Source organism: Tachypleus tridentatus, chromosome 2 (genome assembly GCF_004210375.1).
Source record: "Tachypleus tridentatus isolate NWPU-2018 chromosome 2, ASM421037v1, whole genome shotgun sequence".
Lineage (NCBI taxonomy): Eukaryota > Metazoa > Arthropoda > Merostomata > Xiphosura > Limulidae > Tachypleus > Tachypleus tridentatus.
Genome location: NC_134826.1, coordinates 99,500,009 through 99,572,097, shown reverse-complemented (window position 1 = coordinate 99,572,097; position 72,089 = coordinate 99,500,009).

Sequence of the window (72,089 nt, the reverse complement as noted above, 5' to 3'; positions counted from 1 at the left end):
TGAATCACTGAAACAAATTCAATACATTTACAATGAGTTCAAAGTTTAAATCACATACATATTTAAAATACGGTCAAAGTTAGAGTTTTAAAGAGCTTTGATTTGTGGAGCCAGCTTTCTGCAGAAACTGTTTTTATCATAGCTATCTTTCACGGTGATCACAAGTGAACATTGTGACAAGTCCAAACTGTTTATTATCAACTCACAGGTTCCTCTCTATTATCTAAAATTAACATAAAAATTTAACTTTGTGTAGGTTTCATGAAACGTTTTGTTTAGCAAACGTAATAAATGTGATTAGTGCATGTGGTATCGCCAGTGAATAATGTACCTGAATTTCTATTTGTTAACTTTAGTGTGCTCTTTTAGTTTTTAGTGTGTACAGTCATGTGAAAAAGTTAGGACACTCTATGAAAGCCTGTGTATTTTTGTAACATTTTTGGATATATAGATATTTAATCTCAATTTCAACAATACTGAGAGATTATAGAAATATAACTAAACAACTAAAACTGAAAAAAAGACTTTTCAAGATCTTCTGTAAATGTAATTTTACAAAAATGCATATTCTAACTGAGTAAAAAGTTAGGACACCCCCACATTTATTCTCACTTAAAATGTCTCAACTCATACACAGGTGTATCACACCAGGTGCACATGATTAGAAGATTGTTACTCAGCATTTTGAATGAGGCTTGCTCTATTTAAACCTCAGACATTTAGTTTGATGTGCTCCTGACTGTTGAAGTGAAAGTGAGCACTATGGTGAGAGCAAAAGAGCTGTCTGAAGACTTCAGAAAGAAAATTGTAACAGCGTATGAGTCTGGTAAGGGATTTAAAAAGATCCCAAAATATTTTGAAATCAGCCATTCCACTGTCCGGAAAATAGTCAACAAGTGTAGGGCTTTCAAAATAACTGCCAACATACCCAGATTTGGTCGTCCAAGCAAGTTCACCCTGAGAGCAGATCGCAAGATGCTAAAAAAGGTCTCCAAACACCCTAATATGTCATCATGGGACCTACAGCAGGCTCTGGCTACTGTTGATGTGAAAGCGCATGCCTCTACAATCAGAAAGAGACTGCACAAGTTTAACTTGCATGGGAGGTGTCCAAGGAGGAAACCTTTGTTTTCTAAGAGAAACATCAAGGCCAGAATGAAGTTTGCCAGAGAGAATGTAGACAAAGACCAGAACTTCTGGAATAATGTTAAGATGAGTCCAAACTTGAATTATTTGGACACCAGAACAGAGGACATGTTTGGCGTAAGCCAAATACAGCATTCCAGGAAAAGAACTTCATACCAACTGTGAAGCATGGAGGTGGAAGTGTCATGGTTTGGGCCTGCTTGACTGCAGCAGGACCTTGACAGCTCACAATCATAGAATCCATCATGAATTCTATTATGTATCAGTGAACAGGATCGTATGAGAACAGCTGAAGCGGAACTGGAACCTGGAGCCTTAACACGCTTGGCCATGCCGGGCCATACACTGAGACAAATGTTTTCCTACTCCTCTTTCCAGGCCCGGCATGGCCAAGCGTGTTAAAGCGTGCAACTCGTAATCTGAGGGTAGCGGGTTCGCATCTCGGTCGCGCCAAACATGCTCGCCCTTTCAGCCATAGGGGCGTTATAATGTGACAGTCAATCCCACTATTCGTTGGTAAAAGAGTAGCCCAAGTGTTGGCGGTGGGTGGTGATGACTAGCTGCCTTCCCTCTAGTCTTACACTGTTAAATTAGGGACGGCTAGCACAGTTAGCCCTCAAGTAGCTTTGTGCGAAATTCATAAACAAATAGACAAACAAACCTCTTTCTATTTGTTTGTTTAGAATTATGCACAAAGCTACTCAATGGGCTATCTGTACTCTGCCCACCACGGGTATCGAAACCCGGTTTTTAGTGGGTAAGTCCGTAGACATACCACTGTGCCACTGGGGGGAACCTCTTTCGAAGACTTCCACATTCCAAAAACCGGATTGTCAAGGTTTTCCATGAAAGATGCATTGTTAATTCAACTTTTATATCTGCAAATGGTATAGCATGAATTTTCTTATATACTCGAATATAATGGAAAACCTAGTATAATGAATTAGGCATGTGAACGAATGCTTTGTCCTGATACAACAATTACTTACTGGTATTCAGTTTGAAGAAAAATGGCATATGTTCATCTGAACAGTTGGAATAGCTTTTGTCTTACCACACAAGTTTGTTTCCGTTTTTGAAATGCTATTCCTCTAGCATGACCATATAAACTTGCTCGGACTTTGTTGCAATCACCTAACTAAACATATGTCTTCTTCTATGTGACTATTTTCGTTTGTCACACACCAGGTTTGAAATATGGCTTTTACCGTGTGGCCATTTTCTTCCGTTTGTCACGTACCAGACTAAATATGTATTTTATTCCATGTGAGGAATTACTTCCGTTTGCCAGGTAACGCTTGTACAACTCTCGACAATTGGGTGTCTGTTCGATTAAGTGCTGTGACTCAGAAGAGTGTGAACATAGGCTTGCTCTGTGTGATTTTTTGTTTTGTTTACAAGAAAGGTTCGTGTTAGAGCAGCAATGGATAGCTCAACTTTCTTGAAACTTTGGGGACTAAAAGTTCTGTCATGTAACCCTCCTACGAAGATTCAAGCTGAGCTGCTATTTGTATTTGCAAATAATTCACTCTTTAACTATTTTGCAACAAGATAATCAGTGTTTTAACCTATGTAATCTCAAGTAACTGAAATGGTCACAGGCAAGGTACCTAAACATACAAATCGTTATCTATATCAGGAACAATATTTTATAATTTACCCTGTTTACTCCACGTATCACGTTTTGTTTATTATTATAACTAATCTTAAACGAAAACAAGCTAATGTCAATACCGGTAAAGCCACAGCTTAGAGAGAAATGGAAAAGTCAAGGTTCGTTGGTTTAATAATTAAATTTAATCTCTTGCTGTGTTAAAATAATCAATATTAATAATGGCACTAAGTTATGTTGGTTCGCGACTAACAACACAACGACATTTAAAAGTTAAAAACGTCAAAAGACCAGATGCCCTTGGAATACATACTTGTTAAAAATTATATATATATTAGAATCTGGTTTGGAGACGCACTACATTTTTATTGATGAATAAACTGTGCTTAAGACAACCACCAGCATTTGTAAAACTTATTAATAAATGTTTTTTTATGCATAATGCAAAACTACTACAATATTTTGGGAACCAAGGACTATAAATGCTTAAGGGCTTTAATGTTTTTGTTTCTAATAATTAAGGTGCTAGCTTTGAAATATGATTTTCTTTAATTTTTATAGCGTAAATACAATATATTGAAAACAGTTTCAACTGAACAGATATAAGAGTAATTTATCCTTACTGTGTTTTTATATAATTTTTTTTGCTTCTACCCTCTTTTCGACACCTCATAACTCACATTTTTGAGGTTCTTGCTGTGCCAGAAAAAGACAAAACAGGTCTACTAAGTTTCATAGTTAGTTTGTAAACCAGAGGAGACCTGAAACAGTCTAACGACCATGTTCTTCTGATTTTAAACGTATAAACGAAAATAAAGATGATCGATTGTTGTTATTTTCTTTAAATTTCGAAATAATATATCGCAGGGTTGTAGATTACTTCATAAGACAAATGTGGCCTAATAGTTAACGTACTTGACTGAAGATATGATAAGCTATAGTTCGAGTCAATTGACACCATTGGACACGCTTCGCACTTTATTTGTGGACGCGTTATAAAAAAAAACACAATCGATCCTGTTATCCTGCCTAAAGAAATCGACAGGTACTCGTGGTGGTGGATTATGTCAACTTGTAGATCTCCTTGTACTAAACAGTACTAAATTAGGTACTGCTTGTCCTGAGTATTTTGGTTTATGAGCAGGCCGCTTCGCCCAGTTGCACGTAAAGTGCCTGTTGTATTAAAATCACTCGCTAATTACCCGTTAATTTTAGAAAAAGAGAAGAATTGCTAGAAACGCAACAGCTGATCCAAAGTTCTGAGCGCCAGTATTAATTTTTTTTATCTTTAACGAGACACAAATCCAAGACCATTAGTTCTACAATAACCATTAACCACTTCTATTTCAAGTTTCATTATATAGAAGTTATCACACTTAGAATAATAGAGAAATACATATAGGCGTCGCTTTTCGGTGTTTTAGTATGATATAAATCATTGTTTTCCATACTGATTTTTCAAGACACCAATTGGGAATTCAAAGCACTGTCACTTAACGACGTCTTCGGAAGCGAGATACAAATTATAAAAAATAAGACGAATTTGGTCGAAAATTTACGTCATCAGAAATATGACCTGAAGCATAAGGCCAAAACCACATTAGAGTGGTTTTAAAAGAAGAAAGTGACTAAGTCAAAGTCATGACTTGAATACAATGGCAAATTTATGGTGAGACTCGTATATTGCAATTTATCAATGATCCGCAACGTAAAATTAGACAACTTTTCCCAGAACGAATGGGCAAAAATTAATCTCATCCCATTATGAAAATCTGGTAGAAACCTATCCAAAAGCTCACAGCAGTATTTGCTGCCAAAGGTGCTTCCACCAAGAACTCATTTAAGAGAACTGAATATTTATGCATCCATGAAATTTCAATTTATATATTTTATTTTCAGGTTTTGCTGACACCCTACATTTACATATAACAGTGTTAAGTTTGATCATTAGAGTTTTGAATAAAAACAATTTAATTAAAAATTCTTCACATTATTAGTATGTAATTTAAATGTGATATTTTTGTTACATATGAATATTTTTACAAGGCACTGTATATCTCAGTACAGTTCTCAAAATGTTCTATTTGAAGAGTTAATAAAATCAAAATTATGGGTAACAAATATTTCTATTTTTTGCTTTTAAAGTTCATTTGCCATGCTGTGTTGTAGCCTACAAAGTGCATAGTTTTTCTTGTGATTCATGACAAGCGCGTATTTTACTGACAGTACAAATTGTAGTGCTAAGCGTCCTTTATGTGACGTCATTTTGGTGTCTACTGATTGACAGACAGACATTACAGTACTGTATAATGGTGCGAGTGGTCAAAACAGGTGAACCTTTCAGGAGGTCTTCGGAAAAGTCCACCACTGGTAGAGCGGTAAGTCTACGGATTTACAACGCTAAAATCAGGGGTTCGATTTCCTTCAGTGTACTTAGCAGACAGCGTGATGTGGCTTTGCTCTAAGAAAAACACACAACAACTTTCGTAAAAATAATTACAGGTTATCGAAAACGTTTGTACACTAACGATTGTTGGTTGAGTTTCTAAATCTAGTTTTTTAGGGAAGTTTATTCACATAAAAAACTTAATCGATAAGAACTATAACAAAGTAATATTGCAGTGCCGAACTAGCATGTCAAATGTTATTAAATCAAATTTGTTCATCTCAAAGAACTAAAGCGTTAAAAAACAACAAATAAAAATATGGTGTAACAGCTTAAACTTTAAAATTCCTTTTTAATCTTTATCGATTGAACATTATATTATTTTATACGTTTGTAGCACAATTTTTGATTATCTGTTTGCTACATAAATCACATCAGGTCTAGTTCTTAAAATATGCACTTTTGAGTAAAATTATGATTTTTTTTCAATAGCTATGCTACTATTCCCTGTTTATTATATGTATTTTTATACATTGAGTAATTATATCTTGTTTACAATATTTATTGTGGCGTGTTTCACGACACCTCATTGTACGTTGTCTTTAATTTCCCACTGTTTGCTATACAGCCTATCAGCGTCGTTTACCTAACAGTAACACTTGGCGTGCAGGATATAAACTATTGTTTAAAACTTCCGAGAGTTTTATAATCACTAAATAGAGTTAAGATAACGTTATTTCACTCATCTGATATCATAACGTTTAAAACAGTTTAACTTTATTCACTGAGCTCATGAAGTTGTGTCAAAATAGTAGAAAATAATAATTTAATTAAATATTAGACTAAGACGTATTTTCAGTAGTTTATGAATCCTTAAGAAAATCTTCGTACAGAATATGACGTTTTCATACAATAATTCTCCGATATAAATTATCTTTCATATGTCATTTGAAATTATTTTTCAGTCAAACATCTTGTATACACGATCATTATAAAATGGCTTCTTTTAAAGCATACACCTATCCAAGAATAGAATGTCTGTTTGTTATTTCAAATACTAATAAGTTGGAGCATCTGTTACTACTTTTTTATATGCGTGGTGTAGTTTAGGAGCAGTTTTGCAGGCTGCGAATCGAAAAGTCCAGTGTTCGAGATTTGATACATGATGCTACTGAGTACGCTTTGCAGGCATATTGTAAAATGACAATCACTCCTCTGTTATTGTGTTAACACTATCCAGGTAATCGACGTTGTTATTTATTGGATATCTCCCCTTTCTTCAGCAGCCCTACATTAAGGATGATTATATGCCTGAGCCCTAGAGGTCTCTGATCTTGTAGTTTAGCTTACGTGCCGTTGAGGTTGAGAATTCCAACTCTATTTTTTTATATTAACATTATCTCCACATTAATAAAATTATACCAGTTGCCAAGTTTTTGAAATAATAATTTTTTCAGTATTGTTGTAACAAACTTAGCGCATTTCCTGTTGTCTTTTAAAAACAAAATCAGTCATCGCTCATCAAAACAGGCTGTAAAAGAAAAGTATTTATAGAAGCAAAGATATGAGAATTTAAGGAAGGTGAGAGATTTTTACATGCTCTGGTACACCTGATAACTTTTCAAGTTATGTATTGAACTCGCTAGTCAATCTACCTCCTGGTTGAGGACGGAACAGAAGGTGCTTACAGATTACGTTATATATTCATTTAGGTTGACAGCTAGTAAAGTCTTGATGTTATAAGTATATGAGTTATTATGGCTGAAGAGATGTTCATTGTGATACGTGTGATTAATCAATGCTTAAGCCAGATTACCGTGAGCGTACGATTGTAAGAACGCTATTTATGACACGATAAAACATATAGATGGGAGTACGGAATAGACGCGTCCAGATTTAAACAGTGAATAACGAAAAACAAATACTCGACGAGTTCGTAGCCCTTTCTTCATGCTCACGTTTTCACACGGGCTAATGTGTTATTTTTAATAATCTGTCACGCGATCATTCAAGGGAATAATTACCCGTAGAAAATCACTCCAACAGAGGTAATCATTGAAAATATTCTTTCACAAGGGCTATAAGAAGAAACCTGGCAGGTCTCTTTTTCTTTGCGCAACTTCCTGTGACACGATAAAGATTACTGCATTAGGTGAGATCAGTTTAAGTGCTGGGCACGATTTTGTTAACAACAAGATTTCTTTAGAACTTGTAGATAAGAAAGTCTGCAGAAAAAACGAACGGGTGTCTACTTATATATCTATCTACTTATGTATGTATATCAAGCATGTTATTTATGTATATATACTTATTATATATCTAATATTATAAATATTTAAAGGTTTCACATACATTTATCAATTAGTTCTCTAAAAATTAATGACTGTTTTTCAGTTAAGTGGTCTAGAATGTGGTGCAGAATGGTTGATGTATTAGTTTATCTCTTGTTAAGTACAAACTTAATGAGCTATTTGAGCTGTGCGCACCTGGAGTATCGAAGTCTGATTTTTTTAGCGTTACCAATCGACGGACTTACCACTTAGCCACTGGAAACTGAATCTAGAACAGAAAGTTTAGCTTTTTACTTAAGAATCCTAACATATTACTACAAATAACAGAATACTTTATTGAGACCAATCTTTCATTATTACTACGGTTTCATGTAGCTTTAAAAAAACCTGTGTTAGTAAACAGGTAAGCATCAACTGACCAAAGTAAACAGTTTATAGTACATAAGTTAATTGTATGTACAGAATAATAAATTGGGTCGAGCACAGTAAGAACAAATTACTGTTATTAAACTGCATTATTAGAGCCAAAAACAGGAAATGCCGTATACGATATATTATACACTGTGATGTATCAAATTTGTGTCATATGTCACTAATATATAGTTAGTGTCTGGGTTAAATTAGGAAACAAAAAGCCAAAAATGACCACTTAAATTACACAAATAATTCACTGCAACCTTAGTTGAAGTAGGCCAAATAAGCCAAAACAGAATTAGTTAAATTACTAAAAATAAGTCAATGCAGCCTGTTGTAGATTAGGACACAAAACTTAAGCAGAATCGGTGAAATTGCAACAAATAAGACACTGCAGTCTTAGTTAAATTAGAACAAGTCAGCCAAATAATAATAATAAAAATTGCGACAAATAATTCATTGCAGCCTCAGTTAAATGAGGACAAATGATTCTCAAGACTGGTGGGATCAATAAAGCCTATAGGACTACATGACTACCTCTCCGCTAGTACTTACGTTTATGGCCCGGCATGGCCAAGCGTGTTAAGGCGTGCGACTCGTAATCCGAGGGTCGCATCCCCGTCGCGCCCAACATGCCCGCCCTCCCAGCCGTAGGGGCGTTATAATGTGACGGTCAATCCCACTATTCGTTGATAAAAGAGTAGCCCAAGAGTTGGCGGTGGGTGGTGATGACTAGCTGCCTTCCCTCTAGTCCTACACTGCTAAATTAGGGACGGCTAGCACAGATAGCCCTCGAGTAGCTTTGTGCGAATTTCAAACAAACAAACTTACGTTTATCCTGTTATTGGCCCGGCATGGTCAGGTGGGTTAAGGCGTTCTATTTTTAATCCAAAGGTCGCGGGTTCAAATACCGGTCGCACCAAACATGCTCGCTCTTTCAGCCGTGGGGTCGTTATAATGTGACGGTCAATCCCCATATTCGTTGGTAAAATAGTAGCCCAATAGTTGGCGGTAGGTGGTGATGACTAGTTACATTCCCTTTAGTCTTACACTGCTAAATTAGGGACGGCTAGCGTAGATAGCCCTCGAGTAACTTTGCGCGAAATTCAAGAAACAAACAAACAATCCTGATACTGACAGCAGCATTCAGTAAATAAGTATGCATATGTGCAGCATCAGTTAAATAGGGAAAAATAAACAAACAAGTTACAGAAACTTCAGTAGAATAGGGACAAATAAACCGTTGAAGCATCGGTTAAACAAGCAAAGAAGCCGTAGTAACATCGATTAAATATAAGGGTGGAATTAACAGGAACAAATAAGACGTTGTAGCAGTGGCTAAATATGGACAAATAAGCAACTGGAGCATATATATATTTAATAAGGAAAGTAAAGTATAGCATTGTCGTTAAAATAAGGAAAAATAAGACATTGTAATTTCAATAACATAAGGACAAATTAGGCATAGAATCTATACATAAATAAATAAGTAAAAATAAGGTATATTAGCATAGATTAAATAAGGAGAAACAAACAACTGCAACATCAACTTTATGCTAAACGACAAAAAAAATCAAAAAATGTTCTTATAGGTTTTTATCAATTCAAGATGCAAATAAAACAAAACTATCCAGTTATTAATGGTGTATTCACAAATAGGCCAAATAATCCATTAGATTGGAAATAGTTCAGAACTTCATGACGACTTTTTGTTGTTGTTTAACAATAATGTTTTTGTCATTAATCAGTAAAATACCTAATATTTCCTTCCTATGAAAGTATGTTGTCTTATGATAGTATTTCTAACAACTTAATATTTCTTTCTTATGAAAGCATGATGTTTCATGATAGTGTTTATAACATCCTTAATATTTCCTTCCTATGAAAGCATGATAGTTTACGATAGTGTTTGTAATATCCTTAATATTTCCTTCTTGTGAAAGCATGATGTTTTATGATAGTGTTTGCCTACCTGAAACCATTAATTTTAGGTGCTGTGTTCCTTAAAGTATTATTTTGTTACAGTACCAGGTATATCGTTGGGTATGCAGACCGGCCATAAGAGTGTATCAAATATTTTATTAAACCTAAACATTGTTACTAAAGACAACATCCTCTTTTACATATGAAGACTGTAACGGTTTTGAATTGTCGAACTTGAAACATAACTCTGTTTTACCTATACATGTTGAATCACAGATTTGAAATGCTAAACTGTATACACAGTTCTGTTTATTTTCCACAATTCTGCTTGACATGCAGACTAAACTACGAAGAAAATTCTGTTTTTTCATATATTTATATATGTGTGTGTAATCACTTGTTAAACCAAATGCGAAGTGATTTTGTAAATGTGTCATGCGGCCAGAACAGTATGTTATTAATTAACAGGAATTATTATTTATAAATTTTCCGCTTTCTTTAGCTCAGAATATAATAAACACCACATATTTTCCGTGAAATTGCGTTTACCAGATTCTTATTTAATATACCAGATTTCAAGGTAATTAAATAAGAAATACACAAAGTATAAAATATTCAGTTTTGATCGAAGGTCTTCTTAGTTTTTTCTTCGCACTAAATGTACGGAAACAGCATTTCATAGAGAAAACATGCTTAACTTTTACATATTTTTCTATTTTTTTGATATAGCAAAGCCACATCGGGCTATCTACTGAGCTCCCCGAGGGAAATCGAACCCTTGTTTTTAGCGTTGTAAATCCATAGACTTACAATTGTACCACTAGCGGACTTATCAAATTTAGTGCATTAGTATATCTTCGTAACCTACAATCATGTGTTAAATTTCACCTAAATATAAGCCACAAGTACAAAGCTAGTTAGAAAAGTCATTAACTTTTGATGAAAATGTTTGCGCATGTGTACTCTAAAAGTCACGGGAACTATCGGTCTAATATTTTTCACTACAGTTTCATCTAAGAGCAAAAGTTTCACGTTTTGTGTAATATGGACTGAAAACGAATGATTTAGAGCAGCCAAATTATAGGGTGAAAGGACGTACAGATACATAAGTATTAATTAAACCAAGCAAACTAGATTGATAGTTTCTAGCTCAGGTTTTCAAAGGAATCATACTGTTGGACGATTATTATTCATTGTCAACTATTAAGAACAATATTGCAAAATTTCATGAAATTATCCTAATTAAAGAACATTTAGCGTCTCGCGATATAGTTTAAACAAATGACATAAATAATAATGCTTAAAACGGCTCTTCCAATTGATGACAAGAATCTGTTTATCTATATTTAATAATGTTAATATAAAGAAAGCTATTAACACTGTTTTAGAGAGAAAAACTATTATCATATATTTTAAAGAATTTGATTGGTTTTGTAAAGTAATGATCTATTTGGAGTAGTTTGGTTGTGATCTTAAAGGTGATGTTGTTGCTATCGTGTGTCACTTTCTTACTTGCGTGTGTAATTTATTGGTGTGTGTTGACAAAAAGTCATGATATCTCATTAAAACCACCTTAGGTGTGTAAAAAAGATGCAGCCAAAAAAGGGGGTTAAGCGTGTGACTTAAAGGCATGAAATAAAAATTGGCGGCCAAATTGGTAGCTGCACTTATAGTATTAATCAAAACACATTGGTGTGTCTTGTGGCCGCAAAAACAGCCTGCAGAACACGCTGTGTGATATTAAGAGGAGGTTAACAATTTTCCACCTTTTGTATCTGAAATTGTGGTAACCCTAAATAAGGCATATATTCAGTCGTTATACTCTACTGGATTCTCACAACACATAACAAATTTCAAGACAATCTATTAAGAAATACCTGTGATATAACGTCTCCAAGTTTGATTCCGTTTTTCCTTTGTTTTTGTTTTTTATCACACCAAAAGTAGATAAACTTTATTTAACAGAAAAACATTCTGAATTTTTACGCTTTTTTTCCAACTTGAAACACTGATAGAACTTCACAACCTACAATCAGCAAGCACTAAGAAATACAAGATTTAGATACACTTTTATTCCTTAGCACTGATATTACCCGAAGAAAACAGACCGATGTACTTTCGAAACATTTAGTATGTCACACGATCAGTTTCCTTATGCTTATAAATCATTGTTTACCTACCTGTTATTATGTTAACATAATATATTTTTCTTACTGAAGACGAATGTTATGACCGTAGATATTCCTCTGTTCGCACTAAGATGACATCATCATGGATAATTAAGTCCAAAATATATTAATTATAAAAACTGGAATTACTGAGCTTAACATTACCATAGCTTACTGATATTCTAATCTATATTTTAATTTTTCGAAGATACACTAACTCAATTCTAGTTTATCGGTGAGCTACACCCAAGCTATAATACACTGACGTTGTTAAGACGAAAAATATTGTTACACAATAAAAAATTGTTCATTTAAGGATTTCAAACATGTTGTGCAATTTTTGGTATTTTTAAAATTTTAATATATACTATTTAAAAATTAAATCTTACTCAGCAACAGAGTTATAAAAAATAGGAATGGAAACCAATATTTCTTTTTTCCTGGTACCCTCTATATCCGGTTGTTCATGGCACTGCCTAGATCATATTTTTTATGATACCTTCCAGATCACATTGTTTATGGTACTTTCTGGATCATATTGTTCACAGCATTCTTGAAATCATACTCTTCATTTCACTCTCTAGATCACACTGTTTATGATATCTTTTCAATCTCTCATAGTTCATGGTACTCTTTAGATCGCATTGCTCATGGCACCCTCTAGATCATATTTTTCATGATACTTTCCAGATCACATTGTTCATGGTATTTTCTGGATCATGTTGTTCACAGCATTCTTGAAATCATACTCTTCATTTTACTCTCTTGTTTATGATATCTTCTAAATCTTACACAGCTCATGGTACTCTTTAGATAACATTTTTCAACACATTGCTCACGATATTTTGTAAATCACATTGTTCATGATACTCACAGAATTACGCTTTTTAGCACATTGTTTATAGTACGTTTCAGATTACATTTACCAATCAATGCAATAAGAAAAACTGAAATTTAAAAATACATTAGAATCGAGGATTTTATTTATTTTTCTCTCCAGGCAAAAGAGCAGAATCTTCCTTTGAAATAATAACAGTAAAACGTGAAAAATTACGAAATATTCAAATAAATGAGAAAAATGAACACATAGCATGCAACTTGCGATACAAAAAGTATAGAAGCGATCAACTCGCAAACATTCAGGTAAATTGTGTTTTCATAAATAAGCGGAGACGTCAATGGCTGTTGAAATATTAAATGTTTATTAAAATGCAGCAGAAAATAAACTGATCTGAGATGCTGTTATAAAATCAGTATAAGTTTTAGGAAAAGATCAAATGCTCTTTTCCATCCCATTTGAACAAAGAACAACGTGGATTAAATACCTGAGCCTCAAAGGAAAAAGTTGTTGTTTGTTTCTTTTTATTATTATTATGTAGAAATATTCTTCAGTATTTCCGAGCAATGCAGATATTATATATATATATGATATTATATTATATATACATGTTTATATTATATTTCTACAGAAATTTACAAATAAATACTAGCTGCAGTAATTAAATATGAAGTGATAGAAAAAAATGGTCGTCAACGCAATCGAACACTAGGTTTTAAACTCCTCGTATCTAATCGAGCAGCGAGACCCCACGTTATTATACTGTATCCACACAACCAACAATGTAGAAAGCATTTGCGGTAAAGGGAAGCAAACCGAAACAATCCTATTCACGATATGATTGTACTGACCACTAGTTCACGCCTGACCCAATTAAAAAAATATACTTGCTATAGTAGTTCAGTTAGGATATCTTCATATTCTATATAATAGAGATTTTTTTCTGTGTGATACAGATCTTCTTAAGTATTAGAAGTTCAAGTAAAATAGGTATTAAAAATAGTTACAAAAGTAGATGAACAAGGATATCTTATATAATACAAATACAAAAATAAAAACTGAACTAACATGTATGTAGTAGTTGTTAACAGATCATAATTATATCAGAATTCCATGTTTCAAAATAAATTAACAATATTTATGGCAGTTAAAACAGTAGTTCTTCGTTGGTACACCGGTAAGCCTATGGACTTACAACTCTAAAATCAGGCATTCGATTCCCAGCGGTGAACTGAGCTGACAGTCCGATATGCCTTTGTCTTAAGAAAACATACAATAGTAAGAATCCTTTATATCTGTTATTTTCCCTACCTATAATTGAATCAGTGTTAATATTGGTGTTACTGGTATCAAACAAAGTGATATGTATATTTGTATGACATATTACATGAGTTACAGATGGAATTTAACATTTTTAACTTTAGCGTTACTTTTCCTTTTATTTTTTTTCACGACGTTTAGAATTCAAGCTTTTTATAAAGCATTACATTTTCCTCAGCAATATTTCTCTCCAAAACATTTTATATTAACTTGTTTTGTCTATATTAAATGTTTCAGTTACACATGTTCTCAGGTTGAAATACTCTTACGAACATGTGCTTTTTTTCCATTTCGCTTCATACATTTGATGACGCTGCTCCTTTTTTTATTGATCCACAATTCCACATGCAAATCCTGTTTTCTTTGTTGCGATTAAAACGAACTTCTTAAAATAAAGTTTATATATACCACACTGTTTTCAGTGTATCGTAATAACGAAAATTTTATAGTGTGTCAGCTCTTCATAAAACAGGTCTATATATACCAAAGGATTTCAAGATGGTTTCCATAACTGAGATTTTTTGTCGTGCTTCTTTTAAAATTTTCGCAAAAAATATACAAATGACTTTCTGAACAGGGTCAACCATAACTGCGAACAACAGAGATTCTGAGCATTTTTCTCTTCTAAAAACGCCTGGACTGACCAGGTGATTAGGGCGCTCGACTCATAGCTGAGGGTCATAGGTTCGAATTCCCGTCAAACCAAGTATGCTGCTCATCCTTCCAAGCGTGGTGGCGTTATAATATGACGGTCAATTCTACTATTTCTTGGTAAAAGAGTAGCCCAACAGTGGGCGGTTGCGATTAGTTACCCTCCCTTTAGTCTTACTGCTAAATCAAGAACGGCTAGCGCAAATGGCTCTCGAGTAGCTTTGCGAGAAATTAAAATGGAAACAACCTCAACTTTCGGAACTTACGCCTGGATATTAGTCACACTTTGGCGTTTTTTAAGACGTATTTTATTTCAGAGAAAATAAAAGTCTAAAATATCATAGAATTGGTTGTTTCAAAACACATGGACTCGTATGTTATAGCTTCATATACGTAGTTTTAATTCTCAATTTATCGGCTTTGGATTTACAGATGTAATTAGTGAAATTAATTACAATATTGATGATTTTGTTCCATTATTTTTGTTTGACTTATATGTTATTAAAAATTCTATAATCAACAAATCATGGAAGCCCAAGCAATTCGGTGAATAAATAGTTCACGCCACCCGCAAGTACAGCGGTATGTTTACGGATTTACAACGCTAAAATCAGGGGTTCAATTCCCCTCGGTCGGTTCAGCAGATAGCCCGATGTGGCTTTGCTATAAGAAAACACACACACACACACAAATAGTTCACAAACTGTATATAAAAAGCGGATAATGCCTGAGGTTCCATAATTTTGTAGATTTTTTCCTCCTTAAAATAAGTTTTCTTGTATACTTTTCTTGACACGAGTTTTAGTGTCCGAAAATAACACAGAGATCAGGGTTTTAGTGATCTATAAACAATATATAATGTTGTATGTACACACATTAAACATTTATTATGCTTAAAACTATATATATACATATATATCATTTTCTTATCCTGAACCCGTAAAGAGCTGTCTATACTAGTCATTGTAGTATCTCACTATGCCGATTGATTTTTTTTATTCTAGCATGGACTTTACAATACGAACTATTAGCTATTTTTTCTTTTCGGGAAATCGAACTCTGAATTTAACACTTCATAACTGCGAGAGAAGGACCCATACAGAGCTAAATTGAACTATAAAAAGGTTATTTTTTCACTTGAGGATTTTAAGTAGTGCACGTATGATAAAATTAAAATACATAAAACGGCACCAACTGCCTCACGCAAGTAACAAAACTTTACTGAAATGCTTTCAACGAAGGTCGAAGTGACAAAGTTTCGTGAGACTGACGTGAGAGCTTGAGTACTTTTGTAAAGTTGCTACTTTGTATCTCAGAACGGCTGGTATGGGTATTAACACTTTTACTGATAAGCAGAGAACAACGTTTCGACCAAGCAATCCCACTATCTTCAGGTTAACAAAGAGTTGCTACTTTAATTGAAACCATTTCAATAACGTTTTGCAATCTGTGTAAGGCAGTTGGTATCCATTTTTCAATTTTATTTTATTATCAATATGCACGTGTATTTACAAACGATAAAAAATGAACGAGGTGTTTTAACATCCGCTTATAATAAACAATTTGATTATCAAGTGTTGCTCGCTTACCGCCAGTAAGAATAGACAGAGAGTGTTAAGATATGGGTATGAGTGATATCTTGGGATATTTCTGTGGTAGCTTGTGCAATAAGAATCATATTGAATAATAAAATGGCGGCAAGAAGAAAAGCTCATTATTTGCTAACACATTAGTAATTAATCTATAACATATAAATTAATTTACAAATCTAATATATGTTCATTAATTATTAACAAACCACTGCTCTGTGAGGTTAATCTGAAATTAATGTCAACGTTTCTAGCTGATACGGGCCTGGCATGGCCAAGCGCGTAAGGTGTGCGACTCGTAATCCGAGGGTCGCGGGTTCGCGCCCACGTCGCGCTAAACATGCTCGCCCTCCCAGCCGTGGGGGCGTATAATGTGACGGTCAATCCCACTATTCGTTGGTAAAAGAGTAGCCCAAGAGTTGGCGGTGGGTGGTGATGACTAGCTGCCTTCCTTCTAGTCTTACACTGCTAAATTAGGGACGGCTAGCACAGATAGCCCTCGAGTAGCTTTGTGCGAAATTCCAAAACAAACAAACAAACTAGCTGATATGTGGTTTGTTTATATAGAATTAAAAACATCTAACTTTGTATTAAAGTGTAAATAAAAGTTTTCACTTGCCAATTAATTATTTAATACAAATTGTACTGAGCTCAATGATTAACTTCTTTTAATAAGAGATTATTCCTAAATTTAATAACTCTCCTTGGTTAGGATGTAGGTTTGAAAGTTTATATTGCTAAAAGTCTGGTTTTGATACCCATTGTTGGCACAACACGCGTTGCTCATTTTGTAGGATTGTGCTCCATAACAAACAAACGGACATTAATTTGAAACACCGCTTAGATTACGCTGGTTGCAAGTAGGTTAAAACTTTAATTTTTCAGGAAGGTGAAGTTAGAATAAAACACCATCTGATGTTTCTATCAAACAAAGATTAACATTCGGAAAATATTAATCTAGACCCGATGAAGAGAATACAGCTGTTTTACTGCCAGATTATTATAATTAAATACAAACTAATTATTATCAATAGCAAAGAACGTACGTACATATACATGTGTCAGTCTTAGTGTGACGCTCGTTTCTTTATACGTTTTATAAAGATCATGCGCAGAAACTGATTACACAAATGTGAAAATTTATTAGTTTTGATTCTGTATCCTTCCACGCGCTAGAATACATCAAAAATCTTCACATTCAGTCTAAGCATATACAAAATGGTCCACCTGGATAACATAAAGTAAGGATATAGTAATTACATAACGTATATCGTGAGAATACAAACAGCCGATTAAGTTACATGAAACTAATTTTGAATATGCAAATAAGCACGTCGTATAACGACGAATCAGAAGGATAATGGGTTCTAAACTAAAAGTTCTATAATTTAATTCAATATTTTCCTGTGGAAAATGTACTTTCAGTTTTCCTGGTAGTAAGGGATGACCATTTTTTCCCCTGGCATACATTTTAATATTTTTTGTGTGTATTTTCTTAGATCATAGTGCATGAATATGTAACGTAAAATCAAATATAATGTTAATAACTTATCTGTGTGTAATAGCACAGAAACATCATGGTAAATTTAATGAACGGGAAATCGTTCAATCACTACTAGAACATGCCTACACGGCACACTTCCAAAACATAGACACACAACTTTCATTACTTTGTGATCCACGCATCTGTTTTATTGCCAATTAAAATTATTTGGAATAAAAGCGAGTTAACAATCAATACATTATTATAAATTTCACTTCTGTGAGAGTTGAACTAAGGTTTAATCAGTTTTTCCTTTGAAAATACTTTTTTGTCGTTGGATGGCCATGATAACAGTCTATTGCCCGATAACGAAATCTCCATATTATCTGAAGGTTAGGGACGTCAATATTGGCTATCTGTTTTGGAAAGCTTTAAGAAGTTCTTTCACTTTCGTGAACGTTGACTTCTAAGATCATCTTTAAGTAGACTAATAACAAAATGTTTATTAAACTTCATCTGGAACCTCGGTAGGTGTATAAAAGATATGATTACACTCTTTTCGATAATTTCCCTTCCGAGGTGTGACTAGAAACTTACAGTCCTTCGCCAGCTTTAAATACTTGTTTATCAGTTAGTAAATGGTACCACAGTGTTTCTTTGATAGAGATTCCTGTTTACTGTTGGTTGATTCATTATCATCCAAATGTAAAATCTTTGGTCGAACTATTTTCGATGGAATTTGGTAGAAGTACTCAGACGCGTCATCCAGAGGTTGAATTTAAATGAATAAAAAATCGGATGCGCGAGTCATTCGACCACAGTATCGCCATGATGACGACTCAGCTGAGAGAGGTTGTAGTAGCGTTTAGTACGGACATCATTGCATCGAACAACAGATTCAATACGGTAGAAGGAAGCGACTCACGCCCGTGTTCATAGCAACTGATTTGTACATTTGCTAGTAATTATATATATATTTCTCTAGCTATATGTTTACACAAGTTGACTTTATGCCGTAGCACGCTCAAGAATTCGCTGTGAACCAGATACATTAGAACAAAACATTTTCCCATCACTACGGCATGTATCTGTAGTAACACACCGCTTTATTATCACGTGCAAATCATTTTTATATCTTTTTGTGTATCTGTGAGAGTAAAATGACAATAATGAACATAAATAATTTAAAGGGCCACACGAAATTTATACACATAATACCAATCTCATTTAAGGAAATAAGATTAAACGAATAAGTAAATGTTTAAAAATAGTCAAGTACATTTTAATGATTTCTACGTAAGGTAAAATCGTTTACAACAAAAATTCAAGTTCGCTATTCCAAACCTCAAAACATGTAGTTACTTTAATTTGTTGTTGTGTTTAGCTTGGAAAGAGCTAAACAAGATCTCAGTAGAAAAATTATATGTATATATAACCATTTTTACTCAAAACGAAACGATTTCTTAATATTTGTTGGAGACATTACTTAATGTATCTTAGGTTCATTGATCGTCCATATTCAACATAATTTGGTATTAATTGCTTTGATATCCAAGGGAGTTTTGGAGATGGAATTGGTAAAACCATTTGCTGCAGTCCACTTTAACAAGTGATTGAGGGCAGTCTGAGCTACCATTCAATAGATCTTAAATGAGACCAACATAAAATGTGGAAGTTATCAAGATAGAGCCTCCGTGATGACGAGAAAAAAAAGAAATAGAGTATGTTTGCAACAGTAGGAGGAAGTTATGTAGTGATGGCATTAATCTTGGTACTGAAAACTGTAACGCTTAAGACACAGCTTTGAGGGGCTCCACGTTCTCATGGAAGAGAACAGGAAAGTTTTGAACTTATACAAACTCGAAATTGCCTGTACAGTTAAAGTTCCAAATAAAAGCGGGTAAATAGCATGTAACCCATAGGTGTAGAGGTCTCACCAAATGTCGTCCTTTCTTGTAGTGTGGTAAACCTTCTTAAGGTCAAAGAACGCAAAAACAATATGTTCTTTTTTGAGGTAAGGTTCCTCAATAGAAATTTAAAATCTAATCAGGTTGTCTATAGTGGAGCACTGTCTATGGAACCCACACTGGGTAAGCGAGAGGAGGTTGTTTGATTTGAGGAACCAAACAAAACGAGCATTAACCATCACCTCTAAGACTTTACGAAGACAGCAAGTTAGAGCAATTGGACGATAGTTAGAAGGAATCTTGAGATCCTTCCTATGTTTAGAGAAAGGAAGGACAGTAGCCTAACATCAAGAATCAGGAAAAACATTCTCTTGCCAGGTCCATTTAAAAACAACCAGAAGAATATCAAGAGAAGCAGGAGAGATATGGCGCAACATCTCATAGTAAATATAATGAGGTCCAACTGATGTACTGTTAAAGGAAGAAGAGTAAGTTTGAGTTCCGCCAGTGTAAAGGGCTAGTATAGTCCTCGAGGCGATGGCTCTGCTCAATACTTCATGGCCAAGGAAGCAGAGGAAGAAACAAAAGTATTGGATGCACAGAAAAAATCTCACTGCAAGTGTCGGCAATGTTCTGTACATTAGCAACTTCCTGGTAATTTGAAAACAAGACGGAAAGGAAATGGAAGGCATATCTCCTATTGATATTTCGAATCTTGTCCCTGATGATTTTGAAACTGGTGGTAGAAAAGATGCTAGTTGTGAACTTAGTCCAAGATTTCTTTTGGCTTTGACACCTGATCTGCCGAATGTGGGCAAGGGCCTGCTGATGAATGAAACTGTTAAAAAAAAAAGAGATACCATCAGAAGATATCCCATACCCACTTTCTAAGCCTTCCACGTCTTTTGAGAGGCAGGACTCCATCATGAACGGAGATAGTGTGGAAAATGTATCGATGTCTTAGAAATGTGTTGAGTAGCTGCGTGAGTGACATAGTTACTGTTACTATGCAGTAATTTACTGATGGCAGACTGACAATGGTAGGATAAAGTTCCAAGCGTTAGCTAGGTCCACCTTTCACCGAGACACAATGGTCAAATGGCATTAATCACGGTCAATCTCCCTCACAACGATAGGAAAATAATCACTGCTACGTGGTTCATTGTTAACTCTCGAAAAGGGAAAAAGTGAAGAGGAAAAGATAGACATATCAATGGCAGTAAAAGACTGTTTAGGTGCATGAAAATAAGTATAAAAACCAGTACTGAAGAGAGAAAGGTTGTGACCTGATAAGATACATTAAATAGAATGATTACTCCCATCAATATCAGAACTACTCCAGATAAGATCGTGTCCATTAAAGTGTCCCAAGATTAAAAAGGGAGATGGCAACTGTTTAACGAGAGTATAGAGGTCTGATTGATTACAAGTGTCACCAGGAGAAAAGTAGAGAGAACAAACAGTGATGGTACGACTTAAGAAAGCACGGATGAAGTTTCGTATCAGTGTACAAAGTAACTGAAAAAGTGAGAATGTTTTAGTCGTGGAATTGTGACTCATTTTATCATTATTATATGTGTCGATATATTGTTGACTGGAGGGTTTGTTTGCTTGGTTGATTGGTTTAGAACAAAGCAACATTTGACTACCTGCTGTGTCCACCATGGAGAAGTGAACTCCGGACTTTAGTGTTACAAGTCCGTACATTTACTGCTGTTTCATCAGAAGACGCTGATTGGATGTAAAGTAAATAATCTTTAAAGCTTTCAAGTTTCTTAAACTAATCTGGGTTGTCTTATATTCGTAGAGCTAAGCAAGACACGTTTGATATTTAACCCTGGGTTAAAGAGTTTTTCTTATCACTGTATATGTCACAATAATTCCATTTTGTATCAGTTTTCAGAAACTATCCTTTTCAAATAAAGCAGGTGCTATTTAATGCAGCAGTAAAATACGTTTTGAATGGAGTAACATACCTTTAATGTTTCAGTAAAATGCATTTATCTGTCAAAGAAAGCAAAGTATGGTAATTTAAAGAAAAAACTATTGATTTCCAGATACACGTATCAGCTAATTTCTCGAAAGGGGGACCCAGCACGGTCAGGTGGTTAAGGCGTTTGACACTTAATCTGAGGATCACGAGTTCGAACGCCAATTACACCAAATACGCTAGTTCTTTCATAGATGTGGGTGTTATAGTGTAACAGACAATCCCACTATTCGTTGGTAAAAGAGTAGCCCAAGATTTGGTAGTGGTTGTTTATGACTAGCTGCCTTCCCTTTTATCTTACACTGCTAAATTAGGGACGGCTACAGCAGATAGCCTTCGTGTAGTTTTGCGCGAAATTAAAAGAACAAGCAAACAATAAAAAAACAATCCCCGAAACTGAGCCAAAGGTTGCGTTGAGGGTTACCCATATTAACCACCCGCACTACAATATAACAGGACATTGTCGATCAGTCAATCAGTAGACATTGAAATGACATCATATAAGAAATGCTGATCTTTGCAATTGTACTATTGTAAAGTAAGTAAAACATGACTATGTCATGAACCACATGAAGAATTATGCACTCTGTGGGATACAAAAAAGTATAACATTTGAACTTAAAAAGCCAAAAATATCAATGTTTGTTATTTTGGTTTTACTTACTCTTGAAACATAACATTTTTGGAGACCTCTCCGGAAATGTATGTGGTAGCTGCAGATTCATCCAGGAAATAAAGTGAGCATTTCTGTTTCTGATGACTTAACAGTCTTCTTAGTGTTCTGCCCGGCATGGCCAGGTGGTTAAAGCATTCGTCTCGTAATCCAAGGAGCGCGGGATTGAATCCTCGTCACACCAACCATGCTCGCCCTTTCAGCCGTGGGGGCATTATAATGTTACAGTCAATCCCACTATTCGTTGGTTAAAAGAGTAGCCCAAAAGTTGGCGGTGGGTGGTGATGATTACCTGCCTTTCTTCTAGTCTTACACTGCTAAGTTAGGGACAACTAGCGCAGTTAGCCCTCGAGTAGCTTTGCGCGAAAATTAAACCAATCCTTGTGTTTATAAAATAATTAGAGTAGACAGAATTGGTAAAATAAAAGTTTACATTACATACAGAAATAAAATACAGATCTAACTTTAACCCAATGAAGAGATCTCGTTTTTATAATGAAAAGACTTGATTTTTGCTTAATAAAAATAACCTATTTTAACCTCATGAAAAGATCCAGTTTTTCTTTTAGTATATATGTAACATTTTACTTAAACCTCTAAATACATGACGAAATACTTTGAACACCAAATAATAAAGTACTTAAACTTAAGAACTTCGAATCGTCTAGTACTGTGTCTTAAAACCTTTGATAATGTAGATAAAATGGTGTAACTTTTTGAAAAAGAAATCCTAAAATGGAAATATTAGGAACCAAACTTTTTGAGAATAAATTCTGAAAAACATATTTAGTGAGAGAGTTTTTAAAAGAAATTTTGGAACATTTTTAGCGAGCCAGCTTTTGGAAAAGTAGATTATGGAATATTTTCATCAAAGTAAATAGCTTTACTTCAAAGAAGTTGTTTACGTTTCCTGGGTAACATTTTAATTGAAAAGCGTACCATGCTATTTGTTTAGCTTGTATAAAAACTGTCTATTGTTTCTCCCGTTGACCTACAAAATCACAGCAATAATTGTCTTTTAATGGCCTAATATTTTCATGAGGTTCTAAAGCAGTAAAAATACCTGCCTAGAAATTAAAAGAGACTTGCAATATACGTGTAGTTTGATATAAAAATCAATTATTTATATCAACAATAAGAGAGCTGGTAATATCATATGGTATTTAGCATTAAGAAATTATTACATTTAGCTTGTCGAATGAGTAATCTCGAGATATCAGTTTGCATAAAGTTCTCTGTGGTACAGCTATAAGTTTACGGACTTAATAACACTAAAATTCATGGTTGAATTTCCCAGTAGTAGACACAAGAGATAGACCAATGTGGCTTTGTTCTGAAACAAACAATCAATCAAAGAGAAAAAAAATCTAGATAAGCTTCCATGATCGATCTTTAAGAAACTGAAAACCATTTATACATTTCCAAAACGACGATTAAGTTTAGTAATACTCGCAACCACATTCTCTCAAGCGATGATGATCTTTCTGCTTCTCCGGCCTCTTAAGAAGGACTTTACATAAACCACTGTAAGCAGACAAAAAGCCTAGAAGTCGATTTCAGCTACATAAGTAATACGTCGAACGAGAGTGATGCGATACTGGTCTATTCGGCCATTGCATTCATGAAAGCAGCCATTGAAGTCATCTCTTCAACTATTTCTTTATTGTGTTATTAACAGTATTAAAAGATATGACAGTCTTCATTGCAATAACCTTTTCGGTCAGAAGACTCTTTTGTAACCATAGTTTGTACTTTTCGAATAAGGGAGCTACTTCTGATTGAATACAGGTGTGGTTTTGGAGGTCTTCGATGTTCTAAGAGTTTTGTTATGCAAAACGTTTTTGCTTCCATGAAACTATTGGCTCTAATCGTCAAACAGTCTCACTTTGTAAATATTCATCTTTGAAAAGAGCAGTTACATATTTCTATAGCTATCATCAATTTTTGGAGACTGTTACAAGTGTGATCAATGCAGATTACTTTTATATGCGAGTCAAATACTTATTTATTGCGTGACCCTCCTTCTAGAATCATCTCAAAAATCACAATGAAACGGTAGCTAATTTACAAGCAATTCCATAATCTGCAAGTTACCCTCTGTATAATTAACTATTAATAGTTGTTTTTATTTTTCATAGCTATTTCAACTTCAGTTTTTATCAGAATTTAGGAATCATCAGCCTGTTGATTTATTTTCATTTCAGTTTGTACCTCAGTCTTGCCTAGAATGTTTGTACACTGTTCTATATTGATGTTATTGTCTACATGCGTGGAACAGTTATTTAGCATATGCCCCAGTAGTAAGAGAGAAGGTTGAGTATGATCGGACAAACATGTACGAGTTGTTATACTGGTTTGTATAAGTTGGTTTGAATATTTATTCGTCTAAACATACACATACACCTGTTCTTTTGCAAAAGGCGTACTTTTCGTATAAGCTTTTTCGAAAACAATCAACGCTTTGTTCAGATAATTTATCTGTGTAAAGTTATGTCTCGTCATAACTGAAGTTATTGAGCGTAAAATTTTTCGACTGTCCAGAATTGTTATGAAGCACATAGACACTGCTAGAACAGTAGGTACCTTCAGTGCACTATGTCCAGAATTCTGAAGTGTAATCGAACTTCAGGAAACGTATTTCAGGGACGTCTATTGGCAGAAACCAAAAAAACTACTGCCCAAGATGACCGTGATTTGAACGCGTCAGTATTGAAAGAAGTCTTGCAATAATTTATGACAAGAATGAAATGTACTCACTTGGTCCAGTGACCAAAAGAACAGTTAATAGGTGACTTATCAAAGAAAGGTTTTTACAGGAAAGGATATCTGCAAACCAATATCAACCAAAATTCACAGTTGTCACAATGTTACTTGTGCAAGACAGCATTACAATTTACAGTTAGAACATTGACGACGTGTTGAATTTTCATATTAGTCGTGTTCCTGGCTTCTTAAAGCTGATGGTAGGATACGTATTTGTCGTTTGCCTAGAGAAAATATAAGGAAAGACTGTCTTTCTCACAGAGAACACAGACAGAGGCATCTATTCATCATTTTGAAAAAAAATGCTGTCCATATCCATTAGAAAAACGTCAATGGTGGCTCATACACATCACAGAGAGACGATAATTTTGCCATATGCTAGGACAGGATTTGAAAATAACTTTGTGTGTCAGTGTGACTATCCTACAGCCCACGATGCTTATATTGGACAGGATTATCTGGTCAAGAAAGGCGCTAAAAGATTGCCATAGTCAGCAAAGTTCTGTACCGAGCTGTTTGAAACATACCACACATATCTTTTTTATATAACTTTAGACCATTCTTGTTCACCTAAAATTTAAAATTCTATCAAATGTATGAGTGAGTTTGCTGTAGTCCAGCATAGGTTAGTTCACTATGGAGTTCCTCTAGTGACGAGCCCGGCATGACCAGGTGGTTGAGGCACTTGACTCGTAATCCAAGGGTCGCGGCTTCGAATCCCCGTCACACCAAACATGCTCGCCCTTTCAGCCGTGGTGGTGTTATAATGTGATGGTCAATCCCACTATTCGTTGGTAAAAGAGTAGCCCAAGAGTTGGTAGTGGGTGGTGATGACTAGCTGCCTTCCCTCTAGTCTTACACTGTTAAATTGGGAACGGTTAGCGCAGATAGCCCTCGTGTAGCTTTGCGCGAAATTCAAAACCAAATTCTCTAGTGACAACAACTGTGTATAACATTTAGTGACGTATGGGGATATATCCGTCCTAATTTTGTGTAAAAATAATCAGAAGCATGTGTAGCGCATGCGCTATAAGAAAGATGACGCTATTTTGCTTCGTATATATTCGTTAAACTCTCTCTGTTATATTCAAAACTTCTCAGTTTTGGCCAGATCTGTTTGCAATTTTACATAGCCCTATCTTTTTCGGAGAACAGTTCTTTGAATCGTCTCTTTGATTCGTATTATTTATTAAAGCTTGCATTTTTTGTTTATTCTACGCTGTATTATTTTCTCTTTTGTCATCTGACTTAGAGTTATAAATTCAGTTCATCTCCGTTATATAGTTTCTGCTATTTATTATGTTATCTTCTATTACAATTCTTATCTATAAGGTAAGTTAATATAGTTGAAAATATCACAGTTTATTTGTTAGTGTAGGTGCTGGTCTAATCCATTTAAAACTTAAATATCGTCAGTTAGCTGAGGTTATAGTCTCTTTATTTTAGCCGAAAATATACGGACTTAAATGCTAAAATCAAGGGTTCGTTTCTCCTCAGTGGACACAGCAGATTGCCTAATGTAGTTTAGCTATAAGAAAAGCACACCTTTTCAAACTATTTTAGTCCAAATTACATATATTATTAAGGGTGTAAAAAGTTTGTATTTGTTAGTTAAATGTTTTCAGATAGTATTTCTATTTCAATTCTAATTTACAATCTTTAGCAAATAATTTTAGTTTTATATATATTTCAGCTTCAAATTTTATCTGCTACCAGACACTAAAAATATCACAAACATTTGTTATACACTACTTCCAGAAGAATTATTGAAATCAATAGTATTAAGGGTATAACGTCCATTTGTGCTTCTCTGTGAAAGGTTGTGCTTATTTATGAAGTTTGGAGAGTAGTAATGTAAAACTTAATATTTTTAGTCACTGCTTTCAATTACTAATACGTATTCAGAACCTCACTCTTATTGTCTGAAATCGGGTTATAATGTTTATGAATGCCATTCTTGATTAATTCTATTGGTCAGGAAAGATACGAGACTTTAGTCGCCAAAGTGCATGACTTCGAAAAAAAATATTAAAACTGATTCCACTTTTACTTTTCAAGATATGTGTGCAACATGAAGATATAATCAAACTCATCGTTTTCATTAAATTAAGCTTTATCCAGGAAATGGAGTTTTATTTTTTTTACTCCAAAGGAGATTTAGGTGTAGACACATGAAAAGATAAATCATTATATTTTCTTTGTAATTATTTAAGAGACCGGCTCAATTTTATCAATTGTTATTCTTAATGAATTTCAAACTTTAAAGTTCTTTATGCAGTGGTGTCTTTTCTAATATTGTTGTTCAGTGTTCATCCTTTGATGGTAAAAATGAGTGGACATTCTGAGTCATGGATAATGAAATCACACTACTCAATTCATATATAGAATTACTGGTCATCATTTACTTTTTACCTTGTTGGTGTCTTGTTGAAAGTGGTGGGACCTAAAATCAATTAATTTCATTTTTTTACTCTCACCACCAATTTTCAATTGATCACTCACGCGGGTTTTCTGTTTTGTATCGTTTGTAGAGGCTGTATTGAATGAAGAAGTTTGAGCCATTATCTATTCATTACATTTCGTGTAGCATCTCGTGAGACACACACGATGTTACATGCGAAATAAGCTAACCTATCAGTATGCAGCACAATTATGTGAGGACATAACGTATTGTTGAACAGAAAATAATCTATTTGTTCATAAAGTTGTCCTCTCCATTTATGACTATTCCACAGTGCTTCTTATTTTCTGAGCGAAATAGGTTATTTATGTTGAAAGCAATAATTTTGTTAACCTTTGCTCCTGTTCTTTAAAGTGCACCTGATATTCAGGTCTAATCATCACTGTTTCTCATCAACCACTACAGCTCATTATCCAACTTGCTATAGTATCAAGTAAAAATCACATATTTACAGTTTTGCTATTCAACTGGAATGCCGCTCGTGCGATACCTATCTATAGGCCATTTTGACGTATTCTTCATTCTATTTTTTCTATATCCGGAAACACTAAAGAACACCTTAGTTATCTGAGTGTCTGTCACCTTGAAATAATAGGTACCATGTCAACGTTTTCAGTTTTCTAATTACTGGCTGCCAGTTTTGGACAGACAATTTTTTAGTCAAATTACTATCTTAGAAAAGTCGGCACGTGTAAAGACTCTATATGGCTTACTGTAACTTTATACACATATAAAATATTCTACAGAAAGGATTCCTATCAAGCTGGTATGTTACAGTTTTCATTATTCCAGTTTTTGTAGTACCTGTCAGAGGGCAGTAACATTGCGAACAGTACTAAAACAGTCATCAAAACAAATAATAGCTGCAAGCTTACGAAGAATGTAACTTTCTTTGTTCGTTGTATTTTTTTCTGTTCCTGTTACCATCAGATACTGGAAGCAAGATAGAAAGGTGATGCAGCATTTGATCCATTATAACTTTAGAAGACCTCTATGTCTTGAATATCATACACTTTGGAACAACGACGCGTAAAGATTAAACAGTTGAAAAAAAGGTACAGATACAGAATATTGATGGAAGGCACAAGGTGAAATGTCACGATCTCTAGTTATTTATAGAAATGAATAAAATGTCTATACCAAACTGAATCTAAACTCTTTACTCTATAGTATTAAGGTTCGATAGAATGGTAATGCTATATTTAGAATCCAACAATTGAAGTTATTTCTTTAAGCGTACAATACCCGATTACAGTTTTAAGAACTTTTCAATTTTTCGTTGAATGTTTTATTCTTTGTAAAATAACAAATCAGTAAACACATAAGCTAACAACCAACGAAGATTAGATTATGAGATATTTGGATATTTTTTGGATTCGTTACTTTTAGATAACAATTTATTTGTTCCTGTTACGAAAAATTTGTCTTTATGAGGCATTCAATTTTTATATACTTTCTAAAACATGGAACTATATAGAACGAAACATTCAAGGTATCTACATTTTCTTATCTGAATTGTTTGTACATTTAAAATCGTTTCGGTTTCAGCAATTACATGTTATATTTATGTTCAAATAATCAATTACTTTCACTGTTTATTATTGTGAATGACATTCGCGTAAACCTCTCCGACATTTCCGCAGTGTTTACAGTTGCTTGAAATTTCCTGAAACATGTCATCTATACTACAAATATTCCTTACAGATCTATTTATAGCAAATTTGGATGTTTCCTAAATGTAAATGGGTTTTTACTGAAAAAATAGGTAATACAAAATCGTATATTTCATGCACCAAACCCAACAAATTATTTTTACGAACTTAAGTGCAGGAACAAATAAATCTTCGCAATTACAGCGACTGTTTTTCGTAGAATAGGAACATCTGCCAACACAGTTTCAAAACGTGACAATTTTCCTGACATCCTAATTATTTAGTATTTTAATATGTGCTATGCACATATCACAGGATACTAGTTGGAGGATCACAGGTGAAGAGCACGTGCCGGAACAGTACGGACAGAGCGTGAGAACAAAGATCCTTGTACGTTCTCTGCGGAAGTCACGTGGCCATAAGGAACAAGTGGTATATGTGAACCAGCAAACAAAACAGGTGTTGCTTGAAGGATACATTTATATTAAATTTGGTTTTATTATCGAAATAAGTTGCTTACAATTTTTATCGAACGAATACCCATAACATTTGAGCTGTAAGATAAAATTCAGAATCAACTTATATTTATAGCTCAGTGGTAAACAGTTTCGCAAATAGTTCTGGCGAAAAAGTGAGTGAACTTATAAACATGTAAGCATGTGCGAAACTACATTACTGCAAACTGATTTTTAATGTTTCCAAAACAGATACGACTAAAGAATATTTTACTTTAAAATTATGGGATATCTATAATAATATAAAATATATTTGATTGTTCAGAAAACTAGCAAAGAAAACACATACCTTTAACACCAGTGCTCATGAACGCATCAAAGCAGTGTTTCCTTATCCTTGAAGTCCCTGCATGGCCAGGTGGCTAATGCTCTCGACTCGTAATCTGATGGTCGCTGATTCAAATCCCCGTCACAGCAAACATGCTCGCTCTTTCAGCTGTGGGGGCGTTATAATGTGACTGTCAATCGTGCTATTTGTTGGTAAAAGAGTAGCCCAACAATGGGTGGTGATGACTTGTTGCCTTCTCTCTAGTCTTACACTGCTAAATTGGGGAAGACTAGCGCAGATAGCCTTCGTGTAGTTTTGCGCGAAATTCAAACCAAACCAAACCCTTATCCTTATTGGAGCTCAAACTAGATTTCGAGAGTAAACATAACAAGAATGTGTTGGAAAGAATGATTCCACTTCTCCAGTACAATTCCTGAGTTTAATAGAAAGTAAATATAATGATGAAATATGGGTTGATGGTATAATAATTAACTCAACCTCATTAAATATGCAAATATTTCAAATCATATCATTCAAACTTCAACTAATGACTCATTAAACACACACGTCTCCCAAATCAATACATTCAAAGTTTAAATAATGACCAATTTGACGTGCAATTATCTCAAACCATGATATTCAGACATAAAGTAATGATTTATTTGGCAAGAAAATATCCTAAATCATAACATTCATATATCAGCTAATGACTCAATGTACATGAAAATATCCTAAATCATAACATTCATATATCAGCTAATGACTCAATGTACATGAAAATATCCTAAATCATGACATTCAAACATCAACTAACAATCCATTAGACATGTAAATATCCCACGTTATGATATTCAAATAAAAACATTAACTTTTGATGTATTAGATATTAAAATATCTCAAATCATGAAATTTATACATCAGCTAGTAATCCTGTAGATACACAAATATCTTAAATAATGTCATTTAGTCATCAACTAATAGTCCTCTGCATCCCAAATAATGACTTTGAAACTTCAACTAATGATATATTGGGCATAAAAACAAATCAAACAAACATATTCAAACATTTACTTATAATTATTAAAAGATTCAAATATCCCAGATCATGACAATAAAAAATCAATAATGATTCACCTGTTATGCAAATAACCACGATCATGACCTTCAATCTTAAACTAATGGCTCATTCAACAAGCAAATATTCCAGATAATAGCATTCAAATTTGAAGAATTCATTCATAATAGAAGGAAATATGTCAAGCCATGATATTAAGACCTCAAATAATGAAATGCAAATATCCCAATTTTTGACTTTGAAAGTTTAAATAATGAGTCATCACATATGGAAGTATTTCGATTTATAACATTTGTACATTAATTAATGGCTCTTTGGACATTTAAATATTTCATATGGGATATTCAAAAAGAAACTTGTCAATAATTAGACATCCAAATATAATGAGATATGAACTTATATTAACGGCTTATCCTAAATTGTGACATTCAAGATTCAACTAATGGTTTGTTGGACATTCGTCTTTCAATTAATGACTCATTACACAAGCAAATATCCATAAGAGTTATTAGACATGTAAATATTCCAAATAATGGCATTCATACTTCAAATAACTGCTGATAGACATATAAATATGTCAAATAATGATATTTAGAATCAAATAATGACTCATTACACATAGAAATATCGCATGTCATGACATTCAAACATCAAGTAATGACCAATTAGTCATGAAAATATCTCAACTCATGATGTTCAAATATAAAATAATAACTGACTATATATGCAAGTATACCAAATAATGACATTCAAGCTTCCAATAATGTTTGTTTAAATGTGTAAATATCGAAAATTATGATATTTTAGCTTCAGTTAATGATTTATTAGACATGAACATAACTAAAATTATGATCTTCGTACTTCAGTTGTTGAAGCACTATGCATTAAAGTAACATGACGTTAGAAATTCAACTAAAGTCTCTTTAGAAATCCAAATGTGATGACATTTAAGCTTCAACTAATGATTTATTAGACATCCCAGTATACCAAATTATAATTTTAAGTTTCATCTAATGATTCATTAAATATATAAATATCCCAAATCAAGATATTTCAAATTTTAATTTGACTCATTAGATATTAAAATAACCGAACTGATGCCATTCATGCTTCAACTAATGACTCATTATACAAGCAAGTATAACAAATCATGACGTTAGAAATTTAACTAATACTTTAACTAATAACTTATAAGACATGTAAATATCCCAGTTCACGATATTCAAGTTTCAACTAATTATTCAATAGATATGCAAGCATTCCAAATCAAATGTAGAAACTTTCACTAATGAGGCACAAGACATGTATATATCGTAGATCATTATATTTAAAATTCAATTTATAACTCGTTAGAGTAGCAAACTTTCCATTTCACGATATTTAAGCTTCATTTAATGATTAATTAGAGACGAAAACATTTCAAATCTTTACATTCAAATAGCAGGCATTGATTCAACAGACAATCAAATACTGCATATCGTAAGAGTTATACCCAAACTAAGCACCCATCAGACATGCAAATATTACAAATCATGAACAACAAACGTTTACAGTGAGTTATTAGACATATAAAATTGACAGTTACTGATATTAAAACTTTAATCAATGGCTTAATTGACATGCGAATATCCCAATATTGCATACCGTGACGTTACAAGTTCAACTAAGTACAAATGAAAACATAGACAGTTTTATTCATGAATCACTAACAGCAATGAAAGATTATCTAATGGCTCAATCAAACATGTTAATATTCCAAATAATGATGTTAAATTTCAGCTAATAACTCAACAAACATATAAATATCTACGATTTTGTTATACAAGTTTAAACTAATGATTCATTATTCAAACTTAAGATAATAACTCATTAGACAGGGAAATACGAAAATCATGATATTCAAAGTTTTACTAATGAGTCATTTTCGATGTAAATATTGTAGATCACGACATTTAAACTTAATTAGTGGCTTACAAGACATGCAAATATGCCAAGTCGTCATTTCATGCAAACAATCCCAGTTCATAAGATTCAAGTTATCACTATTGACTTATTATATATGCAAATATCCCACATCATAGCATTGAAACATCAACTAATGACTCATCAGATGTGCAAGTATCTCAAGTCATAACATAAATACGTCAAGCGTGTTATTCATTACTGAGGCATATATCCCAAACCATAGCATTCAAACTTAAAGTAATAACTCATTAAACATATAAATACGTCGAATTCTGAAAATCAAATTCCTACTAATGAGTAATTCGAGATACAAATGTCGCAGTTAATGACATTCAACTTCAATTAATAACTTTTAGACATTTAAGTATACCACATCATGATATCTAACCTTTAAATAATAGCTTATTAGAAATGAATATATCGCAAACCAATCTTCAACTAATGACTCATTAGACGTGAAAATATTTCAAATTGTGAAAATAAATATTTCACTAATGATTTATTATAGGTGCAAATATTTCAAATCATTACATCCAAACCTCCACTAATGACCCATTTAACATGTAAGTATGCCACATAATAACATTCAGCCTTTAACTAATTACTTATTAGAAATACCAATATCACAAATAATGACACTCAAAATTTACATAATGATTCATTAGATACGTAAATAAGCTTAATCATAAAATTCAAACCACTGCCATTGAGTCATTAGAGATGAAAATATTTTAAATCAAAATATTTAAACTTAAAAGTAATGACATGTAAATATTCTAAATCATGAAAGTAAAACTTCGGCTACTGACTCATTATACATATAAGTGTACAAAATCTTCAATTCAAGTTTTAATTAATGCCTTATTAGATATGCAAGTATCCCGAATATTAACATTCGAACTTCAACTAATGAATCATTGGACATGCAAAATTTTGAGCTACGACTTTAAAACTTCAATTAATAACTCGTTAGACATGCAAATACCACAAATAATGACAATCATATTTCAAGTAATGATTTATAAATCACGGAAGTATTCTAAATAATAAGACTCAAGCTTCAATACTTAATTAAGTAGACATTTAATTATCTCAAGTCATAACATTCAAAACTAAACTAATAACTTATTAGATATGTTAATATCCTAAACCATGACATTAAAATCTTAAATATATCTCATTAGAATAAAAAATCAAATCTTGACATTGAAGCTTCAAGTAATGGCATTCGAATCCACCAACTTATGACAATTAAGTTTTAATTAATAACTCTCTAGACATGCAAATATCCTACATTTTCACCTTCATATTATTAGTAATGACTAACTAAAAATGCTATTAACTCAAACCATATCATTCAACTTTCAACTGATAAATGATTAGATGTGCAAGTTTCCAAAATCATGATATTCATCTTTTAACTAATAATCCATTCATTAGACACGTGAATACCCCAAGTTTTAACTTTCACACCCAAACTAATGACTTATAAGATATTCAAATATTAAAAATTATGAAATTCAAACTTCCGCTAATAACTCATTAGATATGTAAATATCCCAAATGATAACATTCAAATCCAAATTACTAACTAGCTCCTTTGAAACGCAGCTATGCAAAATCATCAACTAATAACCAATTGAATCATATTATACCAGATCATGATGTTTAGACGTCAACTAGTTATTTATTAGAAATGCAAAGCCCAGAAAGCCAAGTTCAACTGAAGACTCATTAGAGTTGCAAGCTTCTATCTTATGACTCAATAGACATGCAAATACATAATCAGTAAATATTCAAATATCCAAAAAACTGAAATTCATACTTTAAATAATGATTCATTAGATTTGTAAATATTCCAAATCATGACACTCAAATTCAAACAACTTATTCATTACACATGAAAATATCTCTTTATGAGTGGTCAGACAAGCAAATATCGCTCATCATAATATTCCAGTATTGACTATGATCGATAAGGCATGCAAATATTCTAAATCATAAATTCAACTAATAACTCACTATTCATGCAAGTATCTTAAATCATGATATTGGAACTTCAACTAATGACTTACTAGAAAAGTAGATATCCCAAATGTTAACATTCAAACGTCAACTTATGTGTTGTTAGTCATGCAAATATTTCAAATCATCATGTATAAACGTCAACTAATAATCATTTAAACATGTAAGTATTACAAATCATAACACCCGACTTTCAACTAAAGACCATTAGACATGCAATTAACTCACATAATAAATTACAAACTTCAAGTAATGACTTATCGGATATTCAAATATCCTAAATCTTGGCATTTAAAGTTTAAATACTAATTCTTTATGCATTATTTTTAATTCATAACTTTCAAACTTTAATTAATGACTAATTCAGACTAATGTCTAAACATGCAAATGATTCAGTTTTTTATATTGGAACTTTAACAATGACTGGATAGAAATATAAATTTTCCAGATTATAACATTGAAAAATAACTCATAAATAAATTGATATGCATATGTCGAATATAATGACATTTCAAGTTCAACTAAAGACTCATTAGAGATGTAAGTTTTTATCCTATGACTCAATAGACATGCAAATATTTCAAATCATCAAATTCAAATTTCCACTAATAACAATTTCAAAATATTCCACCTAATCACATTCAACCTTTAATTAATAACTTATTGAATATTCAAGTAACCTAAATCATAACATTAAAATTTCAATTAAAGAGTCATTATACATATATATCTCATAAATGATGACATTCAAAATGTTACCAATGTGTCATTAGAGATGCTAATATATTAAATCATGACGTTTAAACTTCAAAAAATAGCTCATAAAAATAAAAAATACTAAATAAAAATATTGAATTTTAACTAATGGATCATCAGACATCAAAAATTTTACGTTCATAACAATAAAATATCAACTAAGGACTAATATCCAAACTTTAACAAGTAACTCATTGAATACGTAAAACCCAAGATATAATATCAATATTTCAAGTATTGACTAATTAAATTTTCAAGTATCTTAAATCTTATTAATTACACTTGAACTGATTATGTCATGTAAATATTCGAAATCATGACATTCAGAAAATAAATAATGACTCAGTAGACATATATATATCCCAAATCATGATGATCATACTTTAAATAATAATTCACTAGATATGCTTATATCTCAAGCTATGACATTCAACTTTAACTAATGATTCAATGAACATACAAATAACCCAAACCATAACATTTAATTTTCGTCTACTGACTTAATAGATATGCAAGTATCTTAAATAATAATATTCAATATTCAGTTAATTACTTAATATACATGCAAAATATCTCAAATCATAACTAAAACTTTAATTAATGGCAAATTAGACATGACATTAAAAATTTAACGAATGGTTCAATATAAATGCAAGTAGCTCCAATTATTACAATCTAACTTCAACTAAAAACTCATTACACATTTAATTACTCATTAAACATTCAAGTATTCTGAACCACGACACTGAAACTTTAAATAATGACTCATTAGATATCCAGACTTTAACTAATGGAGCACTCCATACTGAAACGTTTGTTTGTTTGCTTTTTTAATTTCGCGCAAAGCTACTCGAGGGCTATCTACGCTAGCCGTCCCTAATTTAGCAGTGTAAGACTAGAGGGAAGGCAACTAGTCATCACCACCCACCGCCAATTTTTGGGCTACTCTTTTACCAACGAATAGTGGGATTGACTTTAACTTTATAACGCAGTGTAAATTTATGGACTAAAATTCTAAATCCTTGGTTTGAAGCTCCGTGATAAACACAGCGCAAATGACCTCTTGAATAGGTCTGTGTTTACACAGACTAAACAACCTATAGCAATTAATATTAAAATCTCAATAACAGAAGGAAATACACGACTCAAGTTCTTATTATATCTTAAAAAGATTTTTTGTAAGATAAGAGCTGGTAAATAATTGAAAAATGGCATATAGTGGAAATATGCAAAATTGGCAACAATAATTAGATATACTCCACCATAAACAAAGAAAATCAGTTTGGTATTGTTTCCATTGCTGGCAATATCATTGAAAAATCTAAAACAAGAGAACTTTTTTAATTTTATTTAAAAATACTGTTTATACATTAGACGCCAACTCTTGCTTCATTAAAAGAGTAAGGTTTTTCTTGTAATTACTTTAAAAATTGAAGCATTAGCAGAAATCAAAATATTTTGTTGAATAAACTGTTTAAATAATTACGGAAAAAAATATGTTAAATAGCAGAGTCCTGATACAGCATTTACAAATTTTATAAAGACGCCCCAGCTAACTGCTACTCTAAATATGTAAATATTTATGTATGTGTCAATATTCTAATAGATACCCGGTAGTAATTAGTAAAACTGTGACAAAATAGTCTCGAAAAGTCTTATCCAGCAAAGGTGTTAAAAGGTAAATGAGAATAACATTTATCCCAAACAGTCTTCCTTACCCTACGAGAAGCATCCATCACACAGAAATTTACATACCTTAATATACGCCTTTCAGTGGATAATATTCCCTGTAATTGAGCTAGTCTATCTAATGAATGCTGAAAAAACTCAAAACTGTATTTCTTAGTTGGTCATTTTGGATTTGTTACACAAGGAAATACGTTTCAGACTGAAATATTAATATATTTAACTAGAGAATTCAGCGTAGTTGAAATAAAATGTTGAGAACAAGAATGCTAAGTAGCTACTATAGTGTAAATAATTTATATAGAGATTTCAAATATTTTCTCAACTATATTATTGTTGCATATTCCTTGTATAACTTTGTGTAGTTAATTTGTGAGCATAATTAAGTACGCCTTTAGAGTGGAGGTGGATGACAATTGTACTCTCTTATAAGAATAGCACACCTTCATAAGACATTAATTACTTTGTTCCATAATAACAAATAGCGAGATAGAAACATAAAAGAGATAAACGTGATGTGTGCACTAATAGTCATAAAATTGAGCATAATTTACTTAAGTGCTATGAAATAGTGTATTTTAAATCAGGTCTAAATTGGGTAAAGCGAGTACAAAGACAATGTACAGATTTATTTGTTCTTTTTATGGTATAATGAAATAAATATTTTTGAACCAACTCTACTCGTACTGGTTTTCTGTGAAAACAAATACGTGTTTGTCAACATTAGCGGATGCTTGCTACCTTTTCAGGGCATTTGCACACCCAAGCAACAGAATATTATTTACAAAATAAGAAGGCTAGAGCCACTTTAGTGGATGGACATTGTGTTCTGGTGGCATTAAAGCGGCTCCACTAATTGACACAAATAGACTCTCAAAAGTAAACAATAAACAATCTCCTATCACCTGAGCTAAACGTTCAAAGAGTGTTCTCTAATAAGTTGATTTAAATTTTTGAAACAAAGGTCTTCAAAAACCATGAATGGTTGATTACACAGAAACTATTTTTAATGCTTTCTTCTAAACTTATACTTTTGTCCAACAAATATCAAAAGCCCCTTCAGATATACAATCAGCCTGATCTCTCACAATAATGTCTTTCTTTACCTGAAACAGAGAGTTCAGTAAATCTCATGTAAGCACTTGAGAATGTCAATGTAATCTATAATAAATTATTACGAAAATATTATCAAAGACGATGTGTAGTTTTTAAACATATAGCTTTTAGTTTCACTTTTCACATGTTAGATATTCATATGAATATAATAAATACTGTCATTAAAAAAAAAAAGAGTTTAACTCATATTTTTTGGCTATACTTAATCCATGGAGTAACAAATGAAAGCAAATGTTTCAAATACTGAAAATATCTTTATACATAATACACTTGCAAATGAACGCTAAAAATTTCATATCGTTATAAATATACTTTTTGTTTGTTTGTTTTGAATCTCGCGCAAAGCTACACGAGAGTCATCTCCGCTAGATGACCCTAATTTAACAACTTAAAACTAGTGAGAAAGCAGCTAGTCATCACTACCCATTGCCAACTCTCAGCTACTATTTTACCAATGAATAGGGAGATTGACTAAAACAATATAACGTCCCCACAGCTAAAAGAGCGAGCATGTCTAGTGTGATGAGGATTCGAACTCGCGGCTTTCGGATTACCTGGCCAAGGAGTTTGGATTGCATATTGGTATTTTAATTCAGAATCGTCTTACAGTTTAATTTTAGTGTTTTTGTTTTTAATTTGCAAGTATTTCACACAAACTACGGTTAACCCACGCGTAATTTCCTAACAAAACTTGTATTACTTTAAATAAAACTTATATGGGCTATTTTTATTTATTTCACTTTGAAATTCGCTTGCACAGTTTTTTCTGCTTATTTAATTAAATTTGTCCTTATTACAAATTTACATTTACTTTACTTTGTGATAATTTAGCTTTCGTTCATAGATTGTTTTAAACATGTTTTGTCTAATTGTTTATTCACTACGGGCTTTATTATTCGTTTTTGTGAGTTTCTTTGTTCCAAATCCTTAAACAGTATCATACATTGAACGTTCACAAATATTTCATACTCTGTAGACTATTATAAATACCATTATTTGGCTTAATGTTTAGATTTAATTTTATTAAACATAGTTATATGTACGTGAGTCTGTTTTTCTGACCGTGTAAATTATTTTCAAATAGACTAGAATTTATCAGTTTAATTTCTAATGCATATAATAACGCATAGCTTAAATAGAATGCATGAAAATGAATCATTAAGGAAATTTTGCCTCCCGGTGGCACAGCGGTATCTCTACCGACTTAGAGCGCTAAAAACCGGGTTTTGATAGTCGTGATTGGCACAGCACAGATAACCCATTGTGTAGCTTTTTGCTTCACTTCATTTGAAACAAACAAACAAGGTAATTTCAAGTGAAGGGCATGAAAACTACCACAAAAGTTTATAGGGTCGTACTAACTAATTAATCCATAATAATAAGAGAGTCTTCATGTGTGTGTGTAACTGTCATGAGTCCAAAAAGAAAAAAAAAATCTAGGGACCTGAAACTTTTTACATATTCAAAGAGAATTATAAGGGGGTGCAACTGTCTACAATTTTTTCAAATTTTGATCGTAAAAAGTTTGGCTATTTTTTAATCTACCAAAATTGTACACGAACATTTTGAAAATAAAGTACATTTTACAAAAATTGAATATGTAATTTTGCATTATATTTTTTTTTTATTTTTTGAATTTAGGAAATGGCACAAGCAACATCTCCGGCCACATAGGTAAAAAAACTAGAAAACAAATTTGGAATTATTTTTCCATTTTTGCAATTAGAAAGAGAAAATAAGAAAAAAAATAGAATGTAAACGTTAAAATTAATATTGTTGCTTTGAAAACTTTAAATCACATTAATTTTCGGAAGACTGCAAATAAACAAGTACAGTGGAAACATATTGATGATACTAAAATAAGAGTGAGACCGTGTTTTTCTTATAGCCAAGCCACATCGGGCTATCTGCTAGGTTTACCGAGAGGAATTGAACCGCTGATTTTAGCGTTGGAAACCCGAAGTCATACCGCTGTACCAGCGGAAGAGTAAGAGTGAGACCTGAATAAAAAGTATACAAATAAAAATAAAATATTCTCTTTTAAAAATGAGGCTTTAATAATTTATATGTTTCGGAAATGACATCAAACGAAACTGTTAAAAATATTGGCGCATGAAAATTTCAAAACAAATATGGGAAGAAAAATGCAAATCTGAGAATCAAAAACGAAAGTTGAATTGAAGTAAGTTTGGAAAACGGCATCAAACAAAGAATACTGGATAACTCAGTAAAATAAAAAATGCAAACAAAAAGTTTTTGTTTTGAATTTCGCGCAAAGCTACTCGAAGAATATCTGCGCTAGCCGTCCCTAATTTAGCAGTGTAAGACCAGAGGGAAGGCAGCTAGTCATCACCACCCACCGTCAACTCTTTTACCAACGCATAGTGGGATTGACCTTCACATTATAACGCCCCCACGGCTGAAGAGGCGAGCGTGTTTGGCGCGACCGGGATGCCATGCCGGGCCTCAAATAGCAACAGACAAATTAATTAAAGAACTGGCTTCACGGGGAAGATATAAAAGTAATTAAAATAATGAAAATATTTGACTGGTACACTGAGTCTTCTGTGAATCATAGGGGATATTAGAATCCCACAGAGGAGCATGGGAACGTTGTGCTACTATATTAATATATTACGATTTGTTGAATTTAATTGTATATTTGTATTTTAAGCGTAAAGCTTCCCAGTGGATATCTGCGTTGTCTATAATGAGGAATCAAAACTCAAATTTTAATGTTTACTATCTAAATTTCTTTTTGTAATTACTATAATGAAAATCCATTCATAACTATTTTTTACTATTGTTCACTGATATGGTTCATTAATTGTTTCATGTCAAATAAATATTAAATTGGTAACATCCTACACTGCGGCTGTCATTAATTCAATGGAAACTATTTTCATGAGTCAATTTGATTAACCACATGTTAATTTTAAATTATATATTTCTTCTTTTCTAGTTGCATTACTTTTAAAATACTAAATTGTTTATAATTTTGTAGGTACTTGCTAGTTTGTTTTACTGCTAAGCTACTCATGAGACTATAAGAGTTCCGTCATCACGGACAATCAAACACCGTATTTTAGAATTGCAAATTCGTAAACATACTACTGACCAACTAGGAAACATTTCATAGGTGAAAGTAACTCTTACATACAGTTTGTGATTATAGAAACCCTAACAGGGTGTACCTATCAATTCCAATAGTGATCTAAAACTACAGTATACTTTAAACTTTTTTGGTCAACTTAAAACAAATCATGGCAAAGCTGCCGATATATTGGGTTGTTTACAAAATAATTGCGTGACATGTCTTTGCTACTAATTAGGAGTTAAGTGTCTGTGGACTCCATCATAACAATTGTTGTTTGACATAGAAAGAAATTCAACCGACATTGTTAGGTTTGGATTTAAATCCATAAGTTTATTGAATTAGTAATTGTATCGTTTCATTAAGTCTTGTTTTTAGGCATAGGATAAATATGTGTGTTGACTAAATTGTGATAACTATAGAACAAGCAAGATATTCTGAGGCCTCAACTTAGCTCAAATATTGCTAGTACTTTCTTCGAGTAACAGTCATTGTTCGGAACAGTTCTGACCGAACATTGTCATTTCTAACATTGTAAGTGTGCGTTTTAAAGTTAGTTGTGATTTGTGTTGGTGATATTTTTGATATTTTGTGAACTATCCTATATTTCTAGATATTTTTCTTCCAGTGCAAATTTTACATATATTTATTGTAATATAATTATTTGTTTGTTTAGAGTTAAGTACTCTATGTGCTCTGCCCGCCATGGATATCGAAACACGGTTTCTAGCGGGCAGTCTGAAAACATACCGCTGTGCCACTAGAGATCTTATTGTTATATAAACGAAAGGGAAAACAAATCAAAATGATACTCGTAACAGTATTACTACCTCATATTCATATTAACGAATTATATCTACTACAACTACAATGTATGAAACATTTGATTTAAACCTCTGCTTCACTTCTTTACAACACAAGATTACGAGATGTGGAATTCTGAATTTAAGGAACATTTTAAACAGCTTGGTTGTCTATTATTTTAGATTAGGTTAATTTAAACGTGAACGTCTTAACGCTTTTTACAAAGTTAAGTTTCCGACGGCAACGCACTTTAACGATATCGAGAGGTACAAGAAACATGCACGTTCATCGTTTATAGGTAAATGATATATTTTTCACATATCCTGATACTCGATGTCTTTTATCATACCATAGAACAAAGTATTGTACAAAGGTTTTCTAAATATTAGTGTTCGAGGCTCATTTACATTTATTTTGTGGATGAATTTTATTAGGACACGTTGTTAAACCTTAAAAATTGTAGTTAAATATTCCAAGTACTAAGATGTTGCAATTTATACATAATGAAAGGTTTAGGTTTCGAATTACCTCACATTCTTATATCTTCTGCATCTTAGTATATCGATATACGAGGATAGTAGATGTTCCTCTCTACATGTTCCCTACCCCAAGGAAATGTGCTAAACATTGCTTCATATCCGACATGCGACGAATATTGATAAAATTGATAAAAAAATCTTCCATATTTCGGGTGTGATAAATACATTGTGTCTTTTACCTTATACACATGCCCTGACAACCTACAAAAATATGCTTAACATTGTTTCGTGTCAGGCAAGCCAATCATAAAGGGCGATAGTCTGTGTTTGTCATAATAAAACCATGCAAATATGTAAAAAAATGCTTCATGCTTATGATGTATAGTATCCCACAATACACGTATCAAATAACATTCTATTCGTTTTGTTTTAAAATATAACATTAGCAGAACTAATGACTCGGTTCTCTTTAAAATTACTTGATAATAATAAAACTAGAACTACTAATCATTCAACGCCTGTTATATTGTTTCAGAATCTTAATCAGAACCACTAATGATTCAATGCCTGTTACGTTGTTTCAAAATACCTAATCGGAGTAATGACGATTTATTGTTTTGTATATTGTGTTAATATATAAAACTAGAAACACCAATGATCTAAAACTTGATAACGAATAGCCTACTTTTAAGAAAAATTTAATACAAAGCTACACAATTGGATATCTGTGCTCTGCCTACTACGGTATAGAAACACTGATTCTGGAGTTGTAAGTACACAGACACGCCAATGTGCCACTGGGGGGAAGCTTATTATAATTGTACAACGTTTCTGAGGATAACAAAATTTTACCGAAATTTTATCGTATATTTATAACAAAGTTTTCATTACCCAGTCAAGCCGCCTCAAACTGTTACACTAATGACTTGCATTGTATAGGAATAGTAAAATAGAAATGCAAATGACTCATCATCGATTACATTGTATGACAATAGAAGATTAAGGGTGTTAATGACTCAAAACCGTTCATGTTATGTCGAAATAGTAAGAGCAACGAAAGATTCATTACCATTGTAGTGTGTCACAGTAGAAGAAGTAAGAGCCACTAACGACTCATTACCATTTATATTGTATCACAGTGCAAAAGTAAAACCATTAATAGCTAATCATCATTTATATTATGTCATAATAGAAAATTAGACATAAATTAGTCACTAAACTATAAATACACTCTATACTGTACCAGAATCCGCACATAGAGACTTCAATGACTCATTACTACCACAGCTATTAGTTTCTTTAAGAATGTGTTTATAATGTGAACAATCAATATCCTTGGTATTTTATAAGTAAAACACGTTAACATGACGTATAGAACAAGCTTATGTGAAATATTACTACGAATGTATTCCTAATAGACATCATTAGGTAAAGCACTTTTGAAAACTCAATATATTAGATACATATAGTAGTAAGATTATGTACATATGGTGTTAATTATACATATTAACGGTTAGTACAGACCAGAAACATACCTCTATAGTTGGTATTTTGTTGGTAACGTACGTCTATGACCTAAATATTTCTGTTACCATCTATATGCAACTCGTATATACCTGTTTAAGTTTTTAGTTCTTATATTATTACTACCATCTGTAGCTTGTACATTCTTTCTATCATCTCGATATATCCTTCCTACTCTTGTAGATGGTATATTTCCGTAATGATATTTGTAGTGTTTCTTTACTGCCGTTGTAATTTACACGTTCTTACTACCGTACCCCTACACACATACACACTAGTACAGCGGCATGTCTGCGAGTCTTACCGATAGAAATCGGGTTTCGATACTCGTGATGGGCAGAGCTCAGACAGCTCATTGTGTAGCTTTGTGCTCAACTAGAAATAACCAGCAACCAACCAACCAATCAACTAGCGTCTGTAGCTGGAATATTCGTAGTACAGTCTGTAGGTGGTGTGTTTCTACTTCTGTCTGCAGGTGGTAGTTTTTCAATACCCTTTCTAGCTGACATAGCCCTACTACAACTTTAACTGGTAAGTTGTAATTAACATTTGTGGTTGATATATCTCTAAACTGCCTGTAGTCTACTTTCTCATACCACCGTCTGTATCAAAAGTTATCAAAAAATTGATTGAAATGCGATTTTTATGGAAAAAAACTATATATATATATATATATATATATATAATAGGGAAGATATTTGTATTGTTTTTTTCCCTAATAGTACTTAGTGTGTGTATGTTTCCTTATGGTAAATACACATTGGGCTATCTGCTGAGTTCACCGACTTTATTTAGTAGTACTTAACAAATGTTACTTACTTTTAATCTAATAGTGAATTTATCTAGTTATACTTAAATGTTTTTAACATTTAACCTAATAGTGTACTTTATTTACTAATACTTAGAATTGCTGCTTAATTTTAGCTTAATATGTTTACTAATAACTTTACAAATGTTATTGACATTTAACCTAATGGCTCTCTCCATTTAGTATGCGTGTGTGTATGTTTTTTTTATAGCAAAGCCACATCGGGTTACCTGCTGAGTCCACCGAGAGGAACTGAACTCGTGATTTTAGCGTTGTACATACGTAGACTTAACACTGTATCAGCGGGTGACCTCCGTTTAGTTATATTTGTAAAATGTCATTTACAGTAAAGGGAGCGTATCTCATATTTATTTTTCTCAATTTTTCTTAACTTTCGAGCTTATATCTTACCGAAAACATTTTAAGCAGAACTTGTTTCTGATTTTAGTGATTTTTACTTATAACTATGTATTTATATGCCAATAGATAACGTACTTTATTTACTATTTGCTGACATTTACAACGCTAAAATCAGGGGTTCGATTCCCCTCAGTGGATTCAGCAGATAATCCGATATTGCTTTGCTGCAAGAAAATACACACATTTGCTGAAATTATTGTCTTCCATATTTTTTGTTGTCGGTGGAAGTTTTGTCCTTATAATGTTTCAAGTTTGCAAGTTTCTTCATATTCACGATAAATTCTTTATAATATTCACGAACTTTTTTTAGCCTCATTATTCAAGCAATTTACATTCAGAATACGCAGAAAGCCTTGTCACGATTAAGCCTAACGAGGTTAAAACTCACGCAAAACTAGTTAATATAAATTCTGTTGTTTTTGTTTACGCTACACACCTTTACTCACCCTGGCGGAACAATGTGACAAAAGACGGATCCTGAATCTAGTGAGTGGGATTTTTCTAGGCGTAAAAGTCCAGTCTGATCAAATGATTCTCGAACCAGCATGGTGGTAGCGTATTACTTAACTTATATGTAAAGGATATCCGGGTGAAGCAGTAAAATACTGGCATGTTTTCAAATATAATTAGCTGTTCTGAGATAATTTTAAAATTTAGAAATTTTTTAATGTTAAGAATTGAAAGACCTACATCAAATAATAAATAGAACGATCGAGACAGATTAGTGATTTTACGCATTCAACATAGCTCTTTCATTTCTCTCTTTCCTTCGTTGATATATTTAAATTGAGGCTAGTAATCTTACAATGCATATTTGTAAATTGAGGCTAGTAATCTTACAATGCTGTTCTGTGTATATTTGTAAATTGAGGCTAGTAATCTTACAATGCTGTTCTGTGTGTATTTGTAAATTGAGGCTAGTAATCTTACTATGCTGTTCTGTGTATATTTCTTTAGAGAAATAATTTATTCCAAACGACTGTTCACTGAAATTATATTCAATTCTTGATATTATCTTTCAATCAAAGCAAGTTATCTATTTAAGTCAAAAATTAAAATCAACTCTGTAGTGAATATAACTGATTAAACATACTGTTCTTGCGGTTTTAATTATATATATATTAAAATGTATTATTTGATTAGTTGTTTACAATGACAGTATACCGATAGTTACAATGCATGGACCATCATTAGTGAACAAGCTTCACTGACAATATAACGGTAGTTACTATTTACATATTATGAATAATAATCTTAAAATAATCAGAAGCAGGGCCTGACTGAACAAAACTGCCTGAAAAAGCCACATATGGCAAGAAGAAATGCAGCCTAGCGATACTTTTGATAGATGTTCTGTGAGGATTCAATCAGGAATTTTTGTTGTCCAATTCATGATTACTCTTTTTGTTTTGTTTTGTAGGAGACAGTCCACAAGAATTAAGCACTATGACACCAGCATTATACTGTATCAGAATAAAATCTGGTTCGATATACTTTCAAATGATTTATTTAACTAGGGCCAGTACGACAAAATAAATCGTCAAACACCTAATTTGCATATCGTAACCGAAGTAACATCTGTACATTCATCTAGATTCTAGATCGACACTTCACAACACCACATATAAACCGCCATGCTCCACTAGATATATAGTTCATTCTGGTTCTCCATAGGAACAAACATGTTGACCTCAACAAAAGTACAAACGAGTTACGCAGTGTTCTATCATAAACTGCGTGGCAGAAGCAGGTCTTCTCAATCTTAAACTATTAATTATTTGTCTGAATATATTTGCACTTTATAATAATAATTCAATGCAGTTCATCAAATTGTCGGGTTGACTTTCCATTACTTTGAGAATATTGTCTACTGTACATATCAATTGTTGAATTGTATACCCACAGTTTCCCACTACGTACTTAGATACGCAAAACTAAGCTGCCACTTTTCTATTTGCTTCTCTAGTTCCCATCTTTGACAAGATGTTCGTCCAAAATCCTTCATGTGTGAACGAACAACTGGTAACATTGTCCTACAGCTATAAATATTTATATATACTCTTGCTCCTCTGAGAACGCTTTCATGTTCTCCTTGAATTTATAAATATGAGCGTCAAGGATATGGACTTTCAAGGACATTTTGCAGCCCATTTTGCCGTAGTTCTTCACCAGGTTCTCAACCAGTTCCACATAATTTTCGGCCTTGTTATTGCCTAAGAAGCCTCGAACTACTGCGACAAAGCTGCTCCAAGCTTTTTCTTCCTTTCTACTAAACTTCTTGGGGAATTCTTTGCACTCCAGGATCTTCTTTATTTGTGGTCCAACGAAAACACCAGATTTGACCTTTGCCTAAGACAGCTTAGTGAAGAAGTCTCGAAGGTACTTGAAAACTGCAGACTCCTTATCAAGAGCTGTGACAACTTGTTTCATAAGAGACAGTTTTATGTACAGTGGTGGGAACAACACCTTCTGGAGGTCTACTAGTGGCTCACACTTCACATTGTGCTTCCCCAGACAACTTGGTCCACTGTGGCCAGTGCTCTCTGTTGTAGTGTGCTACGTTGTCTCTGCTGTTCCAAAGACAAAGATAACAGGGGAAACTTGGTAAAACCTCCTTGGAGATCCATCAGGAATGCCACTATTTTGAAGTCTCCGATACCCTCCCAGCCATACTCATCATACTTCAAGGCTTCTAGCAAGGTCTTGACGCTGTTGTATTCCTCTTTGAGGTGAACCGAAAGATATTTAAATTTTTAAAGGTCAAAAATTTGTATAATATAAAATCATACTATTCGAGCAAGCAAAAATTGTCCGTCTTACCTGCTACAGCTTTTTTGCAGTGCTCGCAGGTAAAATGAGGTGTTTAGGGTTTGTCTTGATCCCCGACAGGCATACCGGAATATGACTTAGGCTTCACACATTTTAGCAGATGCTGTCAGAGAGTACTTTTTCGCTCTTGTCTTGATAAATTGGCCACATATATAGCAGAATGGGTCTGGAGAATGCTTGCAGCTTCTTGATGCCACCTCTGATAACACCAGAGAGGTCTGTGTGTTCACTTAGGCAACTTGAACTAAATTGAAGTAGTGAGTGGCGAGCCCCTGCATATGCATAATTATGGAAAGTTCTAGAAAATTCTAAAAGGTTATTGAAAATTCTCGTAAGTTCTCAAACATTCTAGAAAGTTCTTGAAAATTTTCGTAAGTTCTCAAACATTCTAGAAAGTTCTTGAAAATTCTCTATCAGCTACTCAGCACTGAATCTACCTGGAATCTTCTGGAAAATGGGTAAATTTGAAAATTTCATTATCCACGTCACAAAAGTAAAGTGTGGAGAGAGAAATAGGATTTTCCATTTACTTTGGGCATAAGCAATTAGGAAATAACACTTTCTGCCCAAGAACAAGAAAAATTAAAATTTTGTCACATAGTGTAATCGAGTCTTAAGACTAAATAGGGAACTCTATACTCAGGGTTTGTTTGTTTGTTTGTTTTGGAATTTCGCACAAAGCTACTCGAGGGCTATCTGTGCTAGCCGTCCCTACTTTAGCAGTGTAAGACTAGAGGGAAGGCAGCTAGTCATCACCGCCAACTCTTGGGCTACTCTTTTACCAACGAATAGTGGGATTGACCGTCACATTATAACGCTCTTACGGCTGAAAGGGCGAGCATGTTTAGCGCGACGAGGATGCGAACCCGCGACACTTAGGGTAAATGCTAAATTAGGGACAGCTAGTAAAGCTCGGGTAGCTTTACGCGAAATTCAAAACAAACCGAACGAAACAAGAATCTAGTGAAAAGAACACTGACGTGAGGCCCATGTTTCGTTTATCTGGTTGCTACGAAGACAGAGCTCATGGGAAAAGCGTATCACAACAGAAGGGATATTAAGCATGCTGCGTGTATTTATATGCAATTATATTTCGACCTAATATTTTTTATTAATGATACAGAAAATAAAGAAGTGTTTTATATAACATAAATGACTGATTTTCACATAAAATTTGAAATTAGTGTCTCTCTTGCTGATATTATTGCAGGATAAAGATTTTAAAGAACAAAGTAATTGCTATAATATTATGATTTTATTGAACCAAATATCACTAAAATATTTCTGGTTTAACTGAACTAATTACTTACTCACTAGAATGTTTGAAGTTTTACTGAACTAAATAACTGTTGCACGTTTTTGAGATTTTTTGAATCAAAAAATACATAGAAGAGTTATACCGAAACAAATAATCACTACAGAATATTGGGCTTAGTGAACCAACCAATCGTTACAGGATTTGGGGACTAGCGCATATAGCCGTTCCTAATTTAGCAGTGTAAGACTAAAGGGAAGTCAGCTAGTCATCACCACCCACCGCCAACTTCTGGGCTACTCTTTTACCAACAAATAGTGGGATTGACAGTGACATTATAACTCCCCACAGCTAAAAGTGCGAGCATGTTTTGATGTGAAGGGGATTTGACCTCGCGACCCTCTGATTACGAGTCGAGCGCCTTAACCACCTGGCCGTGCGGGGCCTTTTGTATTTTTTCAGGCACATTTAAAAAAAGCATTAAATCGTTTTAAATAGCCATTGTGGTGGAGCATCAAAAGTAAAATCTGTAAAATTTATCCACAATATCATTTTACATTTAACGAAACTTTCTTCTGTGACATCATTTACATGCTCTTTCAAAAAGAAGTTTTAAAGTTATCAATAACCTTAGTTCATCGAACTTTCTGTACAGAGAAAATATCTTTTTCTCAAGAAATGCTCTAATTAGGACTTTCAATTTCCTTGTCACGAAGTTAATAAACGGGTTTTTTTTATTTTATATAGCAACAACATTCTCACTGAGAAATTTTATGAATAAACTAAACTGAATCCTCAACACCCGCGGCATATGAAATTATTTTACGAAGGCTTTGAGTAAATTAATCTGAGAGACGATTTTCTTCATTTTTATTTTTGTACGCCAACAATACCAATCGTGAGGCACGCGTATACCGGATTCGATTTTATCTCTTATCAAGATCTCTCTGAGCCTACTCTAAAACTGAAATTCTTTCAGGCAGGATTGGTGTAAACTAACTTATGAGACCTTTGGAGAGGTCCAATACATCAATCGAAATATTTGACCTTTTGCATCCAAAACTGTAATTAGATCTCAAATCGATCAAGAGATGACAAAGATATGAGCTAAATTTTGTACAGGAAATAACTAAGAGCCATTGTATGAGCCGCTATGCCGCGGCTGTAAACGTAAAGATATTAACAACACAATATTTATCTCGAATATTATATTTAATACAAAAACTATCAACGTTTTAGTGAAGCAGTCCAACGCTTTGTTAATGTAACTAATGATTCGACAGTCTGAGAAATTATTAGATAAAATTTAAAATGTAACCACCAATACGCACACCAGGTTTGAAAGTTAAATTGTTATGATAACTCGTTTCAATGAATTTTTAGATGTTTTACAAAAACTTTAACATATTACTCAGAAAAATAACACAAAGACGAAACAATGAAGATATCACTCGATCAATAAACTGAATAGGTAATTAATTATACCAAAATAAAAACAAATTTGCCAAAAATACAAAAGCCAAACGCCTAATCGTTAGAACGACTCGTATGGGTATTAACACAATTTATATGGAGAAAAAATGTTTTGACCTTCCTAGGTCGTCTTTAGTTTAAGAAAGAGAAAGTTTGAAAGTGACCGTTGCCGGACATATATCTTACGGCGGAGAGTATAAACGGGAACGGGATCGTAGGGGGCGTTGCAGGTGGATGCTAAGTTATCAATTGGTATAGCTATAAAGGTGTTCTTTAAATTGATTTAATTTTGGTTTACTTGCTGTATAAGTAGGGCTTCTTTGATTTTGCGTTTGTTTGTATTTGTTTCTCTACTTAACATTTGGGTGCTTTCTATGGCTATGTTGTGTTTATTTGATTTGCAGTATTCAAAAACATGTGAAGGTGTTTTTTGAATCTAATTTCCATTTTTGTGCTTGTTTCTCCAATATAGAAGTCTTGGCAGTTGTTGCATTGTATTTTATAAATTATGTCAGTGTAGTTTTTACATAGTATGGACTTAAGTTGTTTTTGGAAAAAAATTGGTTTTTACTGGAATATTTTGTTTTAGGTTTTCTCCAAATGTTGGTTATTTTTTCGCTGATAACGGGATCATATGGTATGCAGCAGTATAAGGTTTTGTAGTTTGTTGTATCTTGGAATTTTTTGTTGTTTGTTTGATGTTAGTTTAAAGGTGTACGTGTAACATTTTTCACGGATTTTTGAGGAAATTTGTTGATGTTGATGAAGTGTTGTTTTCTTTTGCTGATTTCATCGTTAATTTTATCAGGTGAACATAGTTTTGTGTCTGTGTTTATTTGATTTCTTAATATGTTGATTTTTTTTTTGTGTCATGTTCTGAGTCCCAGGGAATGTATAATGCAGTATGGGTAATTGTTCTGTGTATTTCTGTTTAGAATTGTGTATCAGTTCTAGTGATCTTGAGGTTAAGAAATACTATCTGCTTAGTTTTTCCTGTTCACAGGTGAACTTAATGTTGGGGTGTATAGAGTTAACATGATTGAAAAAACTAAGTGTGTGTTCTGTAGATGTGAATCCAGCAATTGTATCATCATCATCGTAATCTGAGGGTCGCCGGTTTGAATCCCGGTCGCACCAAACATGCCCGCCCTTTCAGCCGTGGTGGCGTTATAATGTTATGGTAAATCCCACTATTCGTTGGTAAACGAATAGCCCAAGAGTTGGCGGTGGGTGGTGATGACTAGCTCCTTTCCCTCTAGTCTTACACTGCTAAATTAGGGACGGCTAGCACAGATAGCCCTCGTGCAGCTTTGTGTGAAATTCAAAACAAACAAACAAAAACTTGATGATAATTATTTTTATATTGAAATTCTATTCACACACTTTTAGAGGAAAATTCCCCAAGAAACTGCTATAATACCACTTTTAATGTATCAAGTATTATGTTCTTTAACAGCAAGCTTGCTTTTGGAACCATAAAATGAAACACTCAGACACAAAGAGAATTATGCTACATAATCTGTACGCATTGCTACACAGTTCTTCAAATATTCCTACCAGTATGAAAATGATAAGGCTAAACAAATTGAAGGAAATTATTATAACTTGCAGTAATTTAAGTTGCTTGCAATTTCAAAGGTAATTTCGACGCTATAGTCCATTTCTTTAGTATAAATTGATCATGAACAATAGCGATAAAAAGCATCAATTTCAATGTGGCTCTTAATAATAAAAAATATTCTCTATTATTTATATACCTAATTATACAGAAGGATAGATCGTGTCAAGGGTTTGGAGTATAATTGGCTTGGATCTGATTACTGAGAATGGCTTAACATTCTGTAACCTTTAAACGGCGGCAATCATCAACTGATGCTGTTACCTACAACATTCCCGTTGTTTAAGGGTTAAAGATACAAGTTGTCAATTGTTTGGGAAATAATGGGCTCGGATTCGATTTCTGATGCCGATTTTACAGGTGGTTAGTTAAACGTTTTTTTTTTTTACTCATATGCTGATGATTTTGTAATAATCATGTGTCTGAACCATAAAGCTTGTAAATTTCATGCAACTTGGCCTAATTTAAAGTACAATTTTTAAATACATTTATGTTTTTGTAAACGAAATTCCCCTCGGTGGGGTGAGCAGATAGCTCTTTGTGGCTTTGCAGAAAAACACACTTGTTTCTGTAAACGAAAACATTTCCTTCATCAAAAATAACAATCCTCTTAATGATACGATAATTTGAATTTTATTGCATAATGACTCACGGCGTCGTTAACTTTTAATATATAGCCTTAACATATCCTAACCGTTACAGCTGGATTTCTAAATAACGTTCATGATGTTATTTTGTTTTTCAGAAAGTTATTTGATAGATTTATAGGTGTTCTCTTTTCTATGAAACGCAAGCAGTGTAAGAGAACGTGTGCTTGTAGGTATGCGAATCATTACGATTGTGGATTAAAAAAATGCAGGTTCGTGTTTTTATTTTTGTGATGATAGATTTTTTTAATTTAATTGATCGTCGTTAAGTACCAGAGATTATAACGCTATGATTCGGGGTTTAATATCCGCCGGGAATATAGATTAGATAACTCATTGTACACAGTTACGTAAAACAAAACCACCCAAACAAATCAAATTGAATGTATACATTATGCTGCTTATACGAAAGAGGAGATAAAAACGAAATCATAAATACAAATCTGTATTTTTATAGCTATCTTCAATAGGGTTTCAAGTAAAATGTCTGTTACCTTTCAAGGTGAAAAATGCATACTTAAGTTTGTCCTTATCCCTGAGGCATTGTTGAGCTATTTGAAGTCAGATAACGATAAAGTTGAACTTATTCTAATAACAAGTGTTCAAGTCCATAATCCTTGTTGACTAGAAAGGCTTTCTTTTATAAGCCAACCACTTCAAAGTCCTAGAAGTTCTTAAAAGTTTAATGAAAAAGTTATCTGTAAAATTGCAAATTTTTAATATTAGTTTAACTTTAATTGCTCCCTAGCTAACAAATCGTCGAACCTAAATTGATGTAGATGTGTATTGTTAAGGAAGAACTAAAGAAACAAATGTACACAAAGATAGTAAATAAAATTACACACCATATTATATTTTCTTCAGGTAGACAAATGCTAAATAAAAGATAAAGTACATACATTTAAGAGACACTTGTGCTAAAGAAATAAATACACATGTCCTAAATTTTTTTGTCGTTATGACGAAAAGTTCATTTATTGATAAGTTAGAAGGAGTGTCAATTTTGTGAGTATATGAGTCTTAAATTGCATAAGTTAAGTTCTGTCCATTAAAAAACCAGGGTGTTACATATGCTACAATTAACATTTCTGTATAAGTTTAAACTTGTTATATTAGTGGATTTTGTAAAAATATTTTATAGATTTATGTAAATACAAAACTAAATTATTTTCTACATTAAAGACAATGCTTTGAAGTTTATTTAAAAAAATTAAAGTTAATACTCTAAAATGTTAATGATAGAAAAGATGTAAATATGGCATTTAGTATATTTTATATCTTTTATTATAAAAATTTGTTAGAATAAGCTTCAGATATTTGATAGATAGTTGTATAAAGGAACGGTTTAAACCTACCTTTCAATTAAATGATTAATTTAACTAACTATGCTGATGTCAGGAGGTACCTTAGACCTAGTTATTTTTCCATTAGACAGTAGAATCAATGTGAACAGCTGGCAAAAACTTTAATAAAGTAGTTCTAGTTAAAAAACACAAACAACATGCCTGTGTCAATATTAAATAATATGTCTAATTCAAATCTTTCAGGCCTTAACAAAATGATAATATTTAAGCTAAGAATATGCATTTTAGGTTACAATAAAGTGAAATTGTTACACAAAAAATAGTGCAATAAATTTGATAAAATAAAAAAGGCTTTGTTTGTAAATATAAATCTCCGATATTTTGAGCACCATACTTAGGCACAGTATAATTGTTAAATGCGCAATAAATGCGTTGTAAGCAGCTTTCACAAGATGGAAGAAAGAGGCCTTATTCACTGTCTTATTTCTGAAATCTAAACAAACATGTTAGATCATTGCGAGTACGTACTTTTGTAGCATATGGGAGCTTGGCTAAACGATTGTTCCAGAAATACAATTTCTCACCAACAAAGTTAAGTATAACGACATTTATGAGTAAAATTCAGAATATGAAACCATCTGCAGAAGTGATGTTCAATTCATGTGCTGCAGCATAGTAAAATGCCAGACTTCTCTATGTTGAAGAATACAGCCATTATACAAATGTGGGTCTCTTAGATAAAAATTTGACAAACAGACTAAAAATTGATTGTACGATATCCGTACGCTGTCTACAATCATACGCTCAGAAATAGGTCTGCGCATACTAAAATATTAATAGATTGCTATGTACAAACTTCTTTCCATTTTTTATTATACCAATGTATTAAAAAAATTTTGTTCATTACATAAGTAAATGATATGCCATAGAGACAATTTATCTCCATCTTTTCATGTAAGTGACGATATCCTGTCACCAACATGAAAATTTACAGTGTGACTTTATCATTTTGTTGCAATATCGGGTGCTATTTAGAAATTAACAATTTTAAATCTATATTGCAAAATTCCCATTATTTACTAAATTTGTAGAAGATTTCTCGTAAAATTATATATGTATGTAAACACTATTGTTGACTAAGCTGAAATTTTTAAACTCTTTATCTTTATATTATAAAATACCATCACGCTACAAGACAGTATTATTATTGGTTTGCTAACTTGGTATATTTTAAACATTTATTAATTTAAACAGAAATTGAAAGAAACGTTAACATTAAAATTTTAACTTCAGCAGAATAACAACCATTAGTTTTAAAAGATATTATTTCAGCTCTACCACTAGAAAAGTGAAATACTGATTTTTATAAATTACAAAGGGTGTTGAAATTAATCGTATAAAAGAGAAATTAGTTGTACTTTGTTAATGTAATTTTGTTCCTTGTAAGGTATTCATATTTTTAATAACAGTTTACTTGTAATTGATACAAGTAATTTTATATTTTATTGACATGGCAAAAAGACGATAATAAGTGCCATATACAATTTCACGGCTTTTCATTTCAAAATTACATTTTTGAAAAACTTCCAGATGGAGTATAAAAATGCAGATTTCTGTATCAGCATACTAATTATGCCTTGGAGGTAACTTAATGTCGATCATCAACATAAATGATATGTTTTTGCCGGAGTAAAACTCCAGTAAATAATATTTGGTACATTTGTTCAAAATATTGGAATGTTTTTTATTCAAGTTTAAATAGATACTACGTTTACTTTAATGTTAAATTCGGAATATTATTTAGGGATTTTAATTTACAGCTTATGACCGTCATTTAATTAGGACACTTCTTCTGGAAGATATTTTAGTTTAAACTAACAAAATTACTATAGGATGAAATAATTACCCCAGAGAAGTATGCGCAGATGCTCTATTAGCTCGGTCTACTAAGAAAATTGGAGGTCATAACTTAACTGTAGAGATCAACAAAAGCCTCTTTAGTAAGCAACAGAATTATGCCGGCCGTCAACTCAACTTCCACAGTAATGAATATTTGGAAGCATTTGTCATCAAATTAATGAATGTTTTTTAGTTCAAGTTCCTCGTAGTACTACGTTTACTTTAATGTAAGCTATACAAAACAATATTATTCAGGGATTGATAATTTACTCACACTTATGACCGTCATTTAATTCGGAACTTCTACTGGAGTCAGGATTTTAGCACTTTAAAGCTAACCACAAGTACAATTTCATCGACCCGAAAACTGGTTCTCACACACAAGAGATCGAAAGGTACTAGGGATCAGCTAAGTGAAGAAGTAAAAAGCATCGGGGCACTGCACGCCATCATCTAGAGTTATATTTACCTGATTTATATGGAAACAATCACGATATAATCAAGTTCCATTCTTAATGCTATCAAAATTTTTAGTCTCCAGAAACAATTGTTTCTTATGCGTAGTATGTATGAGTCTAATGCTTTCTTATTGACGTTCTCTGTTGTTGTGAAAAAAAACCCACAAACAAACATACATTAATCTAAATAAACTGTGTGCATCTAATATTATTTTAATATGTTTTAAATTTCTCAAACATCCAAGTAATTTTAATGGCCTTCCGATAACACATAAGCAGAGATGCCAACCATTACGATTTTGGTGTATACATTACGACTATACGCTCATACAGACAAATAATTCGACTTGTTGCAACTCCCAAATTATTATATATTATATAGGCCTATACAATAAAGTGATAAATTGTTCCCCTAGGACTTGAAAGGGGTGAAAAAAATATCTAGTGAGATACAAATAAATTTTGATAATAAATAAAAGACTTAGTCCGAATGGCTACTTGCGATAATAATGTTTGTGCTTGAAATAATAAAAAAAATATTTGTATCTCCGACGTCTACCAATAGTTTGAGTGTGGTGCTTTTCCATACTGGGTACATGGGGGAATCCATAGTTACGTCATCAATGCTTGTTAGCCAATCAGCGCTCGCGTAAATGGGTATTTCTCGTTTTCTAAGCGGCAAAAAAACACCAATGCGATCGTTCACAAGATGGAAAAAAAGAGGCCTTATTCACCAGATTGTCTTATTTCTGGCAAATCTAAAAGGACTAAAACTGTAAATAAAAATTTAGGAAAGAGTATAGTGCGAAATATCCGGTCATTGCATCAAAAGTCAGTGACAGTCACGCGTTTTGTACAGTTTGTCACATCGATTTTTCTGTGGCGCATGGCGGAATAAACGATTGTTCCAGACATACAAAATCGGCATCTCACCAACAAAAGTCTGAGGCGAAGACAAAAACGATGCAGATAACGACATTTATGAGTAAGAATTCAGAATATGAAACCATAAATGCAGAAGTGATGTTCACGCAATTCATCATTGCTCATAATTTACCCCTAGCTGTAGCCGATCATGCAGGACATCTATTCAAAAAAATGTTCCCAGACTCTGATATAGCGAAAAAATATGGCTGTGATAGAACCAAAACTACAGCCATTATACAAATGTTGGGTTGTGAAGATGATAAAAATGATTTGAAGCACACTTACTAACAGTGTTTACATGGATGACTCAAAACTGTATCCAGTGATTGTACGATATCCGTACGGGCTCTGTCTACAATCATTACGCTCAGTCATTTGAAATAGTTGGCATCTCTGCGCAAGTACTAAAATAATAATAATAAAATATTATGCTATGTACACAACTTCTTTCCATTTTCTTCAAAAGCATACACTAATAAAAAGTAGCAATGTCATCTAGGTTTTGTTTCAAGGTTCAAAATATCTTGTCATCTGTAAATACATAAGTTAATGTAAATGATATGCCATAGAGACAATTTATCTGCCATCTTTTCATGTAAGTGACGATATCCTGTCACCAACATGAAAATTTACAGTGTGACAGATTTATCATTATATATTTGTTGCAATATCGATGTTTGTTCAAGTTAAATTTATATTTAGAAATGTAAACAGCATGTAAGGTTAAATCTATATTGCAAAATTCCCATTATTTACTAAATTTGTAGAAGATTCTCTAGCGTAAAAACCAACAATGTATATATGTATGTAAATATCACTATTGTTGACTTAGCTGAAATTTTTAGAAACTCTTTATCTTTATATTATAAAATTAACCAACACATCACGCTACAAGACAGTATATATTATTGGTTTGCTACACTTGGTATAGTATAAACTTCGGAAGTTATAACTGTGATCAACACTTATTAATTGGAAAACTACAGAAATCTGACCAGAAACGTTAATAAATTTCTAACATTAAAAACCGTGTAACTTCAGCAGAATAACAACAGACATTAGTATTTTTACAAAGATATTATGTAACTTCAGCTGTGAAAAACTCGATGTGTGACCACCAAAGAACGAAGAAATAGCTAGCTCCCTGTTAAGTGAATTGTATCTATACCAATTTAAGATCAATTTGTTCATAGTGAACCCTTGATAAAATACCATGGAAGTTCCCTATCAGATAGAGAACTCTATTGTTTGTAAGTTTGTGAATCTCTTGAACCAAAATCATTGTTTGTAATTAGTTATCATAAATTGTGTTATAGTTTATGTATTAAAATACATTTGTATTAACAAGGAAAACTGTGTTTATCAGTCTTGTTGGCAAGAATCATAAATTGTATACATATCAACACTTATTTAAATTATAAATTTAAATTATCATTTAACTCAGTTTCAGGGTATTTGAAACTGTAATACGTAACAATATGTTTATGCTATCCATCACTACTTAATTTGCAGCTAATTATGAAAACATATGTTTATCTGACAGCGTTATCTGTATGTTTCAGTTTTGATTGAGGCCTTCAGAAAACGTGATTCAGTGTTATGCGATTTTTTGAATAACCCCTGGACTACAGAGATCAGATGGAAAATAAACTAAAACTTAATCACAGTCAACTTAGGATTCTGATATTTTAAAACAATTATTAATTTATCAGAAAAACAAAATCTCATCATTGGAACCTGTGATTGGATAGCAATGAAAGTAGCACTATCTTTTCATTAAAATTGTAAAAAAATTACTGCAGAAAGGTAAACGTTGATTTTTTTTATCTTATAACATAATTGACGTCTTCTTATATTTATTATAAAAGCTTCGTTTTATAATCGTTGCTTTCTCGGTAGATTAGATTACACAACCCCAGAATGAAATATAGTTTTGAATCTTTGTAATTTTTACATTTCTTTAATACGTGTGAGCATGGGCATATAGATTACTACGCGAACGTATTCTATGTGTTTCAACTGTTCTTTTAAAAGTAGTGACTTATGAAAAGTCTATTTGATAAGCTGTATTCACAGCGTTAGGAATATTTTTATAAGTAATATAGTACGTGAGTTTAAAGCTGTTGTTAGGATAGAGAATTTTAACATCATAGAAACCACTGAGACAAGCAATTTTTAAACAGTTTAACCATACAAACTTGTTTAAAATACAAAGCTACAGGTTGTTTAATAGAGAAAAAGTAATTACGAAGTAAACATATGTGGCTTTAGGTATGTGACACTAGCTCTATTCTGTTGAAGTTTGGATATTAAAAAGGATAACTGAGATATGAAATCCTATAACCCGAACGTTTTCGAAAGGTTGACATTTTCAAAGCACTGAGGTTCTAGCGTTTCGTGTCTTTGTGATCAATTGTTTTCTTGAACCCACATCATAAAAGGATAACAAGCACTGGCCTATTTTATTATATATAAGAACAAAATGTTTTTATTGGTGTCTTTATAAACGTTCTGATCATATTGAAGAAATTAATGCTTTGCAACGAGGTCAAGAAGGCAATAAATACATAGGCTTAAATTATGGGCAATTTTACCTTTAGACATTGATTTGAAGACTTAAGTGACAAACATGAAGGTGATAGATCCATAAAGAGAGTGCTACTTAGATTTAATACTAATTTCCGATATGTTTATAGTCAAGGGGATAAAACTGGAAAAGTTTTTGAGTACAAGTGATCATTATACAATGAGGTATGAGGAAACGTAATAAATACTTGGATGATAAGGGATGGCACTGAATGAATGCATTGTTTTAAATGTAAAGAATTGTATGGCTTAGATGGACAAACAGCTCCATTGTTGTTCTTGACTTTTGTATTACTTAATGTCTATGTCGTAGACTTTAAATCAATATTTTACATATCTCTTTCATCTACTTTGTAGAAATCCAACCTTGAATTCTTCAGAGACCAATTTATAAAATAAAATATTTTCTACACGATAATAATATGTTTTTATAGCAAATGTTTTCTTGATTTAGCTTGTTCATTATAGAACTCTTAGAAAGGTTAATTGAACAGCAAATGAAGTACATCAGAGTTCAATGTGTTTAATTCGTTTCATAAAACTATTCACAAATTATGTGATTAATTACAATGAACATATTTTCACTCACTTAGATTCGCATCCTTCCTTGCATCTATCATATCCTTTCAAGTGTTGATCATACAAACACTGAAAATGTTGTCCGTCACAACAACCCTGATGCTCAAGCTAGATTTACCGTAATTGTATCTTGTGTTACAAATTTACTCGTTCACGTATTTTGTTCAATGTAATGAACCACACAGTGAACTTCCATGTCTTCAGAGGGAAAGAGGAGGAATAAGGTTATTTCAATCAGGTCCATGTGTATGCATGTGACTGGTTATGTTTACGAGCGAGTATCTCGAAAACTGATAGACCGATGTTCACGAGCATTTTACACAAGTCAACGCTGGACAGTCATTCCTAAATTTTGTCCGGATCCAGAAACTCTATAAAGTGTGATCAAATGTATACAAACTTTCATGGGTACAATAAGGTTGAGACTCTTTATTACACTAGAAAAAAAATTACCCGGATCGTTTATTATTCTGTGTCTGAGAAATATGTTCTGAGTTTTCATAGGTGAAATGTCCAATCTTGAAAAGGAGCGACTGAGAGAGGGTTTGTAATCTTTCTGATTGCTCTTGTATCCTATTGCGAAAACAGCAAATATTAAAAAAAAGTATTCTGTAGGTAAAACGAGCCATGTTACTAGTGTGACACTATATAATTGAGCTAATGATCAATAACTTCTGAAGGTTTACACTATAACACATGGCGTTACCATTTCAGGATAATTGCGCTCAAAGATGGCTGTAGAGAACAACGTTTCGACCTTCACAGGTCATCTTCAGGCTAACCTAAGAAGGTCGAAACGTTGTTTTGAACTGTATTTCAATTAAAGTTTTAAAAGGTGGAATACATTTTTACTTCAAGAGAGTTTCTCGTCATCATGAGATAAGTACAAGATTTCTCCGGATATTTAGTCGCCCTCGCTTCATTAGTCTGTTGAAACTCGTGAGGTGCCTTCGCCCGCTCAGTTTTACTTTCAGCGCCTGTATCTGTTTTACAAATCATTCTACATCATCGGTAATTACTAGACTTGTACTAATTCGTGGTTAAGCATATAATATGGACAATTCACTCCCGCATGGCAGGTTTAACAAGATGACGTTTTACACACATACAAACAAATATTAATATATACATTTTTTGCGCTGTAGGCTATATTAATTTATTACCAAGCGATTCCGGTTCTTGCTTCTCTGCTACCATTTTATTCTCATAGCTGTAATAAAGGAGACGCCCTTTGTTTGTTAAGTTTCAGGAGAGACATTGGAGCAACTTTTCAAGGTGTAGATGCGTTATCACTCTAGTAGTCGAGATAGCTTACTTGTCAATAATTCACTTTATTTCCAAATTACAAGTTCATTAGTTAAGAATAAAGTATAATAGCAACTACAACTGAAATATCATATTATACTTCATAATACCATGGATTTCTGCGAACGTTAAATAAAAATTGTGTGCTGCGTACAGAAATTGTCACTTCTTATAGTGTATTAATACTTCCTTTAGAAGATTAAGCACGCAGTCACTAATGACTTTCGATAAACAGAAAAATAATTCTAAGCTCGATAAAACATTAACTACTTACATATTTTACATATATTTTATAAATATAAAGCCAAACTGGTACGGTAACTATCTAATATGAAGGGAAACTTTCTTTCTGTTTGTAGACACATCTACTAAGTGAGTTGATCGATACAGATCAAACTTGGCATTCTAATTTTGTAGTCTAAAATCCAACCAAGTTCATATTAAACTCTTCTATATATTGAGAAATAAATGTTTTATAAAATGCCTCCTATATCGTATTGTAAATAGATGATTTTGAACAAAACTCGCACCACAACAAAACTATTTAAGTCAAATTTAATAAATATAATGTTTAGCATTTTGTCTTGTTTGCCATAATAACCGAAACATACAGTAGTAAGATATCCGGCTAAATGAGAGGAATAAGGATTCTAACAGATATACTGTTATTCATTTATTTTAATACTTATATTAGTTTTAGATTAGGGCATCTGACATATATTGTTAAATATGTATTACAGAAGTCCTGCTCTCTGAATTTGTAGAAGATTCTCGAACTTAAGAATCAACAATGTGATTGCCAATTGAACTTTCTAGAATATCGCCTGAAAGTTTATAAATCAACGCGCCAAGAGACAGTAATAGACATTGTCTAGTCGCTACAGTCAGTATACTATAAGCCTCGGAAGCTATAATTGTGACAAAAGCTTATTAATCGGAGGACTACAGAATTTGATCAGGAAGGTTAATAGATTTCGATTATTACAAACAGTTCACCTTTAGTAAATTAACTTCGGACATTAGTATTTAAATATCTTCTACGGCAAAAAGCAAGCTTGTAATTGGTATGACTCCAGCCAAGAAAAGTTAGCTTTCTAGCTTAAGCAAGGTGTAACAATAACAACTCAGAATTAATTTGTTCGTCATGAACCTGGACCGTCGATGAAATATTCAGTTCTAGACCAAATAGAAGACTCAGTATATCTGGTAAGTTTGTAAAACTCTTGTATATAAACCATATTTGTAATAACCGTTATTATAAATTGTATTTTTGTTTGTATATTAAAATATATTTATGTTAAGAGAAAAAATGTGTGTATCAATATTGTTGGCAAACATCATAAACTTGATATATATCGAGATTCAATTAACTCCTAAATTAAAATTAAAAGTTCCGGCTATTTGAAATTTTCATACGAAACGTAATGAATCGGAGACTCGTACGAGATAAATTATAATACATAAGTTTTGTTGCTGTTTCAGTTTCCCACTATTTTGTGTTTCACATCGTTTAACTTCCAGTTTATACTACGGTTAGGATAAGTATTTAAGCAAGAATCAGAGAATTATTTCATAAATAAAATATCTTTAGGATAGTTCTTACCTATTGTTGTAGAATTTAGTTTTCCGTGAAAGTAAAATTCAAGATTATTACTTAATTTCGTACACCAAATCTGCTGGTCTTTCATCAAGGTCAGATTGAGTTAGGTATGCAATCTGCCGCTCATAAAATTGTGAATTTGTATACATATTTAATTTTTATAATTTCTTCTAATCAATTTCTCGTTTATCTAAAGTATTTATTAGTGAAAATGATCAATTTACACACGCGTTATGATGAAACAAATCAAATACGTCTATCAAATCAGTTTCATTGAAGTTTCATCATAAGATTCGAGATTTTGTTTTTCTTTTGAGAATTCGTAGTTGAAGAGACCTGGCTCGGCATGGCCAAGCAGTTAGGGCGCTCAACTCGTAATTTGAAAGTCGGTGGTTCGAATCCCCACCAAACATACATACCCTTTCAGCCGTGGAGATATTATAATGTGAAGGTCAATCCACCTATTCGTTGGTAAAAGAAAAGCCCAAGAGTTGGTGGTAGGTGGTGATGACTAACTGCCTTATCTCTAATATTATACTGCTAAATTACAAACAGATCGCCCTCGTTTATCTTTGCGTGAAATTCAAAACCAAACAAAAGTCAAGAGACCTGTAGAAAATTACGACTTTCTCTATTGGTTATATCCCTGTATGTGTCAAAGATTAAAACAAATCTAACAGCCTATGAGCTCTAATGCATAAGTGGACATTTCTACTGAGTTCACAAATTAGTAGATTGGAACATCAATGTAATAACACATTTTTGTGTGCAACAAATGGAACTACTGTTCCTCTTGTTATGTGCTTATCGAGTAATCTGTGAAGTCTGAATAAAATAGGTCTCATTTGTGCTACGTCATTCTATAAAATAACAATAGTTCATGCATCTCCAAGAAAAAACATTGTTCACATTAGTCATGATTGTGTTGTGTTAGTGGATAAAAAGTTGCGTCAAGTATATTACAAAACTTTTATGTGTATTCTTTTTGTGTGTTTTTTCATGTGCAGCAAAAAAAACCTATGTTGCAACACAACAGTGAAATAGGGAGGGATATATTGGTGTTTAGAAGACATGTCATGCACTTGATAAAATGATGCTGTGCAAAAGGGACATTTGTATACCGAAGCTGGACGATGGTGTGTAACAGTTATATAAAATTAATGAAGAAATTACATGTATATAGGAATGGCTCTCTCTGAAGCAGCTCTTGGTGGTCCAAAGTCTTCTGTAGTAACAAGATTAACTACTTTGGATCAACATATAATAATGAAGTGAAAATTATGATTCACAAGCAGGTGTGAGATCAATATATTGTTTGTACAGACAACCGCAATTTCCAGAACTTGTTACGTAAATGTTTGTTTATTTGTCTTTTAATTTAGAGCAAAGTTATAGGGTTATCTGCTATCTGCAGAGAGCTATCTGCGTTAACCGTTCCCAATTTAGCAGTAAAAAACTAGGGAAAAGGCAGTTAGTCATCACTACCCAGGGCCAACATTTGGGCTACTCTTTTTCCAACAAATAGCGGGACTGACTGCACGTTATAACGCCCCTCACGGCTAAAAGGGCAAACATATTTGGTGTGACGGAGACTCGAACTCGTGATCTTCAGAGTAGATGTCAAGCACCCTAATCACCTAGCCATGCCAGACCTCACGTACACGTCCCTTAGTGATTCGGTAAAAATGATATTCTGAATTATTTACTAAAGACGTGTGACAAAATATTTTTTGTATAATTATTTCACTTCACATATCTAATAAAACTAGTTTTTTTTTCAGTGTTTGTAGACGGTAGTATATTGTAGTATTTTGATCGCAACTAGTTTTGTTGGTCAACAATGTAATAATTGAAGCTTCTCGTCTGAGCTCATTTGTAATATCTTTTGTTATTAACGAATACAAACAAACAAAAAACGATAATGCACATCTGAGTTAGAACGTTAGGATACGTATAACAATATTAACACGTTTGTAAAAGATGTTCTTTTTTAGTTTAAGTAGTATTTAACTACGTAAGACGTTATACATAATCTAATTACTTAGGTAAGCAAGTACATTATTCATGTCAACAATTTCAAAGTAAAAATGTTTGTCGGTTTTGAATTTCGCGCAAAGCTACACGAGGGCTATCTGCGCCAGCCGTCCATAATTTAGCAGTGTAAAACTAGAGGGAAGGCAGCTGGTCATCACTACCCATCGCTAACTCTTGGGCTACTCTTTCACTAATGAATAGTGGGAAGTAGAAATGAGCAACTCCTTTACAATTGTTGCCAACTCCTTCATTCCAACTGGGAATGAAAAGAAATACACGAAAATATAAAAAAAATGTCAGCCGTCTGTATGTGTGTGTATATATATATAAACATAATAAACAAATAGTATTAATAGGGTTCACGATTAATTATTAAAATTTGTCTCCTATGTTATATGACTATTCCAGGACCTGGCATTTTATTAACTATATTAATTTTTTAGTCACATTACGTCTGCCAAAATGGTGATAGTTGGATTCTAGAGCTTCCTTTCTGACCAAACTATGAAAGTACGTTAAATAAATGTTGACAACTGCTTTTAAAACGTTGTTGGTATGAAATTCGATTTTCTTGGTGCATGTTTGTAAATTCATTAAGTGGTAACATTTTACTCACTAACTCCATTTTTAATTTCATTCATATAACGCTTTGAGAAGAAAAGATAATTTATTGCGCATTCTTGTGCGCAATCGCTTCATTATAAACACAAACACAGGTTTGATCTCATGCTCTTTCTTCTTCCTCAAGGGGTCGAAACTTCATTCTTTGTCATGAAAGTCACATAAAACATATCAATGGTAATAGAATACAATTAATATTGCGAGTCCTCTATCTGTTATAAACTATATTAATTGTTTCATGCATTTTACACGTGTGGGTAAGTCCGAATAATTTTGCCTGGTCACATCATTCTGACTGCTACATGCATATGTGATACTTGTACATTACTACACAGTGGTAAACAGTGTATGTTTCTTTTTAGTTTATAGATCCACTTCTTACTATAAAATGTTTGGGCAGATTTAAGTTAACATTTTGTTTATCAAAGATTACAACAAGCACATTTTCTAAGCAATTTCAAAATATTTTTGTTACTAGTGAACAAAATGTACAATATCTTAAACCGTGTATGTTCCAAACTTTGCGTATGATTTTTACATAGATGGTAACCTGGTGAACATCGGCTTATGATTCAGCCTATGCTGCTAACGGCTCTTTAAACTCTCTCTCTCTCTACGTATAGTCTAATCATATTAAGAATTGATAATTATGACGCAGAGCTCCGATGTCTTCCCAGATTAAACCTTAATAAATGTGACATAAAATTCTGTCGTCTCGTCGTAACAAAACCTTGATACACATGACATGGAACTCTAACGTCTCGCCATATTAAACTTTGTTAAATATGGTATGAAGCTCTGACGATTCGTCGGGTTAAACCTTGATTAATATGGCATGGAACTTCGACGTCTTTCCACATTAAACCTTGATAAATGTGACGTGGCGCTCTGACGTTTTCCCAGATTAAATCTTGATAAATGTGGTATGATATAGAATTTTCACGTTTTGCCCTATTAAACCTTGATAAATATGGTACGAAGCTCTGATGTCTCACAAGATTAAATGAACATTCTTAGTCTTCTGAATCTATTAAACTATTGCTTTGTACGTTTAAGATCTTTTTCTTTGTTGTTATCGAGGAAATCATTGTGAATATTTTTGAAACGCATATTTTTCTTTTGTTTGTCTGTTGTATATACTGTAGGTACAAATAATTCAGTTTACAATAATCAATCTTGAAATATACACAATTAGAATTTAAATTAAAGAAATAATTATACTATATTGGAATACAATTTAAGAATCTGTCAAACATGCAAAACCTGTATATCATAAACATCTTATTACAGTAACTTTCTAATGCATAGGGCTTCATTCTTTTGAATAGCTACTTTCTAATCACTACCAACACTGAAGAAATATCGACATTGTATATATATATATATACCCAGGACTACAAATATTTAACACTAAAAATGTTGAATAATACGAAACTATCTAAACAAAATGTATAAGACATGACTTTCGTTGTTGCAAGTCAATAAAATTGAATTTGGGAGATTGAGGGAGAGCTACAGAGGGGTGTTACGGTTTCAGGCGCTCTGGTTGTAACCAAAAACAAAATTACTCAGACAAAAGGCTCGATCTTTAACTTGCAGAAAAGCAACAAAAACTCTACTGCCAAAAACAACTCGCCTCTTTATAGTGTTCGGCCACGAAGCTTGGAGGTTTAAGGAATTGGCTGGATTGTATTTCTTCAGCACAAAAGTAGTAGACGTGTTCATGTTTAGGCAGGTATAGCGCTTAGCTGCCTTACAACGGCAAGTAAATTTTCTTAAGGTTTGCTCAGTCATTTCTGTAGACAGAACTTACAAAGACGCTAAAGACTTAGATGCTTGAGAAACCAGATCTTGTACTGCCATCTCACATGCCCACAAACATATTTTATGTGAGATTTTGGATTGGGAAAAGGGTTTTATTTCCTCGCAGTCCAAAAATTAGTGAGAGTTCGGCCACGCTAACGAGCAGTTTAGACAGAAGGCATAATAAGAAACTCAATTTTTTATATACAGTTAAACAACAACAACAAATAAGCGTATCACAAAGTTTTCAGTTAAAAATCAACTCGTCGAACATACTTTCCTAACTCTCAAATTGGATATTGAAAATGTGATTTCTGAGACATTTACACATCTAATCAATATGCTAGTTATAAATTAAAACACGTGGAATAACTTCAAAGGTTTATAAAATTTGTCTGACAAGTATGTGGTAAGTGACACTTTTGAAAAGGGGTATTTCATTCTTCAAGGAAAAAAACATGAGATTCTGAAGTAAATGAAGTTTCATATTTTTTCTTCTTCTTCGCCTTATAATGTTTCACATAATATGGTATGAACCTCTTTCCAAAAATGGCGAAACACTATTTAATTACAGTAAATCTTAGCCAGCTTAGAGAAGGCGTAAACTCCATAATAATTTTAAATGCAACAAATGGGTTTTTAGTACGCATAAAAGAGCTCATAGTACGTAAGAGAAGGGCCGAGAAAAAATGGCTGACATATTATGTATTGTTCATCATAGTTTCGAATCTCTTTTATAACAATCTAAGAGACTTTTAATAACACATAAGTTACTTTTTCTAGGTCTTCAAAAGTTGTTGAAACCTTTAGTTTAGGAGAAAAAAAAAGAACAAAAACATCGCAACAACTTCAAGTGTTAGTGAGATAACCCTGGCTACTACTATAAATAACATTGGGCCTACAGAGTATGCTATGTAATGTGTTAAACTGTTGGATTGACAAACTGTAATTTGTAAAAGTGTGCTTATCCAAACTACAGAATTGATCTAAATAACACATATATTACATTTTCTTACAATATAATAAAACTATTAAAATAATTAAAACGAATAAAGACAATTCTAGTTTAGGTCAACGTTTCTCATAACCAACAGCAACAAATTAGAAACGATATGACGGCATGGCACTTGTTTCGCCTAGTTAGCATTATGGCAAAAGCAGAAAAACGTTATAAAACAATTATACATTCTGTTACAAGTTACATTTTTTACAATGAATAAAATTTATTTTTAGAACAGGTATGACATTTGGATCAATTGTGCAGTCGTTATCAAATACACAAGTTTTTTTTTGCTTTTTTTGTGAATTTATCTATTTGAAAATGACTGCACAAGTGCTCGAAATGCTGTATCGGTTCTAAAAAGCAAATATTACTTACTGTAAAAGTTGTAACCTGTAATACAATTAATCAATAAGTAAACTCAAAACAAAACTATTATTGAAACATTTCATATCTACTTGCAACTAAATACCAATGAAAAACCAGTAGCAATAAACAATTGAGTATGAGAAAAGGAGAAAGAGAAATAAATCAAACGATGGCTTAAACAATGTGTTTTTGCTATAAGATATATTTACATGTTTTCGAATATCGATAATATATTATTATAGTAACGTTTTAGCGCTGTTAGCTGTTTTTTGTAATTAAGCACAAAGTTGTACAAAGGGTTATCCGTGTTCTGCCCACCAAGGGTATCAAAACCCGCTTTTAGCGTTGTAACTCCGCAGACATGCCGCTGTGCTACTGGGTTGTTAGAGAAAGATTATCTTAGTAGTGTTTCACCAATGAGACCAGATTGCAAGGTGTATGATAAAGTGTTTAATCAACTCTGCGAGCTTGGTAATGTGCAATGTACATGTATTACAAAATGCAGGTCATTGCCTGACACCTAGTAACAAGTAAACTTTATATATGCATAAACACACACACACACTGCGTAAGCTGATCAGACGTAAGTACCAAGCGTATTTACACATATCTGATAGTTCGATAAATTCGTCATCAACTCAAAATAATTTGTTGAAAAAAATGTAATCTACGAGAGGTGAGTTGTGTAAAATAAATAAGCTTGAAATTAGGTGAAGCAAAATTTTATTCTATTTATGTAAATGTGTGAAACATTTTCATTCTGAAATACCAGATGATAAAAACAAAAGCTTTGTAACAGAAAAGCAATATAAACGAAACTATGAAGTGGGACATTTAAAATATATAGTTAACAGCGTATGAACTCAACTAATGACTCAATGTATTTAGGTAATTATAGGTAATGGTTTCATTGTGTATTTAAGCATGAGACTATGTGAAATATAATTCTAGTGAGTTTGTTATGTTACTACTTGCCTTTTTCTTTTATATTATTTTATGTTGCTCTTAAGTACTGATCTAGAGTTAGCTTATTTCTAATCAGAATTTACTAACACGTACCTCAGGAGCCAAGGGATTTTTACACTACAATTTATTAAATATTAAAAGTAACTTCAATGTGAAAACCCCAAAGCTAGGGGTTTAAGACGTATTTTTTCTAGGAAACGTCGAGACAAATGTTCGTTTGTTAATTGATAATTTTTAAGGGAAGTACAGCAGCCTCAAGTCTCCATGGTAACTAGTACTAAGTTCTACCTGCTGGGAATAAATTCAGTATGTATCAATAAAATCACATTCTCAGCATCCATAATCAAGGAACTACCAACCATTTATGCTTCTACTATTACCTATTTACGTTTAGTTTTCAATTGAGACACAAACGATTTCATCTGCGATTAGTTTGGGAAGATCTAAGCTCACGATAGTCAGCAGAGTGATAAGCAGACAGGAACGCTTTGGAAGCATCTACAAGTATAATATTGTACTCTGATTGCTAAACAATATCTATTAATGTGGTTCTAAATGGTTCCTGAATGGTTTTGCTTGTCAGTTAGGGACTCCCATGCTTCTTGTGCTAGGTCGTTAAGATTTTAATGCGCTGACAGATTTCAGTGACCTTACCACTTCAAATAACTTTTCTCATCCTCAACTCTAAAACATTCGGCAAATGTCATTTCTTTTTGTAGCATTAAAAATATCCAAACATTTCTGTTCAAATTAATTAAGTAAGAAAAATCGGATTGAGTATTTGTTGTTTTTTACTACAAAAATGTCTTCCACTGGCTTGTGAGGGGCCTGTTAATAATGAGCTTTTTGAAATTAATACTTTTCTAGTCATTGTTCAAAATATTTCTGTCCAAAAACAAAAGTTAAGTTTTTTTGACTGATCTGATTATATGTATTTAAAATTGTTTATCAAGTTAATGCTTCAACAGTTCTGCAATGACATCAAGCGATTTTTGTTTTTGTTCAAAGCTATAA